The sequence below is a fragment of the Ptiloglossa arizonensis genome, chromosome 14, assembly GCF_051014685.1.
Source record: "Ptiloglossa arizonensis isolate GNS036 chromosome 14, iyPtiAriz1_principal, whole genome shotgun sequence".
In the NCBI taxonomy this organism is placed as follows: Eukaryota; Metazoa; Arthropoda; class Insecta; order Hymenoptera; family Colletidae; genus Ptiloglossa; species Ptiloglossa arizonensis.
The window spans coordinates 3129603-3190550 of NC_135061.1; the positions used below are offsets into that span (position 1 = coordinate 3129603).

A 60948-nucleotide genomic window follows, 5' to 3' on the forward strand; every position below is an offset into this window, starting at 1 on the left:
TAACGATAACAGTGGCTCAAATTTCAAATAACATTATGATCATTTAATCTGCGATGGATATAATTTCTCATTGAATCTATACAGTTCTCGATGGTTTTCCAAGAATCTCGTATTATGGTGTTTCGAAGACTAAAATTCGAGAGTCCTCGCAATTCAATTCGTCATTTACCTCGATAAAAGTAACTTGATCTGCCCAAGTGCGAGGAAATCCAGAAAAATCCAAGGAAATTCCAGGTGTTAACCTTACAATTTGTACACAAACAGTGTAACAATAACAGTGACTCAAATTTCAAATAACATTATAATAAATTAATCTACGATTAAAGAAAAAATATCTATCTACCGATGGATATAATTTCTCATCGAATCCAAACAGATCTCGATGGTTTTCCAAGAATCTCGTACTATAGTGTTTCGAAGACTAAAATTCGAGGTCCTCGCAATTCAATTCGTTATTTACCTCGATAAAAGTCACTTGATTTGAATCCAGGAAAATCCATGGAAATTCCAGGTGCTAACCTTACAATTTGTAAACGAACAGTATAACGATAACAATGGTTCAAATTTCAAATAACATTATAATAATTTAATCTACGATTAAAGAAAAAATATCCATCTACCGATGGATATAATTTCTCATCGAATCCAAACAATTCTCAATGGTTTTCCAAGAATCTCGTACTATAGTGTTTCGAAGACTAAAATTCGAGGTCCTCGCAATTCAATTCGTCATTCACCTCGATAAAAGTAACTTGATCTGCCCAAGTGCGAAGAAATCCAGAAAAATCCAAGGAAATTCCAGGTGTTAACCTTACAATTTGTACACAAACAGTGTAACAATAACAGTGACTCAAATTTCAAATAACATTATAATAATTTAATCTACGATCGATGGATGTAATTTCTCATCGAATCCAAACAATTCTCAATGATTTACCAAGAATCTCGTACTATAGTGTTTCGTAGACTAAAATTCGAGGTCCTCGCAATTCAATTCGTCATTCACCTCGATAAAAGTCACTTGATTTGCCCAAGTGCGAGGAAATCGTAATAAAAGTTCGAACAGAACGAGAGTGTGGCATTCGAAAGGATTACAAAGTTGTTGTCGTTCCGTTAGAAACCCACCTTTACGGTAGATCGTGACGTTTGTGTTTTCATGTGGAACAGGGGATGGTTTACTGATCAACGCAGCGGTACGGTTTTATTTCTCGGTAGTCGGCACGCTTCTCGTTTCTCGATGTATCGAGTCACGCGGTTAGAGAAACGCGAATGCTGGGCATTCGTTGCCTATATCCGGTCTGGCAAAGAGGGTGAGGCCATGATATCGGTGTTACGTGTTCAGCATTGTGGAGAGGCAAATCGACGATCGTGGAGGTTCCACGGTTTCGAATTAAACGCGAACCGATGACGAAGTCGTTGCTCCGAAAACGCGTTCTTCTCTACGAAGTTAAGTAAATATTTCAACGTTCGAGCCAGTTTTCTCGTTTTCGTTTTTCGTGACGTTGGCCCGTGACACATTCTTCGGTATTATTTACAAATATTAGCTCGTATTGACACTGTACAATATTCGCACTTGTCGAGACTGGTGCAAAATATTGGAATCATTCAAAACGCTGAAACAATATTCCGTTCACGAAACAGTATTATGCAATTTCTTTGATCTCAGCTTGTTAATGATCGATAGCAAAATTGTTTGGGGAGTGGCGGAAGCAGGAATGTAAATATTGCAAGGAACCGGGGACAGTTGAGGTCTCTCAGCTGTCAAGATTCAATTCGAGGACTGTATTGTAATTTCTTGGCTCGTTGAAACGCGTGCACTTGTCTCGAATTTACTATTGGGTTGTTCGGAAAGTGATTTCGTTCTCCAAAACAGAGAATATATAATTTAATCAAATGTTTATGCGCTCTAAAATTATCGTGTTTCATTTTCACCAGAAAAAAAAAAATGAAACGACTTTCCGACCAATCCAATATTTACCATTTCGTAATTGTGTATATACCAGTTGCGCAAAGGTCACCGTTTTCCAACCGAAATTACAGCCACGACTTCCGGGTGATTACTGAATTTTTTAACGCTCAGAAAGTTCTCTAACGATGGAAACAGATGCTACCGTGTCAGGAGAATACAGCGAATGATTAATTGCTTTCCAGCCCCAGTCGTGGACTGCTTTTTGAATCGCGATGCGGTCTGGTACTGTGTTACTCTCGTGCATTGTCTCGTACTCTTTCCTTCTCCTGAAATACAAAAATGAAATACAAAAATTGAGTTTCCTTCCTTCGTCCCTTCTCTTTTGATATTTCAAAATTGAATTTCGATTCGAATCTTGGTAATCTTGGAATAAAAGAACGAAGGAAGATAAGTCGCGTGAGAAAATGATAAAAGACACGTTGATGAATTGAAACTGTTCCACACGTTTAATTTTATATTTACAACAGTATTATATTAGCGCGTAGAAACGATTGTTTACGAGACAGTATTAGTGTGTACATTGTTTACGAGACAAATACGAATTCGTGGAAGTATTCTTCAACAAGTACCACGAACTTTCATTTTTATCCGTAGATATATCTTGTTCGTTAACTTTCTCGATTTCAAGTCTTGGAATACTTACTCGAACAGATACTTACAAGCAGACGATTATTCACGAGACAAATACGAATTCGTCAAAGTATTCTTCAACGAGTACTACAAATGTTCATTTTCACTCTTAGAAATACCTTGTTCGTTAATCTTCTCGATTCCAAGTCTTGGAATACTTACTCGAATTGAGAGCAGACGATTGTTTACGAGACAAATACAAATTCATGGAAATATTCTTCAACAAGTACCACGAACGTTCATTTTCACCCATAGATATACCTTGTTCGTTAACCCTCTCGATTCCAATTCTCATAATACTCACACAAACCAAGCGTAGACTCACTTCCACAGAAACGATTCTTCACAAGACGAATACAAATTCGTAGAAGTATTCTTCAACCACGAACCTTCATTTTCATCCATAGATAAAATGTTACGATACCTTGTTCGTTAACCCTCTCGATTCCAACTCTCTTAATACTCACTCAAACCAAGAGTAGACTCACTTCCACAGAAACGATTCTTCACAAGACAAATACAAATTCGTAGAAGTATTCTTCAACCAAGAACGTTCATTTTCACCCATAAATATACCTCGTTCGTTAACCTTCTCGATTCCAATTCTCTTAATACTCACTCAAACCAAGAGTAGACTCACTTCCACAGAAACGATTCTTCACAAGACGAATACAAATTCGTAGAAGTATTCTTCAACCACGAACCTTCATTTTCATCCATAGATAAAATGTTACGATACCTTGTTCGTTAACCCTCTCGATTCCAACTCTCTTAATACTCACTCAAACCAAGAGTAGACTCACTTCCACAGAAACGATTCTTCACAAGACGAATACAAATTCGTAGAAGTATTCTTCAACCAAGAACATTCATTTTCACCCTCAGACTTACCTTGTTCGTTAACCCTCTAGATTCCAATTCTCTTAATACTCACACGAACCACTGCATGCTACGCAGCTTGTCCACGAGTTTCATCGGAGCCATCCGTGATACCTTACTGCATCGAGCTTAAGCGTAGGGTACTTAACGCAAATTCCGTTCCCACTCTCAGACCTTAAACTCCCGGCGAGCCTCCTATTACCTTAATTCGGTCCTGTCCTACGACGATAATGCGGGTAAAGCGACTAGGCGAAGGACGCTCGCTAACCAACAGACCGATGACCCGTGGTATGCGGGGAGGTTATCGTAAGGCATTCTTGGCTGGTTTGATTTAGTGGTTTCCCCTTAGTTGCTGTGGTAACTTACCCGTTATCTGGTCCGGTATGCACCTATATTCCGGTTTCGGTACTCGGACTCGTTTTCGAGCCACGCTCGACGACCATACACGCCCATGGATCTTCACACGGTAACGTAGACACACGCGCCACCACACGAAGACACGTTTCAGTGGTAACCTTGTTTCGGCTTTAGGGTGATAAACCATCCCTGTCTCGACCCCGTCTATCCTCTTTTCGCGCGTCCCGACCCGCTTCTCTCCGATAATTGATTCGGTTCCTCTCTCGCCCTCGGATCTCTATCTACGTGCCATTTTTCCCTTTCGAGAAAAAATTTCCTTACTCCTGTAATGCACCGTGCACCAATTAAGAACGTGTACGCTCGGTTATTTCGGGAAGAAGGCTCGTAGAAGTGGTTCAATTCGTGAAAATGAACAACTGCACACAACCGTGGTGCATCTCTAAGTGCAACGCAATGCCTAGAACGTAGAATTTCTCCAAACTTCTCGTTAAGGCTTGTGGTCGATCTCACACTGATCGGTCGAGCATTGGATGTGTTTGCACGTGGTGTGTTGTCTATTACCCTTCTCGAAGGACCACACCTTCCCCAATGGAAGTTTGACGGCTCTAGGTTTGAAAATGTATGAGAAGGGAATAGAAGTAGGGGAGAACGTTTCATCCCGGGCCTGTTAGTGGACTCGTCAGTAAGGCATCCTAGCAGGCCCTGTCTTACACGCCGGGACATTGGAAGATCGGTAAGGGATCGTATATATACCGATCGGAGCAGGTACGGGAACTTGCGGGAAACGGTTGGTGGTGAGTTTCCCTCTGGTGGCAAGCGTGGGTAGCGCCGCCACAGAAGGACACAATATACAACTGGAGTTGTCCGTAATGTAACTCGAAGGACCCTGTCCGTTTCGAGGAGTACTCAATGCTAGTGAAGACCTACGAAACCGTTGATGATTCGTAGCTGTAGCAATCGAAGGAACTAACTCGAAGGGACGTCACTCAGTGCACACGTCACCTCGGTACACCCTACTACTTCTAAGTCAGGGTGGGAGGCAACGCGTCACTGACCAATCGTGACGGGCCCAAGGCCAACTTGATCTAGATATTTATAAAACGTAGGCGGAAATTAGTGACATCTCTCGAACCGACCAACGACGCGAACTCTACGTAGAATTTAAACAACACTGTGGCGGCTAGCAAAAATATCCGCGCGGTCCGTACGCGCCTTATCGTTTATGGCTGGGTATCGAATACGTCCTCGACACGCGTGCGATTCATTATCAAGCTAACAACTGTACCTGGGTTCTTGGAGGTATTCTCATCTTTACGATTTTTAACCTGGGTTCTTGGAGGTCTTCTCATCTTTACGATTTTTAACCTGGGTTCTTGGAGATCTTCTCATCTTTACGATTTTTAACCATTTTGACTCCCAAGAACCTTTGGTTACTAACTAACATTCCCACTCCAGGTTTCCCTTTCCACCGACACAACTGTCCACCTCCCAGATTTCTCGACCAATAGCATTTCGAACCACACATATAAAACGAAGGGTTGAGGAAGAAAGGAGAAAGAGATACACTCAGTTTAGATTCACACAGTTTACAACACAATTTTTCCACTCAGTTTCAGACACAATTTGATACACAAGCATAGACACAGAGACGTAACAGTTTGACACAGTACAGTTTGAGACACAAGTTCGACAGTTACACGAGACCCATGAGCTCAATACAAGTTACAAGAGCTCAACACAAGAGCTCGACACAAGTTACAAGAGCTCGACACAAGTTACAAGAGCTCAACACAAGTCATAACAGCTCGACACAAGTTACAAGAGCTCGACACAGGTTACAAGAGCTCAACACAAGTTACAAGTGCTCGACACAAGTTACAAGAGCTCAACACAACTTACAAGAGTTTGACACAAGTTACAAGTGCTCGACACAAGTTACAAGAGCTCGACACAAGTTACAAGAGCTCAACACAAGTTACAAGAGTTCGACACAAGTTACAAGAGCTCAACACAAACTACAAGAGCTCGACACAAGTTACAAGAGCTCAACACAAGCTACAAGAGTTCAACACAAGAGCTCGACACAAGTTACAAGAGCTCAACACAAGTTACAAGAGTTCAACACAAGAGCTCGACACAAGTTACAAGAGCTCGACACAAGTTACAAGAGCTCAACACAAGCTACAAGAGTTCAACACAAGAGCTCGACACAAGTTACAAGAGCTCAACACAAGCTACAAGAGTTCAACACAAGAGCTCGACACAAGTTACAAGAGCTCAACACAAGTTACAAGAGTTCAACACAAGAGCTCGACACAAGTTACAAGAGCTCAACACAAGTTACAAGAGTTCGACATACAGATTTCGACAAGCACAGTTCGGTGGCTGGACTTCCGTGGCCAATCTTCACAAAACATTCAACTTGCCAACTTTCGCCAACACTACGATAAATACACCATTGTCAAACACCATCGACAACACTCATTTCTTTAAATATCCAACGATCTCGATACTCGTAAAAAGTTGTCGGACAACAAGACACTCCAATTCAACACCTCCAGTCGTCCAATGCGCTACAAACACACTTCATAATACAAAACCTATAAATTTCTTTGCCCGCATAGTTTACAGAACGACGAAAAACTGTTCTCGATATCTATAATTCCATCTTGAAAGAAAATCCCACACACAATCCAGATCTTCCAATGAAAAACGTAAAAAAGATCCAGTAATCCATTAAACCAACCCAAACTAAAAAAATACCAACAACCACGTTACTCCGTAACCAAATACCCGTCCATCGATAATTCCGTACGAAACTCTCCTTCAAACACTCGAAGAATTCGTACAGGTTTGAATTCCGTGTGAACCGTCATAAAAATGACAAACTCTCGTTGTACTTTCCGTTTCGGTGTCCCCATTCTGGAGAATTTCCTCCATCTTCTTCGTTCGCTTTTATACTATCGTTCTTTCGACGCGCGTCACCGCTCGCGCGAATATCCGCTCGAGATTACCTGTTCGTCGAGGCGTAGCTGGTCGCAGAGAGGACGTTGGCGCTCGCCACCGAAAAGCCACAGCCGGGATTTCGAGATCCGAGGATAGCCCGCGGCCGAGCTGCCTTAAATCAGCGTCAGAGCGAAAACAATATCGGCGTTTCTCGAGGTTGCGTTCCGTACCTGAAATGGGATTCTCGTGCACGTTGGGAAATCAAGCCAACAACTTGCAACGACGGTATCGGGTTAGCTTTTTACCGGTTCACGGGATGGGATCGATCCCAACCCAGGCTGTGCAAAAACGTGTAACGACTTTGCTACCACCCCACCTTCTCTCCCCGCAACTAACCAAGACCCATCGAAACGGTTGTAACGCCGACTGGTTAAACTCCGACCGCGATGGAAACGCGTCACGTTCGTACGCTGCGGCACGAAAAGGCCGCGTCGCTGACTGCACGGAGGATCTTCCGACAGATGCCAATACTGTCACATTTGTTCCGTAATTTCTGACAGTCTGACAGTCGGTTCTTCCGATCGCGAACTCTGCCTGGAAGAACGGTATGTACAACCACGTCTGGATGTATTAGGACCACGGACGTGATATAAGATAGACGTTTCATCTTGGGAGTCGGTGCCATACCGAAATACCAATCTCGTGAAATATCGCTGCTTTTCGAGGGACTTGTTCACCGTTCGAGTATTGGCTGATCCCGCAGGGTACCGGGATCAACCGAAATCGGGACACTTCGCGAACGCGGTTTCGAAACCAACCACACGATCGCGACAACTTTTGTTTAACGTTTTTTTTTTTTTAGTATTTTTTGGAGAGTGATCGTGGCAGGACTTGGTGTTAAAATGGTGGTAAAATAAATACAATCGGAATAAGATCGTGTTTATTCTACGACCACTCGAGTCGAAGAACATAAACAGCGTCCGTGAACGTGAATAGTAACGGGAGTGATTCGTGATGCGTTTTATCGAGGGATGTACGCGACGTTTTAACGAGGAATCGCTGTAGCCGTTGAAGAAATTTTCTCATCGTCGTGAAAGGAGCCTCGAGTGACCAAAAATATTTGCGACTACGATGATTTCGAATTTCTTTGCGAACCAGTTCGAAGGAAACGATGCGTCGTTTGAAACAAATTATACGTGCGGTTGAATAATTTTCAAAAGTGATTCGTAGAATTTATAAATAAATACAATCGGAATAAGATCGTGTTTATTCTACGACCACTCGAGTCGAAGAACATAAACAGTGTCCGTGAACGTGAATAGTAACGGGAGTGATTCGTGATGCGTTTTATCAAGGACTGTATACGACGTTTTAACGAGGAATCGCTGTAGCCGTTGAAGAAATTTTCTCATCGTTGTGAAAGGAGCCTCGAGTAACCCTCTTTGTATACCGAAGGTGGATTAATTGTAACAGCTTGTTGGATAAGTTTTCTCATTGTAAAAAATATTGTGTTTCGTTAAAAATATTGTAGCTTCTAGGCTTGCACTCGAAGCAAGTGGGAACGAAAAATTCTGATTTCATAACAAGTACACAAATCTATCGAGTGAAATAGTTAACGTCAACACATCGATTCGTGTTAATATTATATATTGGGTTGTTTGGAAAGTCATTTCGTTTTCCAAAATGGAGATTATGCAATTTAATAAAATGTTTGTACGCTCTGGAAAAATCGTGTTTCGTTTTCACCAAAAAAAAAACGAAATCACTTTCCGAACACTTTCCATGTTTTGAACTTTATCGTACCAAACTTGATTCTGAATATCGTATTCGGCTTTAAATACTTTAGTAATTTCGTTATATTGTATTAAAAAATATTACACGAGCATTGTAATATAATATGTATAAAAAAGGAAATTACGATTGTAAAGTTTTATATTTTATAAAGTAAAATGGTATCACCAAATATAAGAAATATCATTGTGAAATTTCGAGTACAAGAAACGACTTCTACTTACTTCGTAGCATTTTGTACCTCATTGTCAACTACTCACTAATGCACTCAACTGTACAGCTATCACATTTTGTCACAAGCCCTCCATAGCGAAAGGATTAAACTCTGAACAACTGTGAATATACGAATGAGTCGACAGATAATCTTTCGCAAAATAAAACAATGAATAAAATAAAACGAAACTTATGTAGCAACCTATTTAGCGACTAGTGACGAACCACTGGTAAATTATTTAAACCCCAACACGTGGAATACCTCTTACTCAAGAGTTACCCTAAGATCGAGATTTTTTTTGTTTTCTTTACGCGGAGGAAATCTTCGAAAGACTCCCCCGATCTCTCATAGAGGAGTGTGGGATTCCCCGCACCCGGATGCGGGATCTACCCGCTAAAACCCACCACAACCCACCACGGTGGTCGTCCTCGCGCTTTATCGGGGAACTAAAAGCATCCAAGCTTCCGGTGCAACCCTAAGATCGAGCTGCCAATGCGAACGTTGATTTTCGAGACGAACGAGTAATCATTGAAGATTCGAGGAGTGTGCGCGCACCAGATGAATAAAAAGAATTTTTCAATTGGAAAAGAACATTACGTATTGGGCTCTGCAACCAAAGGAACAAATGTATCTAACCAAGGTGAATAATCAACCTTTTCGATTAATTATGAAACTGTAACGACTCGGTGAATAGGAGTAAAATGATCAGAATTTGACAAGCAAGTTCCTTGGAAAAACTGGATCAGATATTTATGAAATATTGTGTACCGGATCTCGATACGTTCTTCGATTCTTCGAATGTTATCGGTCGAGTAAATATGACGCGCTACAAAAGAAGCACTCGAACGTCGAGGTAAACAGGAATACCCTCGACCAACTACGTTTCAGATAGGATAGACACTTGTCGAGGAATATCAATGTTGATACAAGACGTTTTCATTGTTGTCTTCCATTCCCCGATCAATAATATCGAGTTATCAAACCACTACTGAAAAGAAAACGGATATGCTCTTTAAAGTGCTTTTCCGTATGATATTCTTTATTCTGCTCTTTAGAGAGGACGCAAACAAACCTACACAGTCCTTCAAACGTACCATTAAGTTCCATTAAGAGATGTAACGAACACCTTGGTTAGCGACACCACAGCAAATTGACGTATTATATCGTTCCGATACGTATGACGTTACAGTAGCAATAATATTGTCTTTGTTGTATCTTATTTGCAGTGATGTATGGTATATAGTTGTTCAGAAAGTCATTTCTTTTTTTTTCAGAACGTACAAACATTTTATTAAGTTACATATTCTCCATTTTGGAAAACGAAATCACTTTACGAACAACCCAATGTAACGAAACTGATTCTTCGAAGGTTTCTAATTTTATAACTCTCTATTCGATGTATAAAATATATTAGGTTGTTCGGAAAGTGATTTCGTTTTCCAAAATGGAGAATATATAATTTAATAAAATGTTTATGCGCTCCAAAAAAATCGTGTTTCCCAGTAAAATAAAAAAAAGATCTAGGAGACTTACTCAGACAGTGTCACTTCCTCTTCGATAAGCAACGTCATGTTTCGAAAGAAGAAAGAAAAAGAAAGATTTCCTTTTAAATAAACATTCACGAAATAAATATCCAAAGTCTATGCTTCCTTAAACCTAAATTTCTGTAACGTGTAATATATCCTGATACTCACCTATCTAATAGAGAACATATTTTGAGACCGAATTAGCATTCTTCACTGGAAGTTGAGTTACATTATCTTAAACTATCCAATTCTGATATAAACGCTCTCTAAGCTAGCTTTTTCTCCCATAGTGTCCTTATTTTCATGGTCTGGGTACATTGATAGCTCTACAAACATGATACAGCATGAAAATGGGGGACAAAGCCGCATAAGGGATTCCATCAGTGGAGAGCACTGTCTTAAACCAAATATCTATTTTCCTAAACCGTATAGACATGATAGAGATATACCACGAAAATCATTATACTCGGTTGTTACGTGCCGGTTCTGTGAAGACGAAGCTGATGCGATTATCAGCACTGTAGTAGTATAATGCGAGATGTTGTGCTCATTTCACAATTAATGCGATAGAACTACGTTGGGACGATTCGGTTGCGTTACGTACTAATCGAATGAATAAATAATCTTTATGTAATTCGAATGTACGTTTAAAAAAAGTAGAAAGTAACTGGTAATGAAAGCTTGAGAAAGTTGATGTATCACCAGCGACAATTGGAACGTTGATACTCGACGACGATTAACAATACTTGTTTCTCTATAGAGGGTGTCTCAATTATCACCGGTCGATTTGAATTTCGCGCTGTTTTTAAAACGTCTAACCGATTAACCCGAAACTTGGCATACGTTATCTAGACAGATGGGAAATTAATCGTGGAAAACTACACGGTGAAAGAACGCGTGTAAATTATTTAGGCGTATTACGAAAAATCACGATCTTTGACGCTAAAGATTCGAGAACTTTGTAATCGTTTCCATTTTGAGAAAAGATCGATCGTCTGTAAAAAAACCTGAGGCGATCATTTGGGAGATATCTTGTTCCTTTATTAACTCCCAAGTTTGTACTTTCAAATAAGAAAAAGAATATCAAGATTACTTGAACCTTTTGAGTTTTATTCCAAAATTAAATCGACCGGTTACGATTGGGACATCTTTTGGTAGAAACAAAATGAATTGGTCGTTCAAGGTCACCGATCGGTAGAGCGTGTATTCTGCTGTGTTTCATCATTTGAAAACCTCTTGTGGTCCATACGTCTATAGATACCATTAACCAAGCGTACATCGTTATCGATTTTCCACTCGAAATCGGGAATTACTGTATTCGCTTTATTTCCCAAAATGTTAGGCAAGTTGGAATAGTCTTAAAGCGAGAGTTGTGTTTAGCTCGATGCACAAGAGGATAAATGGCCTTGAGCGGCCAATTAAGTTCAATCCAACTGCAGTTGAATTCACGGATGCTCAAATCGTGTTATTCGCGGTGCTATCAGAATTTCCATCATCCATCTGGTACAAGCGTTAGCCTGTTTTACGACCATCTATTTTACAACGATCCGCATTTACGACGCATTTCAATTATACCCAACATTCCGTACTTACGACACACGATCTGCAAATACGACGTGCCAACGAGAAATCCATCGGGACACGTGATATACAAATTGAACCAAGACGAAGAAAATATTATAACAAAGATCGGACACGATTTAATCACTTTCTCAGAAATTTCTCACCGTTCAGGGTTTGAATTTTTTTTTTTTTCTCTCAATTGTGTAAGTTGTTGCATTGGTATCCTTATTTACTTCGGTTCGAGAAGTACTAATGTGCAAAACAAAATCACTTTCTCATAAATTCAGGGTTTGAATTTTTTTTTTTTGTTTTCTCAATTGTGTAAGTTGTTGCATTGGTATCCTTATTTACTTCGGTTCGAGAAGTACTAATCTACAAAATAAGAATATTAACGAAGCTTGGAAAATTTCGAAAGAAATTCCCTTCGTTCAAACATCGATTAAAGATACCCCACGTTTCACGCGTTCCATTAGAACGACGAGGACAAGAACAAAGAGAATCACTCTTATTTGTTTAATTGTAACATTAATATTTAATTGCAGTGTTCCACTTTACGACGGCGGCCCAGAACTTAACTCAACGTGACCTGCATACGTTGTAAATGTAAATGGTCGAGTAATTATTTGCGGAAGAATTAATGTATCGTCTGAAATTGTTTTTTTTTTTATCAGAGTTACTTAAATCGGTGGCAAATTCGAGCAGAGGACAGGCCGAGTCTTGAAAGCGATTTTTCTTCTCGTCCCTGATCTATCGTAGAATTTGCACACTTGAGAACGAATCGAGCACAAAAATTATCTGCAACGAAAAATAAAATATGTCAAATATGTCACATAAGTTAATGTATCGTAATATCACTGATGAGGTTAGCGAAGTATGCCCCATAAAACTACAAATATCTCGAAATGATCGAAATTCAAATTCTCTCCTCTCCTTTTTCTGTCATTTACCTCGTTTTTTATCTTTTCTCTTATTTCCTATTTTTCTTCGTACTTTTTTCTATCTCCATCCGCCATTTTCCACACGGACTTAACAGTAACGATTACAACGATAAAAGCAATTGTAGGTTAAACCAATACCAAAATTCTAAAATCCAATTCTTTTTTAAATTTCTCAATTTTATCTTGAAAATAGAAAGTAGATAATCGATCGACGAGTACAAAGGTCGACGTTTATTAATTTCTTAATTTTAGTTACAAACTTCATCGTAATAAAAGAACTAAGGTATATCGAAGTAAGACAGTTATTTAAAATGGAAGTTACAAGAGGATGCATCGTTTCTTGTGCAAGTTTCGAGCGTTGCAGCTCGAATGAAATCGTTTCTTAAGCATGAATAATTTCGAATCTAAATTCGAAAAGTTAAACTTACCTCGAAACCGATTAATTTTACTTTTATCGACGTTTGCTGAGCGTGTCGTTGAGAGAAAACCTCGTGCATATTGATGTATCTCTACTGTATATAATACAGAAAATTCTAAAACAATGTATCACTCCAAGATGAAATTTTACACTATTGGAAGAATTGTTTATCTTTATGATAATACAGATACAGAATATCGTGTGTTTCCTGGAAAAAGAACAGTTTAAGGGGTTGTTTAAGTAGAATAGCATCGTATCGTTTTATCTCACAATGTCTGACAATAACATCAGCTCCAATAGCTTTACGCAGAAACTATTTTTTCCTTGGTAAAATACCAATGGTGATTCCTTAGAGATCGAAACGCAACTGTAATATTCGAATTTCGTCGAGGAGTAAATGAAACCACGATCGATGAACAAACATTGCTCGTGGTTCTCGAAAGACGATCGTTACGAACCAGTTGCTCGAAATGGCGAACAGATGAGTACGATCGATCGTCGAATTGTCGAGATCTCCTGGAAAGAAGGAAAAAGAACAATTTAAAGAGAACACGGTGCTAGAACGTGGCCAATAATGTCGAATCATTTCAACCTCGCGAATGATGACCGGTTACGCCCGATCCAATACACGCGTACGATATTTTTTTCTTTTTTTTTTTTTCTTTCTTCTTCTTCTTCTACTTTTCCTCCGCGGAATACGAATCGCTGGGGATCGGTTGGTGGAGACGTTCCGTTTCTTTACGAGAATCGCGAAGTCGTGGATTCCGAGAATTATTCGAGGAATTGAACGCGAATGTCGTCCAAGTGTCGCCTGGAGGTGGCGGTTTATGGCACCGGCTGGAAAAAGGTTCAACGAAACGTGGCTCGCTCGTGTGTTTTTCTTTATTAATGCACATATATCAAAAGATTTCTAGTCTCGCGGTGCGACAAACTCATTTCATTGAAACGAGTGTTCCGCGTACGACGCTCGGTAGGTGTCTCTTAAACGATGTCGCTCATCGGGGATCAACGACCCCTTTTAACGGTCACAACCCCTATAGTTACGTGTCTCGATTTTTTTTTTTTTTTTGATAACAGAGGAAGTATACCTACCTAACAATTTGCATAAAAGAATCGAAATTAGAATCGTAAACGAACAGTAGCGATAGAACTTTGGTGATTTTTAGCGAACGATTGATTCCATTTCTAGTATAGTTATCGTTGCGTTGCAAGTGTACAGGTCATTATTAAACATTTTTTTTTTCTCAATTGTATAAGATAATAATTGTTGCATTGGTATCCTTATTTACTTCGGTTGCCATATTATTAGAAAGAAACTGTTTTGAAATATTAATACTACAGTGAGTGTGAGTGTTCCTTGAGAAGATAGTTCGATCTCGGTGTGACTCTATTATTATAGATTATTTTGTAACAGAGATGGAGTATTCGCTATAAAATGTTGATCGGTGTTAGAGTTAATAGAAACGACGCTCAACGATTATGGTTCATTCTTCAAGTATCATCGTTTTCATCGCACCACTATTTAGTGACATATCAACGTTCTTAAGGGTTTATTGTTAAGTATAGTGTAATTTAGGCACACGACAGATACGAGCAAGATTTTATTTGTATAATGAATAACGAAAATCAACGACTTAACAATTAAATTTTGATTCGTTGATCGTACAATATTTCGTTTTGCAAGTCGAGTCAATTTTGCATTTGACGAGTAACGGACGAGTAGTTGTTTATCTTTTACCCTTTAACTAAATGGTAATTCTTAAGTATTTTAATATCTTAATTTTTAATTTAAGTATTTAATTTTAAATTTGAGTATCTTAATTCTTAAGAATTCGACATTTTTAAGTATTTCGTTTATTTTGGGTATACGGTTTTTAAGTTTTGTAATTAACGTGGAATCAACACGGTACATCAAGATGGTTTCTTCTTTCACTCGCATGTAACGTATCTGTACCATCCCATCGCAGCTTTATCGCATTAATTTAGCACAGAGGTAGCATGGCGGCAACATCTCGCATTATACTGCAGTGTCGGTAATCACATCAGCTTCATCTTCGCAGGACCAACACTCAACAACTAGATTTAACGATTCTAGCAATATATATCCATTATGGTTTTACGTTGAGAATATACATATTTAATTTAACACAATGCATAGTTATTGAAACTATGCGTAGATAGATAGAATAATTATACGTAGATACAAAGTGTGACGTATGGTTTTCGATCAAAGTATGACTTTACGTTGGGAATATACATATTTAATTTAACACAGGGCATAGTTATTGAAACTATGCATAGATAGATAGAATAATTATACGTAGAAACAAACTGTGACGTATGGTTTTCGACCAAAGTATTAACACAATTCATTTAATTTAACACAATACATAGTTATTGATACTATGTGTAGATAGATAGAATAATTATACGTAGATAGAATGTGTGACGTATGGTTTTCGATCAAAGTATGACTTTACGTTGGGAATATACATATTTAATTTAACAAAGTGCATAGTTATTGAAACAATAACTATACGTAGAAACAAACTGTGACGTATGCTTTTCGATCAAAGTATGACTTTACGTTGGGAATATACATATTTAATTTAACACAGTGCATAGTTACTGAAACAATAACTATACGTAGAAACAAACTGTGACGAATGCTTTTCGATCAAAGTATGTATTTACGTTGGGAATAAACATTTAATTTAACACAATTGCATAGTTATTGAAACTATGCGTAGATAGATAGAATAATTATACGTAGATACAAAGTGTAACGTATGGTTTTCGATCAAAGTATGTCTTTACGTTGGGAATATACATATTTAATTTAACACAATGCATAATTACTGAAACAATAATTATACGTAGAAATAAATTGTGACGTATGGTTTTCAATCAAAATATGTCTTTACGTTGGAAATGTACATATTTAATTTAACACAGAGCATAGTTACTGAAACAATAACTATACGTAGAAACAAACTGTGGCGTATGGTTTTCGATCAAAGTATGACTTTACGTTAGGAATATACATATTTAATTTAACACAATTGCATAGTTATTGAAACTATACGTAGATTGATAGAATAATTATAGATAGAAACAAACTGTGACGAATAGTTTTCGATTAAAATATGTCTTTACGTTGGGAATATACATATTTAATTTAACACAATGCATAATTATTCAAACAATAACGATTTTTTTAGAGTGTATAAATATTTTATTAAATTATATATTCTCCATTTTGAAGAACGAAATGACTTTCCGAACAATCTTATAAAATTCAAGAGTTATTTGCTAGAGATATATTAGAGAAGGAATATCATTGAATATCCTTCATTTTTTCAAATTGTAGGTATTGGAAGATGAGAGGAAAAGAATAGATAATTACGATTTACTTTGAAGATTGAATTGTTCATTCGTCCTTTATTATCTTTACAAATACTCTTCCCGCCCATTGCAATCTGTAAGGCCGTTAATACTGTAAATAATATTGCAAATTAATTGCTTAAGCTTCGTGTTACCATTCCCTGTAAATCATTGACAAGTATTCCATCGTAAGAGTGTAAGAAAATTGTGAAACAGCTGAAAATATTACACGAAACACTTCCAGGGTCACCCGCTCCATAAATCCAAGTGCATGAGTATTTCATAACTGATAGAATATTGCCTCGAAGAGGAAGTGGGGGGATTTATCAGATGTCCCAAAAGGTAAACTGTCCTTGCAAATATTTGTACGATATTCCATCTAAAAGCGGGACAGTTTTCGCATCGAGAAGTCTCGGTAAATATCTTTCTGTAACTTCAATTCGAACACGTATTTTGAACTCGTTTCTGGTCACAGCGTCTCCTCGAAGGAGCATAGAATTTTGAAAAATATCCTTCGATTCTCAAGGTGTCCCGGCGCAATTCAAATAACCGATCGATGGAAATGACACATCCTTAAAAAAGGTCCGTTTCGTATACTCGGTTTAGCGCTGTAAAAGCGCGACATTTTATTGAGGATACATGGAACATACATACATACATAGACACATACATACATATATATATATATATATATATATAACACTACGTATACACCGAGAATCATAGATACGAGCAAAATCCACGATAGAAATTTAACTAACGTCACGAAGCTTGCATACATTATCGAGGTGTCATTGAGCAGCGTAAATTTTCGTCCAAGTTGTCTCGAGAGCTTCTTTAAGGTCCATTCAGAACTAACGATGTGTCAGTCCATCCAGATCGCGATACATTTCGAATCAATTCAGGCTGTCGAATTACTCAAGTATCTTTCACGTGGAGAATCACCGAGTCTGCAGTCCGAAATTCACTGCTACGAAATCGAAGTAAAAATTTCGAGCTGGTTCGTCAATTTTTCCACGATTAATTCTCCATCCGTCTAAATAACACATGGCAAATTTCCCGAAAATCTATTGAATGATTGAAAAACAATTCGAAATTGAAATCGACCGGTGATTATTGGGACACCGTACACGATTTCGATCTACGTTCTCTTCGTCACGAGCAATGGAAAAGTTAACAAAAGTTTCTCTTTTCTTTTTTGCAGATCGGAGCACTGAAGGAATACTTCTTATTTGCTGACAAACGACTTCACAAGAGGTCACTCTCTACCAGCGAATCACACCATAAGACGCTGAGGGATGAGCCAAGGGTAAGTGATTCCATCTTCGAAGTCTCAGGGTTAAGACGTGCTCATCAAACTCTAACAGTAAACCCAAACCCCGGGAACAGGTGCAAAACATAGAAGCCACGTAATTTCACGGCGTCTGTTATAGGGCAACCCGCATTGTTTACTTGGCATTCTAATTTTCTCCCGTTCGCGAATAGCGAATAGCTTCTTGAAACAAATGACGAAGTCACGCAGTTACGTAATGCCGTACGTGTCCCGGTGTAATTCAACGGAAGTATTCTCAAGGATTAAATATCATCTTGATATTTTTCCACTGAAAATTATTTCCGTCCGGATAACGTCGGTCATTTGTTTCCTTGCGGTAGAGGGGAACGTTACAACTCGCGTGACTTACGAATAACCCTGGGACAATTTATTTTCTTTTTTTTTTTTTTTTTCTTCTAGACTCGTTTACATCTATACGATTACTCGTTTGTATTTGTAATCTGTACTCTGTAATTTATATATTTTAATTACGATTCAAGCTGTCGATAACAGTAAGTTGTATAAACATATTTTAAACAATTTATTTTCTATTTTTTTTTTTCTTCTAGACTCGTTTACATCTATACGATTACTCGTTTGTATTTGTAATCTGTACTCTGTAATTTATATATTTTAATTACGATTCAAGCTGTCGATAACAGTAAGTTATATAAACATATTTTAAACAATTTATTTTCTATTTTTTTTTTTCTTCTAGACTCGTTTACATCTATACGATTACTCGTTTGTATTTGTATTCTGTACTCTATAATTTATATATTTTAATTACGATTCAAGCTGTCGATAACAGTAAGTTGTATAAACATATTTTAAACCGAGTTTCACACTCGTGTACTAACTTTTCCATGAACAGTATTTTTTGTTTTTCTGTATTATTTTATACAATTACTCGAAATGCACAACAAGGTATTTGGACGACTTGCATTTTAACGACCTTTTAATCATTCTTGCACGCGCACGTATAACAATCGATGCACGTTTCAATTACAACATTTGAATGTATTTCTATTAGAGAACACGTTAATTATTTGTATCGAATATTCTGTTTGTAGTATTATATAAATAAAACACGGTGTCACTTCTCAAATTGTCACTGGCTTGCTCGTTCCAAAAAATTGTGGAAATAATAATGCGATAATTAGGATTGGCGAATTAACTCAATCTCTATGTAACTTTATTGTTATCGATTTGTAACAGAAGAATATATTTGTGACATTTTCACACACTATTTCTTGGATGGTGTTACCCTAATGACACTCCTAACATATTTGATTGCTTCTTCCACTATTGTTCCTAATTGTAAAATAGGATACAAAATTATATTCGTAGGAAAATTCTGTAATTGTTCTCGTATACGAACGAATATGAGATCTATTTATATTGCAATATTGATCATTTATGAAGACTATTTACCAATTTGTAAGCAGTTCGTTTATCTTTTACTCGAACGTTCAGATTACTATCATTGCCTGTTACTGTTATAATACTGTTGTCCTTACGTTGAAAATAATATTCGTAAGAAAATTCTACAATTGTTCTCGTTCATATTTTACTGTATCATTTTACGTACGAATAATGAGATCTATTTATATTCCAATATTGATCGTTTATGAAGACTATTTACCAATTTGTAAGCAGTTCGTTTATCTGTTACTCGAACGTTCGGATTACTATCATTACCTGTATAAAGCAATGAACTGTTTTCAATCTAACAATACTGTTATCCTTACGTTGAAAATAATATTCCTAGGAAAATTCTACAATTGTTCTCGTTCATATTTTGCTGTGTCATGATACGCAGGAATAATAAAATCTATTTATATTCCAATATTGATCATTTATGAAGACTATTTTCCTATTTACCAATTTGTAACCAGTTCGTTTATCTGTTACTCGAACGTTCGGATTACTATGATTGCCTGTATAAAGCAATGAACTGTTTTCAATCTGACGATACTTGTCCTTACGTTGAAAAACACTCAGTCGTAAGACTATTGTGGTCGACGTCAATTATAACGTGCTTCAATTAAAGCTCTCCTCGACTGTTCAATCCGTTTCGGATCGAGTTGTTCGCTCGTGGTACGGTACATCAAAACAACCGTAAACTCGATCAATCGAGAGAAAAGAAGAAGTAGCTTTAATGTCGAACGCGTCATTGAAGCAGAAGTGGCCATCCGGTAACCATCTGAAACCGTCGGCAGAGGCTTTCTCTGCGAGCAAAAACACGGTAGACTATCACCGTGTTTCCAGAGACAATATTGTGCTTGGCCCATCTTTCCAGCCACGGTTGCTGTCTTTTTCTCATCGATAAAGCACTTCGACTTTGGACGAAACGGGAGTCAAAAGGTTGATTCGGCAAATACCAAAGCTAGACTGTTACAAGTTACGTATAAAGGTTCGAAAAATAATAAAAAAGAGGAAATAATCTCTGAAAATAGTCCTCTGCTAAAAACACACACTTATTCGAACATGCAATAAATCATGGAACACGAAAATTCAAAGGTAGACTGTTACAAATTACGTATAAAGGTTCGAAAAATAATAAAAAAAGAAAATAATCTCTGAAAATAGTCCTCTGCTGAGAACACACAATTATTTGAACATACTCTATCACTTGAAAACACTGCTGATTGTAATAAATCATCAAACACGAAAATTCAAAGGTAGACTGTTGCAAGTTACGTATAAAGGTTCGAAAAATAATAAAAAAAAGAAAATAATCTCTGAAAATAGTCCTCTGCTAAGAACACACACTTATTCGAACATGCTCCATCAATTGAAAACACTGCTGATTGTAATAAATGATCGAACACGAAAATTCAAAGGTAGACTGTTACAAATTACGTATAAAGGTTCGAAAAATAATAAAAAAAAGAAAATAATCTCTGAAAATAGTCCTCTGCTGAGAACACACAATTATTTGAACATACTCTATCACTTGAAAACACTGCTGATTGTAATAAATCATCAAACATGAAAATTCAAAGCTAGACTGTTACAAGTTACACATAAAGTTTGCAAAAATAATAAAAAAAAATAATCTCTCTTTGAAAATAGTCCTCTGCTAAGAACACACACTTATTCGAACATGCTCCACCAATTGAAAACACTGTTGATTGTAATAAATGATCGAACATGAAAATTCAAAACTAGACTGTTACAAGTTACGTATAAAGATTCGAAAAATAATAAAAAAGAGAAAATAATCTCTGAAAATAGTCCTCTGCTAAGAACACACAATTATTCGAGCATACACCAATTGAAAACACTGCTGATTGTAATAAATGATCGAACATGAAAATTCAAAGCTAAACTGTTGCAAGTTACACATAAAGGTTGAAAAAATAATTAAAAAAAATAATCTTTCTTTGAAAATAGTCCTCTACTGAGAACACACAATTAATCCAATATGCTCCACCAATTGAAAACACTGCTGATTGTAATAAATCATCGAACACGAAAATTCAAGAAGCTGTCATTATTGACACTGTATAATATTCGTATAATACTTATCGAGACTGGTGCAAAATATTGGAATCATTCAAAATTCTGAAACAATATTCCGTTCACGAAACAGTATTACGCAATTTCTTTGATCTCAGCTTGTTAATGATCGATAACAAAATTGTTTCGGGAGTGGCGGAAGCAAGAGTGTAAATATTGCAATGAACCGAGGACAATTGAGGTCTCTCAGCTGTCAAGATTCGCTTCGAGGACTATATTTTATTTTCTTGACTCGTTGAGTCGCGTGCACTTGTCTCGAATTTACTATTGGATAGTTCGAAAAGTAATTTTGTTCTCCAAAACGGAGAATATATAATTTAATAAAATATTTATACTCTCTAAAAAAAATCGTGTTTCATTTTCACCAAAAAAAAAAAACGAAATGACTTTCCGAACAACCCAATACATTTACAGTTGTTCAAAGTTGAAGTGTGATAGTAAAAAAAAGTGTCAAAGTCGAAGTTCCATTTTTACAATGGAAAATGTTTGTACACTTTAAAGAAACTCGAAAAAAAAAACGAAATGACTTTCCAAACAACCCAATATATTTACAGTTGTTCAAAGTTGAAGTGTGATAGTAAAAAAAAGTGTCAAAGTCGAAGTTCCATTTTTACAATGGAAAATGTATGTACACTCCAAAGAAACTCGAAAAAAAGAACGAAATGACTTTCCAAACAACCCAATACATTTACAGTTGTTCAAAGTTGAAGTGTGATAGTAAAAAAAAGTGTCAAAGTCGAAGTTCCATTTTTACAATGGAAAATGTATGTACACTCCAAAGAAACTCGAAAAAAAAAACGAAATGATTTTCCAAACAACCCAATATATTTACAGTTGTTCAAAGTTGAAGTGTGATAGTAAAAAAAAGTGTCAAAGTCGAAGTTCCATTTTTACAATGGAAAATGTTTGTACACTTTAAAGAAACTCGAAAAAAAAAACGAAATGACTTTCCGAACAACCCAATACATTTACAGTTGTTCAAAGTTGAAGTGTGATAGTAAAAAAAAGTGTCAAAGTCGAAGTTCCATTTTTACAATGGAAAATGTATGTACACTCCAAAGAAACTCGAAAAAAAAAACGAAATGATTTTCCAAACAACCCAATATATTTACAGTTGTTCAAAGTTGAAGTGTGATAGTAAAAAAAAGTGTCAAAGTCGAAGTTCCATTTTTACAATGTAAAATGTTTGTACACTCCAAAGAAACTCGAAAAAAAGAACGAAATGACTTTCCAAACAACCCAATACATTTACAGTTGTTCAAAGTTGAAGTGTGATAGTAAAAAAAAGTGTCAAAGTCGAAGTTCCATTTTTACAATGGAAAATGTTTGTACACTTTAAAGAAACTCGAAAAAAAAAACGAAATGACTTTCCAAACAACCCAATATATTTACAGTTGTTCAAAGTTGAAGTGTGATAGTAAAAAAAAGTGTCAAAGTCGAAGTTCCATTTTTACAATGGAAAATGTTTGTACACTCCAAAGAAACTCGAAAAAAAAAACGAAATGATTTTCCAAACAACCCAATATATTTACAGTTGTTCAAAGTTGAAGTGTGATAGTAAAAAAAAGTGTCAAAGTCGAAGTTCCATTTTTACAATGTAAAATGTTTGTACACTCCAAAGAAACTCGAAAAAAAAAACGAAATGACTTTCCAAACAACCCGATATAACATCGCGAGAACCGCACGAAAAGCGCATCGATTAAAATCGATGTTTACCGGAAATTTCGTGAGCGAAACATTCCACAAATTGGAATATATTGGATAATCGACACACTTGTACGTACTGTTGTCCATTTAAATTTATAGAACGCACACGAACTCTTAAATCCAACGTAACAATAGTTTCACGGAGGCGCTTCGACGTAAACGAATGTTTGCGGAATCAATTAACGAATTTGAAGAAAAAATCGATATTCGTTGGCAAAATTTTGTAATCTCGACAAATGACCTTCTTTCGTTATCTAATTCGCGTTTGTTACGTAATGGAGGCGTTGAGGTTTTAACGAACGATGCTTTTAGTGAGTTATCCCACTTTGAAACACTTTCGCAGCAATTATCGCGCAAATAGTGGAAACGCATTTTCATGGGTCCGAAATTATTGAACGAACAATTACGTTGAACGAAGAAGAACGCGTGCGTGACAGATAACTGTCGTGCACCACGTAACAGCGCATAATTACAATTTTCTGATTCGGAAAGTGTCAGCTCTTGCCAATTGACGAAATGTTTCCGCGTTAAAGTACTGCATAATGGAAGCACGCCCCCGAAAGGCTTTACGCAATCAGATTACGCGGGAAGGGTGTTACATGCAATCTAATCAGATTTAACGTCAAATGACAAATCATGTAACGTCATTACACCCTTGACTTATAATAACTTTTGTCACGCGTTCGCAATTTGCGTGATACGCGCGCGTCACCGCAAACCCCCTTTTAAATTAGATATTTCACTTAACGCGATGTAATATTGTGGCAGCGGAACGGTTGTCAATCATTGCATTGTGCACGCAGATTCATGAAAATTTTGCTTGTCGAAATACATTATCGTTTCCTAAATATACTCTAATTGGCAACGGTGCACTCTGATGGATTTTCATATCAAACGTGTGTTTTCATTTGTCTCGATTATTTCGTTTCAATTTCACGTTTTTTTTTTCTAAAAGTCACGGTGATTTAACAATTATAATCAACGACCGATAAAAATCGCTTAATTCTTCAACAGCAAATTTTGTACCAGAATATCTGTTTCCATGTAGTCTCCATAAAAATATTTCCTATATTCACCTATAATTAATAAATGTAATCGTCATCGGTCGATTTACTTTTCGAATAAAACTCAAACGGTGTAAGTAATCTTGGTATTTTTTTTTTTTATTTAAAAGTACAAACTTGGGAGTTAACAACGGAGCAAGATATATTCCAAATGGTCGCCTCGGATTTTTTTTACAGACCTCCTTTTCCAAAATGGAAACGATTACGAAGTTCAATTGTTAGCGCAAAGATCGCGATTTTTCGTAATACACCTGAATAATTTCCACGCGTTCTTTCACCCTGTACTTTTCCATGATTAATTTCCCATCTGTCTAGATGACACATGTCAAGTTTCAGGTTAATCGGTTCGACGTTTCAAAAATAACGCAAAATTCAAATCCACCGGTGACAATTGGGACACCCTGTGTACTAAGATTTCCGCTGCATTTAATCTAACGAATGAATTCTCCTCCATTATTTTTTTACTCATTGTTACGTGACGCTTCTATATAAAATAAGCTAAGAATGTTCATTACGTTATTAAATTATATTAATTATTGTAAGAGCGAAACAGAGCCGTACTCCAAATGTACACTCCAAATGTGGAGTCTTTGTAATTGAACTAACAAAGAGAGCCTTTTTTAACTTTTCTTTTTCGACTTAGGTCGAGTTTCAGGTGAATCGGTACGTTTGAAAAGTAGCGCGAAATTCAAATCGACCGGTGATGATTGGGACACCCTGTGTACTAAAGTTTCCACTGCGTTTAATCTAAAGAAATGAATTCTCCTCCATTATTTGTTTACTCATTGTTACGTGACGCTTCTATATAAAATAAGCTAAAAATGTTCATTACGTTATTAAATTATATTAATTATTGTAAGAACGAAACAGAGCCGTACTCCAAATGTACACTCCAAATGTGGAGTCTTTGTAATTCAACTAACAAAGGGACCCCTTTTGAACTTTTCTTTTTTGTAGTAGGTCGAGTTTCAGGTGAATCGGTAGGTTTGAAAAGTAGCGCGAAATTCAAATCGACCGGTGATGATTGGGACACCCTGTGTACTAAAGTTTCCACTGCGTTTAATCTAAGGAAATGAATTCTCCTCCATTATTTGTTTACTCATTGTTACCTGACGCTTCTATATAAAATAAGCTAAAAATGTTCATTACGTTATTAAATTATATTAATTATTGTAAGAACGAAACAGAGCCGTACTCTAAATGTACACTCCAAATGTACACTCCAAATGTACACTCCAAATGTGGAGTCTTTGTAATTCAACTAACAAAGGGACCCCTTTTTAACTTTTCTTTTTTATAGTAGGTCGAGTTTCAGGTGAATCGGTAGGTTTGAAAAGTAGCGCGAAATTCAAATCGACCGGTGACGATTGGGACACTCGGTCCAATTGATCAAGAGAACCGATCGGAAGAAATTCGATAGATCCTTGGAATTTCCGATTGGATGGGTTTCGACATCGCTCGATGCGTTCGAACGACTCGTTCACGGATTTAATGTCGTATTTTTTCAAGCGTTGTGACGCACGTGGCGGCACGGCCGTGACACTTATCGACGCGGAACGCGGCGGACGAAATCTAGGGATTTTGGAGTCAGGCCAGAAATTCGGGGGCCGTGAATTTCACCGTGAGGGTTTAACGTCGAGTCGAGCAGCGATATGAATGAAACGATGACCGAGGCGTCGCGCGTTTCACGCTCAACCGAGTTGAAGCCCGGCCGCGAAAACGTTTCTCGTTGATGGCACAGTTTACAAGGCGCCATACGGGGAGACCCGTATACGCGGAATTTTCGTTTCGTCGGCGTCGATCCCGCCCTCGTGAATATTCCACGATAAATCGGAGCTCGATCGCGTATGCGTGCCGGATTACTCGAAAATGCATCGGCGCGCGAAAAGTGACCGCGTACGGGCAGACGTTTTTAACCGAACGAACCGAGCCTGATGGCTACGCGACCACGGGAACGTGACGGTGCATTCTAAACAGCCCGCAGGAAATCATTTTGTTGCTACAATTCGGCTAGTCCTACGCCTCCGTGGTTCGCGATTTCGCGCCACGTTGCGTCCCGCCGGTTTCGAATCGAGTTAAGACGAACTTACGAATACGGAACGTGTTTCAGTTATTATCAAACTCGGAATCTGTTTAGCGGGGAATATGTGTACTCGTGGTGTTTCGGTTGAACGGTACTTTGTTTTTTCAGGGAGAATATTATTGGGTGTACAACCTTTCTGTACTAATTTTTCTTAAGAGGAAATTCGTGTTTGAGTTATTATCAAACTTGGAACCTGTTTAGAGGAGAATATGTGTACTCGTGGTGTTTCGGTTGAATAGTACTTTATTTTTTAGGGAGAATATTATTGGGTGTATAACCTTTCTGTACTAATTTTTCTTAAGAGGAACTTTGTGTTTGAGTTATTATCAAATTCGAAACCTGTACCTAAACCTGTTTAGGGAGGAATATGTGTACTAATGGTGTTTCGGTTGAATAGTACTTTATTTTTTCAGGGAGAATATTATTGGGTGTACAGATTTTCTGTACTAATTTTTCTTAAGAAGAAATTCGTGTTTGAGTTATTATCAAACTCGAAACCTGTTTAGCGAGGAATATGTGTATTAATAGTGTTTCGGTTGAACAATAAAATTTTTCAGGGAGAATATTATTGGATGTACAACTTTTCTGTACTAATTTTTCTTAACAGGAACTTTGTGTTTGAGTTATTACCAAACTCGAAACATGTACCTAAACCTGTTCAGGGAGGAATATGTGTACTAATGGTGTTTCGGTTGAACAGTACTTTGTTTTGTCAGGCAGAATATTATTGCGTGTACAACTTTCCTGTACTAATTTTTCTTAAGACGAATTTCGTATTTGAGTTATTATCAAACTCGAAACCTGTTTAGGGAGGAATATGTGTACTAATGGTGTTTCGGTTGAACAGTACATTATTTTTCAGGGAGAATATTATCAGGTCTACAACTTTTCTGTACTAATTTTTCTTAAGACGAATTTGGTGTGTGACTTATTATCAAACTCGAAACCTGTACCTAAATCTGTTTAGTGAGGAATATGTGTACTAATGGTGTTTCGGTTGAACAGTACTTTGTTTTCTTAGGGAGAATATTATTGGGTGTACACCTTTTCTGTACTAATTTTTCTTAAGATGAACTTTGTATTTGAGTTATTATCAAACTCAAAACCTGTACCTAAACCTATTTAGAGGGGAATATGTGTACTAATGATGTTTCGGTTGAATAGTACTTTGTTTTGTCAGGAAGAATATTATTGGGTGTACAACTTTTGTGTACTAATTTTTCTTAAGACGAAATTTGTGTTTCAGTTATTATCAAACTCGAAACCTGTACCTAAACCTGTTTAGGGAGGAATATGTGTATTAATAGTGTTTCGGTTGAACAATAAAATTTTTCAGGGAGAATATTTTTGGGTGTACAACTTTTCTGTACTAATTTTTCTTAAGACGAAATTCGTGTTTGACTTTCACGAGGAGTGGTTTTGTTCTTACACCTAAACATTATCCAAAAATACTAGTTCAGCGTGCGCTGAAACACCCAAAGAAGCCATCATCGTCTACAGAGAACCTCTTGGTGTTTTTCCAGGTGCGATGGTTTCAGCAGCAGCACGAGAAGAAACGCAAGAAGAGGGACTTCGCGCCTACTTCGTTCGCGTTCAGCGATTATCCAGCATTTTTCGACGAGTTCGGTCCCCGTCCTCGGCAGGCCACGTACCATCGGCAAAGAAATAGGGGTGTACCCATCCAGAACCTGTTCACGGATCCGCTCTTCAAGGAACAGTGGTACCTGGTAAGTGGGCCTTTCGATTCTACTACCTTCGAACCAACCAAAACGAACTACATACGTGACGCGACTGCATCCCCAACGTGGCAGACTTAATGACATCCGATAACGCTTATAACGTATTCGAGATCCAGTTCCTACCATTTTGTGCCATTTCGATTCCTCCCGATTTTACTCGCACTTCACCGGTGTACGTGTCGCCCCGAATCGACGTCTGCGGGAATTACGATCGATAACCACACGTGACTGAATAACACATTGACTGCCACGTGAAGGTTTCAGCGGGACACTACCGTTCAAAAGTTTCCGGCCACGTGCGTATCAGAAAGAAATTCGACGATCTCGTTGATATTGGGACACGATGGGCGCACCAAGGTGAATTAAATTCATTCCGGACTATCCTGTTCGTCGTTAAACGTCTCATCGGATGTTTTGTAATAACGACCACTGTGAAAAGATTTAGATAATCTTTTGAGATAAATTTAAAAATTTTCAAGATAAACAACGTACACAGAGCGTCACTTCGAATGTCACTTTATTGGATGCTTTGTAATAACGATCACTGTGAGAAGATTTAGATAATCTTTTAAGATAAATTTAAAAACTTCTAAGATAAACAACGCACACAGAGTGTCACTTCGGATGTTTTGTAATAACGACCACTGTAAAAACTTTTAGATAATCTTTTGAGATAAATTTAAAAATTTTTTAAGATAAACAACGCACACAGAGCGTCACTTCGAATGTCACTTCATCGGATGTTTTGTAATAACGACCACTGTAAAAAGTTTTAGATAATCTTTTAAGATAAATTTAAAAACTTTCAAGATAAACAACGCACACAGAGCGTCACTTCGTCAAAACTTGGACACTGTATACGTTCGTCTCGGGGTTTTAGATTTCAAATTGTAAATGTTTGTGGATCCAGATAGTGAAAAAACACACACTCGAGGTTTATCGAACGAAGGAGAATAACGATTGGAATTTAATTATGTAAATTTAATTTACATAATTTACAGCGAACTTTAATTAAGATAGGAACGTACGTGCTAGGTTGTTCGATAAGTTTTGTCGATTTTTCCATTGTAAAAAAATACTATGACTATTCAACTTTGAAGTAAATATACGATCTACATGCAACTTCACACATGTTCATCAAACGGTTCACACATGTTCATCAAACACATGTTCATCAAACACAGGTTCATCAAACACATGTTCATCAAACACAGGTTCATCAAACACATGTTCATCAAACTCATGTTCATCAACACACATGTACATCAAACACATGTTCATCAAACACATGTTCATCAAACACATGTTCATCAAACACATGTTCATCAAACATATGTTCATCAACACATATGTTCATCAAACACATGTTCATCAACACACATATTCATCAAACACATGTTCATCAAATACATGTTCATCAAACACATGTTCATCAACACACATGTTCATCAACACACATGTTCATCAAACATATGTTCATCAAACATATGTTCATCAAACCATCTTTCGAAAAATAAAACGACGAACCTAATAGCTCCGTTTCTTATCAAACGACAAAACTTATCGAGCAACCTATTATATGTACAGCTCGGTCGGAGATCGAGTTAATAGGATTTGGTTACGAGGTTCTTTTAGGAATTCCAGGAAAACTCGATAAGAGGTTCGAGGTGAAAAATCGTTGAATTGGAACTGGTCAATCCGCGAAGGGACTGTCGACACCATGAAGATATCAAAAGTAGAAATAGGAATAGAGAAACGTGTCGGTCAATCCGCAAAGGGAGTGCCGTTTCTTTGACGAGAATCGATCGTAGAGAAATCGAATAGAAATCCGCGAAGAGACTCCAAGTGTTACATCGGTATGTGTTCGCTGAACCTGCTAATAACGATTCTGTGGGAAAAATCGGTCAATTTTTGAAGGAACCATGTGATACCGTTAGGTTTGCTGACTTTGTTTTTGCTGTCTTCGAGGACGACTCGAGCTCATACTTGTATCGATAAACTGAGTACACGATATCCCAATTTGTACGCGTTCTTTCAACGTGTGCTTTTCCACGATTAATTCCCCATCTATCTAAATGACACTTGTCAAGTTTCAGCTTAATCGGTTGGACGTTCGAAAAATAACGCGAAATTCAAATTCACCGGTAACGATTGGGACACCCTGTGTACTAAGCTTTTCGTTGCATTTAATCTTACGAATGAATACTCCTCCGTTATTATTTTACTCATTGTAAAATGACGTTGTATTTATCGACGCTTCTATGTACAATAAGCTAAAAATGTTCATTACGTTATTAAATTATATTACTTATTGTAAGAGCGAAACAGAGCCGCACAAACGTGGAGTCTTTGTAGCTGAAGTAACAAAGGGAGCCTTTTTTAACTTCTCTTATTTTCAACCTTTTCAAACGAGTTTTTGTCGAACGTAACAGAGCGCACGTTCAATGAATTTTTGAAGCATGCTTTTCTCCATCGGAACATTATTCCCGCGTTACGTTTGTTGATTTTCGAGATCTTCCAATTCGTGATATTTTTTGTCCTGGTGGAAATTTTCCTTCGTGTTCGCGGAGTGAAGAGAACCACGTGCATCAGAATTGCATTGTGTAATTTCGTTTGATTCAATGGTTTCACTTATGAAATGAAATGTTACGATTCATTTCTCGCGGCTCGATTTACGGACATTATTCGGCTAGGCGCGATAACAATACGTTGAATTTCTCTCGCCGTATTACCATAACTATTTTCTATTTACGACCGGCTCAAACCTTTTCAAGCAACGTGTCACGTATCGGAGAAAAGAAGTAAAGTCTGAGTGGAAGGAATACTTATGAGCGGCAGTGTGTGATCTCCAACGTGAAAAGACTTCTACGAGTACAAGGAAAAACGCGTCCAGACCTCCGATTGGTCGAACACAAGTTACCAGTCTCATTCTATCAATCACGAGTAGAATGAGCCAAACACGTTTCAACTACCTTTCCAACACCGAGTGCACCACTACATATACAAATGAATAAACTGATTAAAAATACCGATAAACTGATAAAAATAATCGTGACACCGTAAAAATTGTAACTTTATTATACTGACAAAGAGAAAAAAAAATATGACTCAATATAAATAGAAAAAGTAAGTTTGTATTCAATCTTACGTGCAATTTGATTCTTTAAAGAGATATTCATCTTTTCCAGGAAAAAAGAACTATTTTTCTTTTAAAATTTTCTATAAGTGTATAGTATCTATCATAGGCTAATTTTAAATGTCGATATTTAATTTGTGTAAAAATTTTAACGTATTCCAAGAGCGAATTACCGATTGAAATATTTTTTAGTTTGAAATAAAGTTTGAAATAAAATTACAATTATTGCTAGTTGAGTAGTGGCGCGTTAAATGGTTAAATCATTGACTAACAATTCGACGTACACGCAGGCCGGAATTATCCATAGGACGTGCTTGTTTTCGGGCCCAAAATCCTATTTGCGAAGGAAAAACATCTCATTGTTGATACCGTGCTCGTATATCGTGTACCGCCGTTAATCCTAGAAATGACAAGAGCAGCGATCGCCGTTGTCTATACCCGAAAACGATCGTTCGAGGCGACACGTAGAGAATTATGAACAACAACGCATAGTTAAAGGAGGATTTCTCGCGTTGCGTGCAAATTTCTTCTTTTAACAAAGCACGAGTTGTTCTTGCACCAGTACTCGTAAAATAATTGTACAGGGCAGATTACACGAAACGTTGCAATGAAAAACTAAGGCTCTTGTTCGAAAGTGAGTTGAAAATTTATAGTTTAATAAAAACGTATCTAAGCCGTGCAAACAATCTGAAATTAAATATTATTGAAAAGTATAATATATTTATCTTGCTGGATTTATCAAATAAGAAGTGGTAACAGAATTCGATATTTTGTTTGTAATAATCTTGGAAATATTGCAGCTTGTGAATAGTACCATAGTATAAATATTAAAACTATCAATTTTTATAGAATTATCAATTTTTAACTTAAAAAGAGGTACTGAGAGGATTTCATCACTTATTTTGTATTATATTGATCCACATTGTAATAATATGTGGAGAGTGGGGGGAGTATTCAAAAATACAGAGTTACTTTTATAGTTATCGATACAAATATAGTGATCGCGTCCGATGGCGAACAAATGGATCTAATTTGGTAATATCGCCTTTTGTCAGAAACGAAATATCAGATATTCGGTATTTGAAATTAATTAACTTCTCTAATAGACGCACACGCATAACAGAATTCTTCCATGCGTCGAACTCGGCAATCACTATTGTATATTTCACAATGTCGGATTAATGAATTTATTGGACGGTGCCGTTGAAATTTTTCAATATGATTTTAATAAAATATTTGTCCAATTGACGAATAGCCATCGAAAATGGCTCAGATACGTTTCCATTGTCACCCATTGATCGTAGACAATTTATGGAGCAAACGTAAACATTCAATTACAGACTTCCTGTGCTGATCGAGCGATTATAAGCGCCATAACATAAATCCCTGTCGTAAAAAATCGACTTTGTCACGGATCTTTCACGAGCAGCGATTGCATTCGTGCTTGAAATATGTTTTTTCTCCGTGTCCAGGATCACTGATAACGACATTACAAAAACATCTGATAAATTCTCTCCATAGATAAAAGAAAGAAATACTGGTCGTGAATGTTTTTGCGAATTGTATTAGGTCAAATGGTTTAATCGACGTTCGTAAGGTCTGAGATTAATTGTAAACAAAACTTAATCGACACTGTCCACATTCTACTTACTCCAACATACTCCAACATACTCCAACATACTCCAACGTACTCCAACATACTCCAACATACTCCACTTGATCCAGGATTGATATTTCTTTCTTTTTGCAATAGTTCCTAGTATAGGGTTGAATATACAGTAACGCATATGCAGTCATAGTGCGTGTTCAAGTAAAGATGTTTTAAGAAATAAACAAGAAAAATAATCCTCGAAACGAAATCTTTTGGCGAGTGTACCGACTTTTTCATAAAATCATCACCATTTGCCATACACTTCTGCCAACGATGGTCATGTTTCTCCAAACCGGTTACAAAAAGAACTTCATAGTTTGTTCTCCTAACTAGGTTCTGACAATTTTTTCAGTTCCTTCATTTTGAAACGACTCCAAGTTTTTTCATAATTTATATATATTTTTTTTTCATAAAAAGTTTGATGAAAACTGAGCTTGAGCATCATTCTTCTTTATTGCTACATTTGTCCCTTGAATAGTGTAACTTTGTTCCAAGGAGTTTTCTTCTACTATCGTAAATAACGAAAATGTGTAGAAGCTTCCATTTAAATGTTCAACTCTACATATGCACGACGTGGCAGTCGACATGTTAAGAAACAATTGGAGACGTAAAAAAGAAACTTTCGTGTACAATTATCAATCCAAAACCAAGGCTTTTGTACGAAAATGAGTTAGAAATTTATATTTTATCCCATGTACCTAAACCGTGCAAACAATCTGAAAGTAAATATTATTGAAAAGTATAACATATCAAAGCTTGCTGGATTTATCAAATAAAAAGAAATAACAGAATTTAATATTTCGTTTCTAATAATCTTGGAAATATTACAGTCTGTGAACAGTACTATAGAATAAATATTAGAACGATTCATTGAATACGATACGAACGATTACTAAAATTATCAATTTTTAACTTAAAAAGAGGCATTGAGAAGAATTCTCCCTTTGAAAACTCAACGAAACTATTTCACTCAAATTCTGTCTTTTCAAAATTAAAATATACTTTTCACAAATTTGTTCTTCGTGTAATCGAAAAATCGTGCATTTTATTCAATGATAAAAGCTTTGTAATTTTTACTATTAAAATACTATTCGCACTGTATTTCAACACCTCAAAATTCGATTGAGAATAATTTACGCGGCATACATTTAAACCCAACACGAACGATGTAAAACTTGCAAAATCCCGTACAGACGATTTAAATATAAAAAAAAAAAAATATATCAAGACCGTTTGAGTTTTATTCGACCGTTACTCAAACCGTTTGAGTTTTATTCGAAAAGTAAATCGACCGGTGACGATCAAATAAACGTCACATATACCTCGATTATAGTTTTGTGTTGCAATGACAGTACAAAAAAGAGACGAAACGTGTGCGATCTTAGACTCGTAACGCCATCTGTATCAGGCAGTAGAGACACATTTTTATCTATACCCAGGACTCGGTCATGGGTGTACCATACGAGACAAGTGAATAGGACACAACGAGAGCGAGCGAGACGAAGCAACAGCGAGCGTGTCTCGGATTACGTGAGCTCGATGACCGAAACTTTAAAACGATGCTACCCGCGTATCGATCTATTCAACCTTACTCAAAAGCGCGCGTACGCGCGGAATTCGAAAGCATTCGTATAACACGTGATGAAAAATGATTCAAATAAGATACTTTCATCGAAAAAATATCACCGATCGATTGATAATACTATCGCGAAGTTGCAGTGAGAAATATGAAACTTTTAATTTTCTCAATTTAATTTTCTTTAACTTCTAACTTTCAATTTTTATATTTCAAAATGAAATGAGATTCGATTTCACTTGTAAACCTTGCGAACACAAACTATAGACGAACGATTAAGTTTCTTGTATCCGAGGTAAAAGTCGTTACTCGAAAGCGAGACTTACTGGACTTCAACGTCCGAAATAACAAAGTGTGTCGTAAAGTTCAGATTATAATATCCAGTTTATTATAATATGCAGGTATCTCGCTTGTCTAGTAGTATAGTAATTGTATATATAGTTATAGTTATAATATAGTTATATTATATATACAGTGTATATAGTATAAAATATAGTTTTCACAAATTTGTTCCTCGTGTAATCGAAAAATCGTGTATTGTGCTCAACGATGAAAGCTTCACCATTTCTACTTTATAATGTTTACTATTAAAATACTATTCCCACTGTATTCTGACACCGACATCTGGCACCCTTAAGATCGTTGTTGCATTCGTTTCAAGAAAGTGAAAGACGGTTATTATCGAAACTAATAATCGTTAATAACGATTACTCGTCGTTAATAACGATAACAAACACCAATGATCATGGTGTTTGATAAATCGAATGGAGAAGTTGCGTAGAAACGACACTGTTCTTGTTCCAGAACGGGGGGGCCAAAGATGGCTACGATATGAGTCTCGGTCCAGCGTGGCAGAAGGGATACACCGGTAAGGGTGTTGTCGTGTCGATCCTCGACGATGGCATACAAACGAATCATCCCGACCTGGCACTGAATTACGATCACCAGGCCAGCTGGGATATCAACGACAACGACAACGACCCGATGCCAAGGGACAACGGTGACAACAAGCATGGTACCCGATGCGCGGGCGAGGTTGCCGCAGTTGCTTTCAACCAATACTGCGGCGTTGGCGTCGCCTACAACGCCAGTATCGGAGGTAAGAAATTGCAATTTTTCGAGCGAACGTAGACGGGTGAGAAACACCGCACCGTGAAACAGACGAAGGTCCTGGTCACTTCAGGACACCCTATAAATAATAGCGTCGCTATCCGTGTACCGTTACGAAATGAAAACGCGACTACAACGAATTAAATTTCTCCCCGGATACATGATCCTCTTTATTAGGGACGACTTCTGTTATCCAGTGATACGAATTACAGTTCCTTCACCGATGAGATGGTTTATGGATCTTTGAAGTAAAGAGGATAGTTTCTAAAATTATCGCGTCAACGACAGTCTTACGAAACAACGATTAAATAATAGGGGAGAGTTACAAATGTCATTTATTTGAAATGTTTTGTGATGTGTTTCTTATTTGGCGATAATTTATACGCGAATTGATATTGAAAATTGTAGCTCGATGTTTGAGATGATTGTTAATGGGAGTCGAAGCTTTTATCTGAGAGAAATTAATTTATTGTGAATTTTTTCGTAACACTGTGTCAAAGGTACCATTTTGTAACTTATAATATTAGAGTGTCGATGTAGGAAAGTCATTTGGTTTTTTGTTGGTGATTATGAAACATGATTTTTTTAGTATAAACATTTTATTAAATTGTATATTCTCCATTTTGGAGAACGAAATGACTTTCCGAACAACTCAATAAATTGATGCTTTATTTTTCTAAAGATGGTACTACTGTTCGATAAACATGTATAAAAATTTCTTCAAAGTGTCATAATATTTCTTTACAATGGAAACAACGACGAAACTTATCGAACAAGCTATTATTAATCCGATACTATTATTAGTCTGATGGAATACTACTTAGCTAACGTGTCTGACCATAGCTCGTTCTTTCTACTTCAAAGAAACTTAAATCAACGCAATGGTGCCTTCCATAATGATCATTTAAAATCGAATCAAACGTATCAATATTTACAAAATCTCCAATATTCACTAAAATATAAACATTATTTCCCCAAAAAATCCTACAAGAATCGAAATCGATCTACCAAAGTATCTCTAATGGAGATTTATTAGTTTCGCAAACCCGGCGAAGGAACGCAACAAACTAAACAATCAGATATATTTCTTAACTATTAAACAACACTTTCCTATTTCAGAATTATTGATTCGTGAATCGTTGACGACACGATTTCATGTTTCGTGTTCTTTCGTTTTAATTGCGCGTCGACAACTTGATTACCGACGCGACGTTCTCCTTACCGTTCAATTTTTATTTTCACGTCTCTTCCGTCCGCAGTAACAATGATTAAAATGTCAATCACTTCCAAGCACCGAGTCGTTATAAGTCGTTCCACCGTGGAACTGTTTCTCCCCGTGAAATATCGGGTTCCGATAATTTTACCGGCTCGTTTCCATTAAAATGCGTATTAATGATCCGGGCGCGATTTAACCTGTCCGGAATACCTGTCGCGAGATTCCGTGCGAAAAGAAACGTAATTAGAAATCACGGTTAAGGAGAACGTGGAACGTGGACGTACACGGGGGCCTCTTTCGTAGAAACGTACCGAATTCTCGTAGAAATCACGACGCATCGGCAACGAGAAGGAAAGCTATCTGATGCTCATACCTTCCGTGTTCTCAGGCGTGCGAATGCTCGATGGCCCGGTAAACGATGCCGTCGAAGCCAGAGCGCTGGGATTGAATCCTGATCACATCGATATATATAGCGCTTCTTGGGGCCCCGAGGACGATGGTAAAACCGTCGACGGTCCTGGCCCTCTTGCCAGGAGGGCGTTTATTTACGGTGTAACCAGCGTAAGTTGCATAATACCAGTTTTATTTATTCTCGACGCTTTGAGTTCTTAGTGTACGATTCTCGGTTCTATGAGATTCTGGTCAATGACGCGTCGACTTCGGACATCGTACACGAGTAACTTGCGTAGTGTTTTGAGTTAGTCTTTCGGTCGAATTTAGTTTTGCTACTATACGAAAATTATCTATTTATTCGAGAAACGTATCGGATCGAATTTACTTAAGAGGGACACGAGTATATTTTTTTGGTTTATTTAGAATTTACTTAAGAGGAACACGAGTATAAATTTTGAATTTACTTGCGAGGAACACGAGTATAAATTTTGAATTTACTTGCGAGGAACACGAGTATAAATTTTGAATTTACTTGCGAGGAACACGAGTATAATATTCTTTTGGTTTATTTTGAATTTACTTGTGAGTAACACGAGTATAATATTTTTTTGGTTTATTTTGAATTTACTTGTGAGTAACACGAGTATAATATTCTTTTGGTTAATTTTGAATTTACTTAAGAGTAACACAAGTATAATATTCTTTTGGTTAATTTTGAATTTACTTAAGAGGAACACGAGTATAATATTCTTTTAGTTCATTTAGAATTTACTTAAGAGGAACACGAATATAATATTATATTCTTTTAGCTCATTTAGAATTTACTTAAGAGGAACACGAGTATACTATAATATTCTTTTGGTTCATTTTGAATTTACTTAAAAGGAACACGAGTATAATATTCTTTTGGTTTACTTGGAATTTACTTAAGAGGGACACAAGTATAATATTCTTTTGGTTTATTTTGAATTTACTTAAGAGGGACACGAGTATAATACTTTTTTGGTTAATTTTGAATTTACTTGCGAGGAACACGAATATAATATTTTTTTGGTCGATTTAGAAAATTAAAGAAAGCAGTTTATGTTGAAGCCAGGTAAATTGTTTCATTTTTATCATTCATTTTTTCATTTGAACTAAACGTTTGAATAAAGTAATATTCGATCTCGAGTTAAAAAGGTTATAATTGCAAAGTAACGTTTGTACTTGTACGTCACGTTTTAATATCTCCATGGTGTTTTAGTGGCGAGACTAGTGCTTATTGAAACAAACAATACATTTGTTTCTCTTAAATGGAAGTTTATTAATGATTTTTAGTTTCAGCTTAAAATGTGACTATTTTTTCTTAATGTAACATATTCTTCGATAAGCACTACACGTTGAATTTGCTGCATTGAGTATTCCGATTTCGATGACTATTTCTAGAACTCGTTTGCAAGAGAATGTCAAATTGATTGTTGTTCGCATCTTCTTTAACATACCGTCATAGAACCACCCTTCATAGTGCAACATGTCTTGTTAAATTTTCATTCTCGCGTCCCTGTACCGATTGATTCGCACGAAATGACGGATCGAGTAATTTTCGAAATTCGAAGAAACATTACAAAAATACTATCCAGATAAAAGATTTCGTTCAATCGTTTGTTTCGAAACGAAACATTGTACAGTGATTTGTGTAAAATAAAAAGATTGTGTCATACATTAAATAATATCTGCAGCAAAGCTTTGTAACCACTTTATTTGAAAGAATATCGAGATTATTAGGTTATTAGAAGGTTGGAGCTACTATATAAATTATAGTTTTAGAGATATTCAGCTCCCGGAGTAGCATTACAATACTGTCTGTTGTTGGCGATAAAACATATTTACACAGAACATAGCAGACCAAAGATCACAATTGTAATACCGTGATAGTCCACTAGTTGGAAGACCATTAGTCTCGGGATAAATGTACCATAATATATACCTAACCCAGAGTTGTCACAGAGATATCTCGAAACATTGGCCAACTGTATCCCACTAGTGTCTCCGATCTATGCACAGTCGAGCCGGAGAAATAACACCGATTAAGATTCCATTTACCTGTCTCTCAAATCGTCAGATCTCCGATACTTGTATCCTTAATATCTCTCGTAAACCGATCCCTAGGTCCCCCAGTTCCTCATTCGAAGATCCTCCACGTATCCCTTCGAGTTTCGAATCTACCTCGATCGTTGTTCATTTCGCACGAATCGTCTCGTACACCTCCGCATCTGTCACTTCCGTTGAACGCGTAATTTATTTGAAAGAATATCGAGATTATTAGATTATCAGAATGTTGGAGCTACTATATAAATCTCGTAATCTTTCGTGAGCTCTTATCAAACCTCCAAAGTCGCTATATACGAAAACAATTTTGTAGTACGTGTATCGAGAACTTTGACGAACGAAAACTCGTGAACAATTTATTTGAAAGAATATCGAGATTATTAGATTATCAGAATGTTGGAGCTACTATATAAATCTCGTAATCTTTCGTGAGCTCTTCTCGAACCTCCAAAGTCGCTATATACGAAAACACTTTTGTAGTACGTGTATCGAGAACTTTGACGAACGAAAACTCGTGAACAATTTATTTGAAAGAATATCGAGATTATTAGATCATTAGAAGGTTGGAGCTACTATATAAATCTCGTAATCTTTAGTGAGCTCTTCTCGAACCTCCAAAGTCGCTATATACGAAAACACTTTTGTAGTACGTGTATCGAGAACTTTGACGAACGAAAACTCGTGAACAATTTATTTGAAAGAATATCGAGATTATTAGATTATCAGAATGTTGGAGCTACTATATAAATCTCGTAATCTTTCGTGAGCTCTTCTCGAACCTCCAAAGTCGCTATATACGAAAACACTTTTGTAGTACGTGTATCGAGAACTTTGACGAACGAGAACCCGTGAGATTAATTAAGAAAACTAAAAGTTGTGCAAACTTCGCAAACCGGTGTCACCTTAGCGCGTTCCCATCGAGGAGAGTCGAGGTCGAGATACCGCATTCGCGATAGAGAATCACCGCGCGAACCGTTTCCCAAAAGTAAAACTCGATGGCGCATTGATTAGCAACCGGGGGGCCAAATATTTGTAAGAAAACAAGTCCGGGTTGCGCGATACGCAAACGTTTAAGCGAGCGAGGTAGCAACGAGTTAACGATATCCAAATAAACGTCAAAAGGGTCGCAAGGGCAAGGGTTCGATCTTCGTGTGGGCATCGGGCAACGGTGGACGTCACACGGACTCTTGCAACTGCGACGGCTACACGAACAGTATTTTCACGTTATCCATATCGAGCGCCACCCAGGGTGGTTACAAGCCGTGGTATCTCGAGGAATGCAGCTCGACCCTCGCCTCGACTTATTCATCGGGGACACCGGGCAACGACAAAAGCGTCGCGACCGTGGACATGGACGCGAAACTACGACCGGATCATATTTGCACCGTCGAGCACACCGGGACATCGGCCTCGGCACCCTTGGCAGCTGGTATCGCAGCGTTGGCCCTCGAGGCCAACCCCAGCCTCACCTGGAGGGACATGCAGTACCTGGTGGTGCTCACGTCGAGATCCGGGCCCCTCGAGAAGGAACCCGGTTGGATACTGAACGGTGTCAAGAGAAAAGTCTCCCACAAATTCGGTTACGGACTGATGGACGCCGGCGATATGGTCAGCCTGGCCGAACAGTGGACCAACGTGCCACCTCAACATATCTGCAAGTCAGACGAGATCAACGAGGAGAGACGCATCGATCCGACCTACGGTTACACCCTCACCGTTTACATGGACGTCACCGGTTGCGCTGGTTCCTTGAACGAGGTTCGGTTCCTCGAGCACGTGCAGTGCAAGGTAAGAACACACGTTACATATCCGGGACACGATTACTTTGTACCATTTGTATCTATAGGTTTCCTTTCTCTTAAGTTTTCGATTGACGTGAATACCGAGGGCTTGAGATACTAGATAAATCTAGGAGTATTTTGTGAGATATTTGTCGAAGTTAGAGAGTCGATGTATAGGAAAACGTCGAAAGGAAGAATAATAGTTCTTTCTGGAAACATTTTTGTAGTATTGTATCGAGAACTTTGACGAACGAAAACTCGTGAACAATTTATTTGAAAGAATATCGAGATTATTAGAAGGTTGGAGCTACTATATAAATATCGTAATCTTTTGTGAGCTCTTGTCGAAGTTCCAAAGTTGCTATATACGAAAACACTTTTGTAGTACGTGTATCGAGAACTTCGACGAAGGAAAACTCGTGAACAATTTATTTGAAAGAATATAGAGATTATTAGATTATTAGAAGGTTGGAGCTACTATATAAATCTCGTAATCTTTGATGAGCTCTCATCGAACCTCTAGAGTCATTGTATACGAAAATGTCGAAAGGAAGAACAGTTCTTTCTTGAAAACATTTTTGTAGTATTGTATCGAGAACTTTGACGAACGAAAACTCGTGAACACGTAATTTATTTGAAAGAATATCGAGATTATTAGAAGATTATTAAAAGGTTGGAGCTACTATATAAATATCTTAATCTTTGGTGAGCTCTCATCGAACCTCCAGAGTCGTTATATACGAAAACGTCAAAAGAAAGAACAGTTTTTTCCTAAAACACTTTTATAATATGTGTATAGAGAATTTTACTTTGACAAACGAAAACTCGTGAACACGTAATTTATTTTAAAGAATATCACACCGCACACATACTCCGTTTCCAATACTTTTCGAGAGAGTATGCAACGTAGCTTTACCAGCACGATCTTTAAAATAATTATTCAGAAGTAATAATAGAATCATCGAAAGAAAAAATCTCTCGAAACGCTTCGAGGTTTGAATAATTACATTAAACAGAGTTTCCGTATTCGACAGTTTTTCCAATGATTCGCCAATTAACGAAACAAACGAAAATTAAATATTAATTCGTATTTTATTCAACTGCGCTCAATGTTAACTGTAGCGCAATTTGTGAATAAAATCGTTCGATTTGGTAAGCAGATGCACCGTGTGTTTTCAAAATCGACTTTCTCCGAGGCGGAGCCGTATTCGAAAAAATATTATTCTACATTTTTAATTCACTCTCTCGTGAAGTGTCCCACCTACTTTCCAACTAGGTTCATTACTGGTTATCCTGTATAAATACCAACTTCGTTATCGAATCGACACAAAAATATTAAAAGCGAACAAATATTTATAAAGGTTAAAAAGGATAATGTTATCGTATGGTTAACAATGAGGTGTTGACCAACTTTCCTCCAAAGAGGTTACAAACATTTTTTAAGTAGATGTCAAACAATTGTCCAACAGGTTTCGTTAAGGTTCTTTCCACGAGGAAATTTGAGATTACTGTTGACCTCACCGATGGGTACTACATCGACTTTACTGTTCGAGAGGCCGCGGGACGTCCTTAGCTCGAACTTCGATGACTGGCCCTTCCTCAGCGTGCACTTCTGGGGTGAAAAAGCGGATGGTCGATGGACTTTACAGATCATTAATGCCGGAAACCGTCACGTTAACTCACCAGGCAAGTCTTAATACCCCGTTTCATCGTCAAGAACCGAGTTTGGCTTTGATCGAACTCTGTGAACTAATAGTCGCTTAGCACCAAAGCCAAACCTTGGTTAAACGCGAGCTCCATACGAGACAGATGCATTTTAAAATGTTCAGAAATTTTGAGACTATTGGAAACAATTCGTCTTGAATGTTTTAACAAAATAATTTTATATTACGCGATTCGACACACAAGAAAGAAATTCCTCTTGAAAAAATATAAATTTTCGTATTGCAAGCTCTCATTTTCAAGATGATGCATTTTGGGAATACTTGGTTAAACGCGAACTGCATACGAGACAGATGCATTTTAAAATGTTTCGAAATTTTCCGACTATTGGAAACGATTCGTCTCGAATGTTTTAACAAAATAATTTTACATTACGCGATTCGGTACGTAAGAAAGAAATTCCTCTTGAAAAAATATAAATTTTCGTATTGCAAGCTCTCATTTTCAAGATGATGCATTTTGAGAGTATTTGGTTAAACATACGAGATAGATGCATTCTAAAATGCTTAGAAATTTTCAGACTATTCGAAACAATTCGTCTTGAATGTTTTAACAAAATAATTTTATATTACGCGATTCGGCACACAAGAAAGAAATTCCTCTTGAAAGAATATAAATTTTCAAATTGCAAGGTCTCATTTTCAAGATGATGCATTTTGAGAGTACTTGGTTAAACGTGAGCTCCATACGAGACAGATGCATTTTAAAATGTTCACAAATTTTCAGACTATTGGAAACGATTCGTCTCGAATTTTTTAACAACATAATTTTACATTACGCGATTTGACACGCAAGAAAAAAATTCCTCTTGAAAGAATATAAATTTTCGTATTGCAAGCTCTCATTTTCAAGATGATGCATTTTGAGAATACTTGGAGTACGCGTGCATTCGATCGACACAATGCATATTTCTCTCGTGTTCGTATGCGAGGTCTCCAAATTTTCAGCTTTGCGTCGGTCGATAAAATACGACTAAATATTTAATTTTATTCATTTATGCAAATCGAGGTCGTAAGAAATCTCGCTAACTATAGCATTAGTGTAATAATTAAAACAGTAATGCATTACTAATTGTGTTTGCGCGCAACTAATTAATATTTCTCTTTCTCTGCACGTGTGATATAACGACGAACATTAATATACAGGATGTACCTAAAATAAGTGGCCAAAATTTGGAAACGTTTTCTACTCGTTGTAATGATAAAAAATAACACATTTTCTTTTCGAGTAGTCATTTACAGTTACATATTAGAGAAAGTATTTGAGGAGGGTAACTGTTTTAAATTAAATTTACTTATAAAATTATTAATATTATTTGGTTTCTAACTGAGAGTATTTACATTCCACTAACCCATCTAAATGACACTAAATAATGTTTTACACCCTATACGATACTTTCTTACAGTATACTTCACAGTTGCACGTTAGGGAAAGTATTTGAGAAAGTATTTAACTATTTTAAATGAAATTTACTTATAAAATTATTAACAATATTTAGTTTGTAACTGAGAGTGTTTACATTCCACTAATCCATCTGAACGATACCAAATAATGTTTAACGCCCTACACGATACTTTCTCACTAATATAACGAGTAGAATACATTCCTTAAACTTAGGCCGTTTATTTCAGGAGCGCCGTGTACAGTTTATTCGAATTAGCACAGTTGAATTACACTTAATTGACAGCTCAAGGCTGGTTCATCGTCTTCGCCGTACCAGATTACCTTCTGTTTGAGTGACAGCGTGTACACACGGTGGAAGAAGTGTAATCAGATCTTAAGAACAGTAGTATGGTGAAAAGGATCCTTGTCAAGCACTAAGTATCGCGTGGAGTGTCTTGATGCACCGAAAGGCCAGATGCTTCGGGTTAATGCGATCAACGTAATGAGTGACGAAAAACGGATTTAGCGATTTAGAATTTCAAGGATATCGCTTTACACAACACTTAAATGTAACTCGAGCAACCTCGCTGTTTCCTTCCGCTAAGTACATGTATAGTGGCTGGAACAAATACAGGGAGGTACTTGAGGCATACTCGAGTGGTCTGTTAAGCGATACCCTTACTCGGTACAAGAGACCAAATTGTGTTTTTCCTTACTGAAAAGCTATCTGTTGGATACAGGGACGTACTTAATGGGTATGTGTTAGATTCCCTTATACTCTTTTATCGTCAAACTTTGTTTTCTCGTACTTTTAAGGTTAGTATTTTTTCTTAGCAATGATACGTGGTAATGCGTGAGAATGAAAGGGATTGCGTATGGTTTGGAGAGAATCTGAGGTGTTTGGAACAGACGAGCGAGTGAAGTGTGAAGGAAGAGCGATTGAGATGGCGTTAGGCTAGAAAATTTTGGTCGAACGTGACGCGTGGGATGATCGGGGACAGATCCATGGGGTGAGAAAGATTAAGGATTAGAATGAAGGGAATGAATGAGTGTGAGGATATAAGATGTGAGAGAAGAGTGTTTAGGGCAGCAGTTACTGTTGGAAAATTGTCGAAGCATGTCGTGTCACGTACAATAAGAATAGCGTGGTCAGTGTAGTCAGCGTGGTCAGTGTAGTGAGTGTAGTCAGCGCGGTTAGCGCGGTCAGCGTGGTCAGCGTAGTGAGTATAGTCAGCGCGGTTAGCGCGGTCAGCGTGGTCAGCGTAGTGAGTGTAGTCAGCGCAGTCAGCGCGGTCAGCGTGGTCACCGCAGTCAGCGCAGTCAACGTGGTCAGTATGGTAAGCGTAATCAGCGCGGTCAGCGTGGTCAGCGCAGTCAGCGTGGTCAGTATAGTAAGTGTAATCAGCGCGGTCAGCGTGGTCAGTGTAGTAAGTGTAGTCAGCGTGGTCAGCGTGGTCAGCATAGTTATTAATTGTGTGCTTTGTTAATGTTTTGTTCCTACTACTACCTCATTCAATACACATATATCCTAGAACTTTATTCACCCTTATTTTATAACCACCAGTATTAGATAATTCCTACAGATATGAAAATACTATACAAGCTCTTAAAGTCTCCAATAACGATCGTTCCGTATAAACTGATATCTCCAAACAAATTGCTGTCACTCTACCCTGAAAAACGACACCGTCTTCAACATTTACAATTTTTATCATCTCGCTGTATTCGTTCAACTCTACCATGTTTGCACGCAGACTAAAGATACTCGACAACTATAGTGGGGATAAATCCTCGATGGCCTTGAGCAGCCAATTGGGTTCAATTCAGCCAGTGTGACGCACGCTTATTAAAACCGATAACTCTGCAAGTTTGTATGCGTTCTAACAAATCAAATAACACTTTGTCGACGTATGGTTTTACAAAAACTCATAGAGGGGTGTAATACAGTATATCTTATACTAAAACCATAGTAACAATTACGGTCCATGTATTTAAAAATGTTATATTATACAGATTGGAGGGTTTTGAAATATGTACAACCAAGTGCGAAACGTTCCTCTCTTTAATTTGATATTTATTTTTTCAGGAATCGGATGTAATTCGCGTTCGCTTCACCATGCAACTATATCTGAGGATAAAAGTGGCGAATAAGTAGATAAAACTTGTTCGTTTAGCGCAGGAAAAGTACAGATATAAGAAGTATTATTAAAGAAATACGTCGGTGGTATTCAATAAATAAATTCTGATATCCAATCGGGTCATTTCATAGGATTTTGCAATGGTTCGTACAAATGTGCTTTCCAATGGATTTAAATATTACTATTTTACATCTTAATTATGGATAAAAGGATTTCAGATTTTTCATTTGTAACAATTCGCTCGATGAAACACGCAAAGACTTACGAAATGACCCAACATATCGGATATTTAAATTCGTCAAATTATTAAAATACAGTAGTCCTTTGGTTATTCGATTTAATAGGAGCGAGAAGTTTGTTGGATAATCGAGGACGTCGGAAAATTTCCTATTATTTTTTTAGGACAATTGGTAGGTATGTACACAATTTCCTGGGAAGATATTCCCGAAATTCCCAAATCGTCAGCGTTGAAAATTACAATTTTTCGTCGTGCTCTTGAATAATTTTCACGCGTCTTCAAACCGTGTACTTTTCCCTAATTAATTTCCCATCCGTCTAGACGACACTTGTAAAGTTTCAGCTCAATCGGTTGTACATTTTAAAAATAATAGTAAATTCAAATCGACCGGTGACGCTCGGGACACTCGGTGGACCAAGTTAACGAATAGTTCAAATTCGTTCAGAGTTGCGTATTTTCCAATCGTATAACTGTTACAACAAATGAACTTTTTTCATTACGATCAATTGCTCGAGTAATCCAAATATTGAATAATCGAGGGACTACCGTATCGAAGAAAATTTGATCGACTCGGTTTACGTGACCCCAGTCTGATACCATGATTGGTCATTCAGTCGACAAAGTGTTATACGAGAGGAGAATAAACCGTACACGATCGAAACCGATTGAGAAATCCTATTTGTTTATTCTTGTCTCCGACATCTGTTGTTACAGGCATTCTAAAGAAGTGGCAGCTGATCTTTTACGGCACAGCGACGAATCCCATCAGGATACGAACACGTCAATTTAACCCGGTACAAGCGCATTCCTCATACGCCTCCGTGCAATACCCATTCACAGTAGACGATGAACCACTATCGCTGGGCCATCGCGGCGACGTCGACTTCTTTCCTTCGTCTACCTTTCAGGGCTACCAGGGCCCGTACGTTGGCGCCGGTTCGAACATCCAAGCGTCCGTGGCTACCTTGGACGGCTCCTCGGCACCCATCCTGACTAATCGACTGCCTGGGGACACGTCGTCGTCTTTCGATTCACCCTCGTCCTCGTCTCAAATTGGAGACGACTCCCTGGACACTACCAGAAAAATTCTTCACGACTGTGATCCCCAGTGTGATTCTCAGGGTTGTTACGGGAACGGACCCACGCAATGTATCGCCTGTAAAAATTACCGATTGGACAAGTAAGTGATCGTTCCTCGTTTCTTGAACCTTCTCACTATTTGGTCCCACACGCTGACGATTACTCGAGGAAAAGAGGTACATAATTGTTATAAGGGAAACGATTCTTGCGAATTGTCCTATGGTAGGACAAGGTACGAGTGACGTTTTACTCTGCCAAGTGTATTGTAAATAACGGATGAAGAAATCACGTGTGGAGTAGGTGTGTAATAGTGTCACGTTTATGTATTTTATACATTAATACGTGTACATTATGGGCTATAATCGATACGAATTCGTAGCATCACCGTGACCAGAATCTTTCCTCGATACGAAGCATTGGAGTATTATGTTTCATCTGTTATCACACTTGATCGAATCGAAGAAAACCAGTTATATTCGTTTGGTTTATTGTAGATGAAAATCTTTATTTTATCATTAAACGATTCTTCCACTCGAGAATCATATTTCGTTTCCTATTGGTGGTAAACGATGTACCGTACTGTTTTTTCGAATTTTTCACATTTCCATCCACATCTTAGACACATTCCACGCATATTGAGCAAGCATTCCCGAGGAAACGTAAGTTCGACCGCGCAATATAAAATTCCTGATAGACGAGTGCCAAGCCAGGCATAAGAAAACGTTGTACTTTGGTAAACTTGAAAAGCATTCCTCTTACCTCGTGGTATCTCTCGAAACAGGTATTCTGGAACCACCGACAATTCTGAATGACAAACCGTCGATACGATTCGAATCTTACAACCAAGGTTTGAGAACTCCTACAGGAACAACTGTCCGAAACTATCGCGTGAAGCGACTCGATGAAACAGTTACAAAAATTATTATTCGAAGTAACTGTTACGGGGAACCGAGACAAATGATCCTGTAGACTAGTAGCGTTAGAGACACAGTATGCAACTATTATAGAACCGTTACAGAATTACGGTCCAAATTATTGGTTCTTCGTAACTGTTTCAAAGAATTACAATCCAAGTTATTAATTTTTCGTAATTATTTCAAAGAATTACAGTCGAAATTATTGGCTCTTCGTAACTGTTACAAAGAATTACAGTCCAAAATATTAGTTCTTCGTAACTGTTTCAAGGAATTACAGTCGAAATTATTGGTTCTTCGTAACTGTTACAAAGAATTACAGTCCAAATTATTGATTTTTCGTAACTGCTTCAAAGAATTACAATCCAAATGATTGGTTCTTCATAACTGTTTCAAAGAATTACAGTCCAAATGATTGGTTCTTCGTAACTGTTTCAAAGAATTACAGTCGAAATTATTGGTTCTTTGTAACTGTTACAAAGAATTACAGTCCAAATGATTGGTTCTTCGTAACTGTTACAAAAAATTACAGTCCAAAATATTGGTTCTTTGTAACTGTTTCAAAGAATTGCAGTCCAAATGATTGGTTCTTCGTAACTGTTACAAAGAATTACAGTCCAAGTTATTGGTTCTTCGTAACTGTTACAAAGAATTACAGTCCAAGTTATTGGTTCTTCGTAACTGTTACAAAGAATTACAGTCCAAAATATTAGTTCTTCGTAACTGTTTCAAGGAATTACAGTCGAAATTATTGGTTCTTCGTAACTGTTACAAAGAATTACAGTCCAAATTATTGATTTTTCGTAACTGCTTCAAAGAATTACAATCCAAATGATTGGTTCTTCATAACTGTTTCAAAGAATTACAGTCCAAATGATTGGTTCTTCGTAACTGTTTCAAAGAATTACAGTCGAAATTATTGGTTCTTTGTAACTGTTACAAAGAATTACAGTCCAAATGATTGGTTCTTCGTAACTGTTACAAAAAATTACAGTCCAAAATATTGGTTCTTTGTAACTGTTTCAAAGAATTGCAGTCCAAATGATTGGTTCTTCGTAACTGTTACAAAGAATTACAGTCCAAGTTATTGGTTCTTCGTAACTGTTACAAAGAATTACAGTCCAAGTTATTGGTTCTTCGTAACTGTTTCAAAGAATTACAGTCCAAGTTATTGGTTCTTCGTAACTGTTTCAAAGAATTACAGTCCATATTACTGGTTCTTCGTAACTGTTTCAAAGAAACCAGAATCAATATTTTCGATTCCTGCTTTCAACTCGTAATCAATTGATACGGTAGAGTAGCGATTTGAGATGAATTTTAGATTAAAAAATCACACTTACAGTACATGCGTGAGTCGGTGTCCACCGAGGAGCTTTCCGAATCAAGGTGGCGTTTGTTGGCCCTGTCACGAGTCCTGTGAGATTTGTGCGGGTGCTGGCCAGGACTCTTGTCTTTCCTGCGCACCTGCTCATCTTCGAGTAACCGATTTAGCTGTATGTCTACAGCAATGTCCGGAAGGATATTACGAAAGTAAGTGTAACGGATTTTATCAAATAAGGACGTCATAATCAGTCAAATAAATGCACCGTGTAAAATGATTGCACACGAAAATTAGAAAATTACAAATTTTAATAAACTAGTCACTTTACACGAGTATCGATCGGACAAATAATTTGTTTTACCAATTGACGAAAAATACTTGTATTTAAATAACGATAGTCTTACATGACCGGTAATATTAAATAAATCTATCGATTTTAGTTCATCCCTTAGTGAAAAGTACGCATACTATTAAATTGTTCGGAAAGTCATTTCGTTTTTATCAATGAAAATAAAACACGATTTTTTCAGAGTATATAAACATTTGATTAAATTATATATTCTCCATTTTGGAAAACGAAACGTCTTCCCGAACAACCCGATATTTTACAGTAATACTTTGTATTTAAAATTATTTGTAAAATATGGGTACCTTATCGACAAAAACCGATAAATTTATAAATTTATCACGCTTCGTCTTCCGTTCGGATTGATTACGAATTTACCGATATTTTCGTTGATAAGAATCTTGGCTGCACCAGTTCCTTATCGTTGATTCAACGATCGATCGTTTCAAGGGATTCGAGTGTCAGGCTGAGCACTTTGGTATTTTCAGACTCAGAGAATAGCACGTGTGTACCTTGCGAGGCGAATTGCGCCAGTTGCCAAGATAGGCCGGATAAGTGCACCAGTTGCGAGCATCATCTGGTCATGTACGAGAACAAGTGTTACGCGGCGTGTCCTCTCTACACCTATGAGACGCAAGATTATAACTGTGCGGCTTGTCATTCCACGTGCGAAACTTGCAACGGCACCGCCGAGAACCAATGCATCTCCTGTCGACTCGGATTGTTTTCACTGAACGGTATGCACTCGTCAAGACAACAATCCTTTGAAATATATTGCATCGTGACGGAATACTAAATAAATTTCAATTTCATTTTGGAAATGAAAAATTGTAATTCTTTTGCTCTTTACGACAGTAATGGGGGGCATATCTTCTGTCATTAGAGTATTAATTTAAATATATTTTTTCGTACTACAAATTTCGTTGAGCAATATCTTCAGTAGATTTGTAGTGGTACGGAGTAGGTATTTGAAAATCAATCATTTTTATCGGTCAGGTATTACCATTATATAAAGAATTGTAATTCTTTTGCTCTTTACGACAGTAATGGGGGGCATATCTTCTGTCATAAGAGTATTAATTTAAATTTGATATTTTAATTAATGTGTATTTTAAATTTTGATAATCTTCCTTTTAAAGATTTTTTTTAAGTAAAATATTTTTGTATCGATGTAAGACATAGTGTACAAGGATCTGAAAATAGAACAAGTGTTAATTAGTAACCCTAATTGGAGATACTAAATGTTTCTTCAAAAAGTAATTGAGAAAATATTTTCGTTTGCTCTGGTTAAATCCATGGAACAACTGAAAGTAAAAAAAATTCTTTTATTGTTTATAGAGAGCAATCTAATTTATTTTATTGATTTTACAACAATGATATTTCAACCTTTGTTTTACGACTTTCTAAACTAGGCAAGTGTATTTCTCTAAAATTATGAAAACTTACACAAGTCGTGATAAAGAACAGACGAAAAGACAAAGAGAGATGTAAAAATAACTAAAATGAACAATTTACAATTTCACTTTTTAGAGAGCAATCTAATTTATTTTATTGTTTTTACAACAATAACATTTCAGCCTTTGTTTTACAACCTTCCAAACCATACAAATGTATTTCTCTAAAATTATGAAAACTTACACAAGTCGTGTTAAAGAACAGACCAAAAGACAAAGAAAGATGTAAAAATAACTAAAATGAACGATTTACAATTTCATTTTATACAGAGCAATCTAATTTAATTTTATTGTTTTTGCAACAACAATGACATCTCACCCTTTGTTTTACGACTGATAAAGACCAGACGAGAAGACAAAGAAAGCTGTAAAACAAACTAAAATGAACGATTTACAATTTCACTTTATACAGAGCAATCTAATTTCTTTTATTGTTTTTGCAACAATGATATTTCAGCCTTTGTTTTACGACCTTCTAAACCACGCAAGTGTATTTCTCTAAAATTATGAAAACTTCGTGATAAAGAACAGAACAAACGACAAAGAAAGCTGTAAAACAAACTAAAATGAACGATTTAAAATTTCACACACATATCGATCTACTCCATTTACTTTTCACTCCCGTCGAACGTTTCCATCACGACCCAAAAAACAAAAAAAAACGCTCACGATTCCAAATGCTGTAAACGAAACTACAAATGTACACGTACGACGCTAACACTTGTTTCATAACCCGTAGGAACGTGTCGAGCGTCTTGTCCGGCCGGGTACAGCGCCGACAAGAAACGACGAGAGTGCGTACCGTGTCCCCCAGGTTGTGCAACGTGTGCGACAACGACTTGCACGAGCTGCATCGAGGAATGGAGTCTGAACGAAGAAGGATTATGCGCACCCGAACACCGTAATCAGTGCGAAACTTCCGAGTATTATGAGAACGGACACTGCACAGCGTGCCATATATCGTGCAAAACTTGCGCCGGTCCTACGGAGAACCATTGCATATCCTGTCAAAATTCCTTGCTCCTGCAAGGAAAACGTTGCGTCTATCAATGCGACGACGGATATTATTCCGTTGCTCAACCATCGAGACCCGTTTGTGTGCCTTGTTTGCATACTTGCAAGACTTGTGTGTCCCGATTAAACTGCACCGCCTGTCAGGATGGATTGCAGCTGCAGAGCGGGGAATGCAGGTCGTCTTGCGCTCAGGGGTGAGTTCCTTCGAAGTTAATTTAATAAATGCAACGAGAATTGTTTTATATTTTATAGCTTCGGGATCATACGTAACGAGTTATGTTTTCGACTCGATGTTTTCTAGTCATTCTTTTCAAAAATGAAACAATTGGAAATTAACCCTTTGCAGTCGAAGATTTTCTGTTATTAGATACTAGGATCTTGATGAAATCTTTGTAAATTGTGTAATTAATTTCTAAGGGAACGTTTTTGTATCAATGTTGAGATTTATATATATGTTTACATCTTACATACTTCCAAGAAGGAGTAATTGAATTTTAATTTCAATTATAAACCATGGTTAGATGGTTGATAGTACATTGGAGATAGTACATTGAATTAAGTGGCAATCGAGGGTCTTCTTTCGAGTCCAAAGGGTTAACTCTTTGCACTCGAAGCTTTTCTGTTATTAGATACTAGGATCTTGATGAAATCTTTATAAATTGTGTAATTAATTTCAAAGGGAACATTTTTGTATCAAAGTTTAGTATATATGTGTTTACATTTTACATACTTTCAAGAAAGGAGTAATTGAATTTTAATTTCAATTCCAAACCATGGTTGGATGGTCTTCCCAATTGGAGAAAGTACACCAAATTAAGTGGCAATCGAGAGTCTTCTTTCGAGTCCAAAGTGTTAACCCTTTGCACTCGAAGCTTTTCTGCTACCAGAAACCAGCAACTCGATGAAATCCTTGTAAATCGTGTAATTAATTTAAAACGGAACATTTTCATTTCAACGTTTCGTATACATATGTTTACATCTTATAAGAAAGGAGTAAATGAATTTTAATTTCAATTCCAAACCATGGTTGGATGGTTTTCCCAATTGGAGAAAGTACACCGAATTAAGTGACGATTGAGGATTGCCTCGAGTGGAAAGGGTTAGGTGTTGTTTTGGTCCAGACCTCGATGATGGTAATTTTACTGTACGTTCAATGATTCTTAGAAACAAGCTGAGATAAACAACTATAGATAAATCTTGATTACAATAAGTGATCTAGTAGATTATGCGATCGTATGGAACATCGAGTCGCTCTTATCCTTGACTTGTACTACTAGTAGTCAGAGATTCTCTCGTGCATACAATGTGTTCCATTTTAACCTGTCCAAGCAACAATCTCTCTAACTACACAGTGCAACACAGTTTTCTATTACCATTATTTATTTTATTTTATTTTATTTTAGTTTTTTATTTTAGTAATTTCTTTTTCTTCAATTTCTGTGACACGTTTAACTTCTTTTTTTTCATATACATCCTTACTACCACGAAATTATAAATTGGAAATTAATTCCAGAATTACAAATACATCAGTCCACTCACTATTGACTGTAATCCTTTTAATATGAAATTTAAGTAAAATATAAAAAAAAAGACACTATTAGGTTTGGAAAATCATTTCGTTTCTTTTTGGTGAAAATAAAACACGATTTTTTAAAATTGTATAAACACTTTATTAAATTATACATTCTCCATTTTGGAAAACAAAATGACTTTCCGAACAAGTCAATATTTTCATTTAATAAGTTCGTTACGGTCATTCCTCCTGGAAAAACAATGTTTCAAACGCGCACAATTTCCAAATACAATGAAAGCCTAGTTTTGATCCTTCAGTGCTGAAAAAATTCAAATCAGTTCAATTCAATTTCAGCGAGAGTCGCGTAACAATATTCATATTTAATTATTTCGTACGTCCAGGTATTATAGCGATAGAGGTCAATGTGCCAAATGTTACTTGTCGTGTAACACGTGTTCCGGGCCTAGAAGGGATCAATGCGTAACGTGTCCTCGTGGTTGGCAACTGGCAGCTGGAGAGTGTCACCCAGAGTGTCCCGAAGGGTTTTTCAAATCCAACTTCGGTTGCCAGAAGTGTCACCATTACTGTCGCACGTGTAAAGGTAAAGTGTGCAACATGTGTCCCCTTTTTACGTATTTAACCCTCTCGTTGCTATTAATGTTTATAAGCACTCGGTCTATCGGTAAACTGTCAACGACGTACGCTTACAGATGCACGACTGAATAAATTTAACACTTTTTTCGAAGTTTCGATCTCGATTCAAAGAAATTTTTCTGTGATGAATTTCTAATAATCTTTACGCAGTAAATGCATACGGTGTATCTACGTGTACGCTACAGCTTGTATAATTAAAATACGTATTAATGTACAATTAAAATACATACGGTGTATCTACGTATACGCTACCTTGTACAATTAAAATACGTATTAATGTATAATTAAAATACATACGGTATATCTATGTATACGCTACCTTGTGTAATTAAAATACGTATTAATGTACAATTAAAATACATATGGTATATCTACGTATACGCTACACTTTGTACAATTAAAATACACACGGTATATCTACGTGAACGCTACACCTTGTACAATTAAAATACACAGTATATCTACGTATACGCAACACCTTGTACAATTAAAATACGTATTAATGTACAATTAAAATACATACGGTATATCTACGTATACACTACACCTTGTACAATTAAAATCAATGCAACCGATACCGAGAACTCGAGTCTTAGCACCTAAAGGGTTTCTAGAAAAAAATAAATATAGTTTCAAAGTGCACCAATCTAACATGCAAACGCATTGCAGGAGAAGGACCATTGGAATGCACTTCCTGTCCACCTCACTCCATGTTAGAAGGTGGCTTGTGTATGGAGTGCCTCGGTGCACAGTATTACGACTCATTGACACAACTTTGCAAGAATTGTCACTCCGATTGTCGAAGATGCACCGGCCCAGGGAAATTCAGCTGCGCGGCCTGCTCGCCCCCGTTGCATCTGGACAAACTGAACAACCAATGCGTCCCGTGTTGCATGGGCAACGAGAAGGGACCGCAAGCTGAGGACTGCTGTTTATGCGATCCGGAAACTGGTAAAATTGACAATCGTGAATTATTGTTCGAACGTAGTTTACAATCTTTTGCTAAACACTTTGGAGAGACGAGTGATATTTTACTCGAATAAAACGATTAGGTAAAAGATTGTTCACTTTTTGCGAAGTTTTTATCCAGATGAAACTATCGGTTGCTAATTTTTGTTCAATCTATTTTTGCGTACACTGTACGTGAAAAGTTTGTGTTACGAATTTGAAACGTCCTGTATATACACGACAGTAGAAATACTTGTATTTCGTAATTTAAATTGCAAAAAGAGGTAGACTTTTAACGTTCTTTTCGAAAGGTAGATAAATTGAGATGTAAATACAATCGTAAAGCGCTCGTGAATATTTCTGTAACATTTTGACGTTTATAGGTGGCTGCAGAAACAGTTCACCGGCCGGTAAGAGAAGAGTACCAGGTACAGAGTTCGCTTCGGCCGATTCTGCCATTTCAGAAGTATACGCAAATTACGAAGGAACAACAACGGATAAAAACGATTCAGCCTCCCTGGCCATAACAGCAACTACCACCATAGCGGTTGCCATTTGTCTGGTTTCGGTCGCTCTGTTTGCAACAATATTCATCGCACTTCAGGTAGGTACACGTAAGAAACGATGTGTGGAGAAGGTCGTTTCGTTTTCCAAAATGGAGAATACATAATTTAATAAAATGTTTATACGCTCTAAAAAAAATCGTGTTCTATTTTCACCAAAAAAAACGGAATGATTTTCCGAGAAACCTAATAAAATATCATTACCAATATCCTCTTGGTAAACTTTAACGCCTCCAACTGAAAATTGGACAACCTCTGGAAAAAATAACCTCCATTTTACTCATTTTTCTTATACTGAAATATACTAAAACATGAAATTATTTTTCTTATACCAAATTATACTGAGAAATGAAATTATTTTTCTTATACCAGAATATACTGAAAAACGAAATTATTTTTCTTATACCAAAATATACTAGAAAATTAAATTATTTTTCTTATAATAAAATATACTAGAAAATGAAATTATTTTTCTTATATCAAAATATACTGAAACATGAAATTATTTTTCTTATACCAAGATATGCTGAAAAATGAAATTATTTTTCTTATATCAAAATATGCTAAAAAACGAAATTTTTCTTATACCAAAATATACTAAAAAATTAAATTATTTTTCTTATACCAAAATATACTAGAAAATGAAATTATTTTTCTTATATCAAAAAATACTAGAAAATTAAATTATTTTTCTTATATCAAAATATACTAAAAAATGAAATTATTTTGCTTATACCAAAATATACTAAAAAATGAAATTCTTCTGGTACGTTTCAGGCTATGTCCGGAAGAAGAGAAGCGAACAAGGGTTACACGCAGCTGGCCATGAGGATGGAACCACCGGACGATGTTGACGCCGACGACACAACGGAGCTGATGACCTAGACCCATGTATCGAGCTAACCAATGACAGGACCTCTCGTCGAAGAGTTTGATGAAGGTCGACCAGTCTCGATAGATCACGATAGATCGTGTGTTCGCGTGGCATTAGAAACGCGGCAGTTAGGGTCGGGAACAGCCGCGCTCCGATAAGATCCAAGTGGTCCGAGGCGAACGAACAAGAACACACACACACAATAAATAAAGAAAGAAAGAAAGAAAAGAAAAAAAAGAAAAAAAGAAATAGAAAGAACAAAATATAAGTATACATTGAAGGGTGGGGAGGAATTATGAGGCAACAGAAGATGGTGCCGAGATTAAACCGATAGGAATTGAACGGAGACGGGACAAAGGAACAAGAAAATTCGTTCAAAACGTGATAGTAAAGACACAATTTTTTTGGCGCACTGTACGGCGAGAAGTGTGACTGTTGTTCACTTAATTGATAGTGCGGTTGCGTGCGCGTCGTGTGAATGGCAGTGAACGAGGTGTTTAGGTATACTTTTTTTAACGGTTAGGCGCGTCGCTGATTGTTTCGAGTGCACATGTACTAGTGTGTAATACCGAATAACTTTAACGGAAGTACGGTTAATAGACGAACAAATAAGGGTGACGGACATTATAAAGTGCCTGATTTACAACGCCCTTTGACAATGATTTTTCCTCTACCCCCTTCATTGCCTTCGATCGTGAACGCTTCGTCGAACCTTCGCATACGTCGTGAACAACCTATCGCTATCATCGTGTATGATTCGTTCTCCGAACAGAGATCGAGATCGACCAGAAATTTTATCGATTGATCCGTTACGCTATAACGAACACCTCTTGGCGATTCGAGGATCATTATACGCGAATCGTATCGAATAAACCGGCAGTAGCTTTCCCATTGAACGTATGACGAAGGATGGACGTATTTGAAGTCGTCTCTGGGTGTTGATTTGAATAATGGACCAGTTGAATTGTAACAACAAGTGCGCATTATAAAAGTGTCATTGTAAAATATTTACGCGAAACAACGCGGTAGCGGCGATTAAGAAATTTTGCAACGATAACGTGGCGATAAGGGGGCAGCCGAAAGATGTCGATATAGAAAAACGGAGTAAGGGAGAATGGAAGCGATGATAATAGAAGAAAAAGGGGATATTTCGAGAGAATTGTCGATTCTCGCGAGAAAGTTTGTACAGATTCGTTCTCGTGCAACGAACCGTCATCCCGATTGATGAAAAATCACACCGATTTCTTGATGATCCGGCGCCTGTATCAGTCATTCCGTCATTTTTGATCAGTCAACAACCAACTGCATTTTTGTAACTGTTTGTTGTTATTGCTACATTGTCTATGTATTTTGTTTTGTTTAGTACCCTAGGTATTTCTCCGCGTTTATCCTGCTTCGTTCGTATTAGTTATTGTAGAAAAGGAAAGGAAAAGAGAAAAAAAAACAAAAAAATATCGAAACGATACCGACGGTCGAGTCGGTGTCGCGTAAATAATTGGATTTTGAATAAAAAAGAAAAAAAAAAGAAAGAAGAAACCACGATGCTAAGAATACACAAAACAGTCCTCGGTAAATCGGTACCTTTAAGAGCTACTATCCGCGCCTACCGTGTGAATATTGAATTTCTCCTCGTGATTTAATATAAAGCTATTATTGTACTTTTATGATGAACGCGATTATAAATATATACATATACATATACATATATATATAGTTATATATATATATATATATCTATATACACACATACTCAGGCGTTAAAATATATTCTGAGTTCGTGTTCCCATTGAAATATTATTATTAAATTCTCCGACATTTCTACATCCCACAATTAGTCTCACTGCGAAATTATCCACTTACAGAGCCCGTACTCGTCGTCTTACCTGCTGATCGTCGTTTAAGGTAAGTGCGTTCGCCGGACCCGCGTTTAATTACAAACGTGGCGCACGCATAACAAACATAACCAAACGCGTGGCTGGAGATCTATATTTACCGGTAACAGAAAGCGAGCCATTACTTAATGAAACGTTGAATGAACATCGACAGAATGAAATGTACAAAACCCACCATCGGAGTGTTCGGTTGTTTACGATGTCAAAATTAAACGTTCCACGCGGATAAGTTTATTACTTTCCTTTGGTTAATGTTCGTTGGTAACATCGTTTCAAACGAGAGTGGAAATTAGTGAAATTCGATGCGACGGATAACTATGAAAGAACAATTCCTAACTCTTGATCGTTCAGAGTGACATTTTTATTCTGAAAGCGTGAAATTTGTAATTTATATTAGATGTAATAACTCCTCGTTGTTCGTTCCCTTTATCGGAGATTAGGAAATTAAATACACTTTCGTAACGAAAAAGAAAAAAAAGAAACAAATCGAATTTCTAGCAGTTGTTCTCTGAACTTTTACATTTTTCTATTTTATGTCGCATTTAATTGGAAATAAAACATGTATGAAGTAAAATAAGAAATCAAAGTGTATTACTAATGCAACAATACAAGACCAATATAGATTCTGACCATTCTGCATCATAAAGTGTCATAGATTCGTGTCAAATATTAATACCATCACTTTAACCGTCAGTTATCCGATTGACAACTGACATTATACATTTGTCTTTAGTCAACTGTACCTGTATAAAATTCCATCACTATATTCGTTCGCTGTCCCAAGTGAAAACCGTAAACAAATCCTCAATGATACACTCTACAATAAAATATTTTTTCATCCGTTACTTTTTAACGTTGCAGAATGTTGTTTGTAAAATATGGATCGGAGAAGGTTCGCAACGCGAAGTAAATAAATATTTTTAACAAAATCGATACAGACAGGCGATAGTTCCGTACATGTGAAAGTTTCCTAGAATCATGAATTATGAACATAAAGTTCAATCTGGTGAGGAATTATATATTCATTTAACGTCGTCGAATTAATTTTCTGCAAGCTTGGAAAAACGTATAATTTTTCAACTGTGTCGTGTATTGATAGAATATGATAAAAATCGTGATTTATTGAATCCCAACGAAGGAAAGACGCAGCCCTCCTTTGCGTTTTCAAATGCATGAAAAAGCTGTTGAAATGAGTGAAAAATCGGGGGGTTATGCTTCCAGGGAAGCTATGATTTATCGAGACGTGCACTGTCATGATTCACCGTCTGCTTGGTTTTACCGGCATTTCGTCATCGCGTGGAAATATCGTCGTGCATTAATCATTAAACTATCTTAACGGACAATAAAGCGTCGAGTTTTACACTTAAACACGCGTACACGAACGGAATATTAATTGTGACGTGTGCAGGGAACCGAATTTTCTCAGTGACCCGTTTTCGACGTCGACAAAAACGAAACATTGACAAATTTGTGCACAGTATACATCACAGTGATTCGGAACAACATCTACGCGATACCGAAGATTGATTACCGATATAACAGGTGGGATTTCTATAAATTTAGTTCCGCTTGTATTTGCATACCCTACTTAACGGGAAGATGATATATATTTTCTTGACACCTGTAGTGACATGTCATATTTATCATAAAATCTATTAGAAAATGTACTGCTTAGAATTTTCATAATTTTGTTACGGCAATATATCTATTTGGAACCTATCAGAAATAATTAATAATTGGATTCATTTAAGGAATAGTATACTGTATTGCATTATATCATATTACATAAACCGTTCAAACTGACTCGTGTAAAAAGTGACTATTTTTTACACTTTGCAATCGGATAAACAATGACTGACAGTATATATTGACATGCAAACTTACTGTATAGAGACATA

At 36.9% G+C, this 60948-nt stretch overlaps 1 protein-coding gene across 1 annotated transcript; it reads left to right on the forward strand.

Annotated features, from left to right (window-relative positions):
* Positions 1-27897: 27897 nt before the first annotated feature.
* Fur2 (furin-like protease 2) lies at positions 27898-59709 on the forward strand. Its single transcript, XM_076326161.1, has 13 exons — positions 27898-28033; positions 35213-35507; positions 37123-37295; positions 40338-41003; positions 42466-42682; positions 47192-47657; positions 49814-50001; positions 50627-50875; positions 52332-52800; positions 54521-54720; positions 55443-55724; positions 56105-56325; positions 57062-59709. The coding sequence occupies exons 2-13, from the start codon at positions 35240-35242 to the stop codon at positions 57167-57169; spliced, it is 3507 nt and encodes a 1168-aa protein (XP_076182276.1). The 5' UTR covers positions 27898-28033; positions 35213-35239; the 3' UTR covers positions 57170-59709.
* The last annotated feature ends 1239 nt before the right edge of the window (positions 59710-60948 follow it).

Coding starts and splice junctions, on each gene's coding strand:
- Fur2 (XM_076326161.1), top strand. CDS start 35,240: ATGAGTCTCGGTCCAGCGTGGCAGAAGGGATACACCGGTAAGGGTGTT. Junction 50,002..50,626: donor TCCGGAAGGATATTACGAAA/GTAAGTGTAACG, acceptor TGGTATTTTCAG/ACTCAGAGAATAGCACGTGT. Junction 56,326..57,061: donor CAATATTCATCGCACTTCAG/GTAGGTACACGT, acceptor GGTACGTTTCAG/GCTATGTCCGGAAGAAGAGA.